The sequence below is a fragment of the Polypterus senegalus genome, chromosome 3 (assembly GCF_016835505.1).
Source record: "Polypterus senegalus isolate Bchr_013 chromosome 3, ASM1683550v1, whole genome shotgun sequence".
Classification (NCBI taxonomy): Eukaryota; Metazoa; Chordata; class Cladistia; order Polypteriformes; family Polypteridae; genus Polypterus; species Polypterus senegalus.
The window spans coordinates 255,698,986-255,771,074 of NC_053156.1; positions in this window are offsets into that span (position 1 = coordinate 255,698,986).

A 72,089-nucleotide genomic window follows, 5' to 3' on the forward strand; every position below is an offset into this window, starting at 1 on the left:
ACCAGTAAAGATTATTAATAAAACAACAAGAAAAATGCAAAACTCCCATGTAACAAGAAAGGATGCACAGAAAGATTAAAATTATAACACATACAATGAATTCATCGTACAGTATAAAATACTGTATATATTCCAATAAATATACAATAACATGTATTAGTCAGTATGAGTGGCTATTGAGTAATCTTATGACCCTTAGATAAACTCTCTGAATCACTCAATCTGCCATGTTACAGTATTTCATTTTAATTAGTAGTTGATAAGTGAAGCATTTTACCAGCTGAAAGTAATAATTATAATAATCGATTATGACTTATCTGGTACAAAAATACCTCAAGAAATGGTGTCAATATCTATGAGCCATATTTAAAGTAAGCAAACAGAGATCACACCTTATGGCGGATTTAATGTTCATACAGTATTTGGCAAGCAGCAGTTCAAGGTATGTTATAAAGGAGATGACTTGATGTCCAGATTGGGAATGAAGTAAATGATACATACATAGAACTATAATTATTTGAAAGTCGAATTATGGTCTTTAATTAGTTAGTTGCTTCAGTAACTAAAAGAATTCTTCTTTAGCACTTGACACAATAAATTAGTCTGACTCAGTAAAATAACAAATATATAGTATAGTACTGACATTTGTACTGAGTTTGACTAAAAAGTAATTTTTAAACTCCTACTGTTCCTTGTATCCCACCTCAACTCATTTCCCGTAAATCTTCATTCTTTTTAATACCAGATATTGCCTGGTAATTCAGCAAATACGCCAGCACAATCAACTCTTTACATTTAGAATAAGACAAAAGGTGAATTCCATTAAATTAAAACGTATTGATAATGGTTCAAACAATATTATACTTATTTCAAATAACAGAAGTACAAATTGTGAATACTTAGCTGAACAAAGCAAACGTCAAATGTGATTGAGAAGACCAGCTGGTAAAACAAATGGCATTTCACAGCAATAATTTGAAAATGATTAGCAAATGGTTTACCACATCTTATGGCTCTGAAATGTGGTTGGTCTTACAAAGGGGTCAAATGACAACTTTCTCAGTGGGAAGTTCATGTCTCTTAAGCTGCAAATGTGCAAGGAAACAGAGGGCCCTGTTTTAACACACACAGTTCAGAAGTGCATTTATGCTGACAACTGGCACTATAAATTTTTGCCAGTGTTTGTAAAATGCTGACAAAAGGATCAGTCTGTATGAAGATACAGGCATTCTTCAAATGCTTACTCGGACTAGTGCTGGCATATAAGCAAGACAACTGGAATGAATGCATCAGTTGTGCTTCATAAACTCCTGCAGCATTGTCAGTAATGAAACTAAAAGACCAACTGTTATTATGACGTATGCGAGCGGGAAGTGCTAAATACTGTTGTACTGATCAGCTTTTCCACTAACAAAGAACTTCTTATTATTTCTTGGCTTCCAGACTAAAGTGCAAACTGGTTTTATATTACATTCTGTAATTCTGTTTTATTTTGATGTTACACAGTTTAAATTTAGACTTTTCCACGAATATTGAAATATTACAGTGTCAAAGTTGGTTCCATGTTGTTCTTTGTGAAATTGTCTCTACTAATAACAGTTTATGTGCAATGAACCAAAACAGAAAAAAATCCCATTTCCTTATCTTTCCTCAGCAGACCAGAGCACATCAATTAGAATAATCATCCATCCAGCCAGCCACTGGTGTAGTGAATCTTAGTTTTCCATTACAGGGTCATAGGAAGTCAGAGCCTATGCTAACACCATTGGATGTAAGGCACGGACCAGACTTATAAGCAAAAGTTAAACCAGGACTAGTTTGCATAGGACCAGTGAAATAGTATGATTATTTTACAAACTGTGTTCATGTCAGCAATCAGTGAAGAAAGCACATACATTAATTAGTTATATCTAGCAGTACAAAATGGCTAACCTATTTTGGAAAACTTTTTTGTACTGCCTCTTCTGGATTTTTTTGTTCAGTAGTTGTACACACAGATCAAAGTAAGAAAGCTACCAGCCATACTCCTAAATACAGTAATGTCTTGTCTTGTCAAATGGAGTAATGGTTACAATTCACTGGCAGGGTCTGTCCAGTCAGCCCAGAAAATGGCTTCATGTCCACTTGTCAGACTGTTCTCAACTATAAAAAGAAGCTTTTTTTTTTTTATAAGATCCATACTTCCATATAAAAATGATTTAACTGTATTTCTCTGACTACAAAGCTCCAAAAAAATCTATTATTCTTCTAAAATTGAAATTACTGTCAACTGAAAAGAGAGGGCAGTGAACAATTACAATCACAAACATTTATATGAGGTATAAACCCAACTCAATAGTATGCATCATTGCTCAATAAACTTTATTTGAAAAGACACTTTATGTATTGAAATAGATCTTAAAACTCTATTTCTTTATTTGCCTGTACTTCTGTTTATTTATTAGTATGTTCAGAAGTCTCTACTGTACATTCAGACAAATGTACACTAGATATACTGAAATGAATTTAAATAAGATCCTAAATAATGCTACATGCATTTGATGGATATATTTACTAAAAATATACATAACATACTAGAAAACACTCAGACCTCTGGTCCTTGAGGATAAGTGGTTTAGGCTCTCCTTATGAAACATAACACTCCAGGTCATTCTTTTAGGGTGCTGCCACCTCTTTCATGTCCTAATTGTGGGTATGATGTGTTTGTGATGAAAACAGCAGTGGGCCTGTGCAATGTACTGTACTGTCAGCAGATGTTACGGTATTTGTTTTCTTGTCAACCATGCTGACGCGTCATAGAGCTACTTGCCGTGAGAAGGACATGAAGCCCATTTATGTGGTGGAGGTAGCCCGCACCTCCAAATCTTTGGTCGTGTATGATTTTCTTTAGTCCTCAGAGTGTACGACTTGTGTTTGCAACAAAATGATCAATCGGACTGTGTAGTGTGCTTCACTGTCAGCAGATGTCACCATGACTTCTTTCCTGTCAGCAATTCCATACGCACATGGTGCTGTTGTTTTTCTTTCAGTAATAGTGCTTGGCTGTGTCACTGTCTGTCACGAGAAATACCCAAAGGCCAATTTGTGACTTTTGGCATTCATGATTAAGACCAAGATCAAGGTTCAAGGCCCAGTGTTTCACAAGTTTTTCTGTGTTGGCATTTTACATACATATATATATATATATATATATATAGGCAGGTATGACAATTAAATCAATGTATCATTTCAGAATGTTTTGACAAAATCAACAAAATATTCTAATTTGCATTAACATAGCATGTTCCTTTCTTGCACTTGATACTTGATAAGCTTCAGATTGCTTGCACCCCACGCCATATAAATGGGCTTTAAAAATGGATGGATGGCCATTAAGTTTGAATAAATCCTACATTTACAAGTACAGTACTTAAGTACACTTGATACCTAAGTAGTATTCTCACATATTTTACTTTTAGTTGAGTAATATTTCAGAAAGGTTTCTCTATCTTTACTCAATTATGGCTGTTGGGCATGTTATATACCACTGCCCCTTTCACTTCATGATATTGCAATGTGTGGAAAAATACAGTACATTGTGTGTGAGGAGCCTTGAAGCAATATTCATCACAAATGAACTCACATAAAATGCCAAAGTGGATAATCAGATTAAAATAAATTATTTTTATGATTTTGATTTTTTAAACTATGCTTTTTCCACTGTAAAGCAAACATACTTTTTTTTTGAAAAGCCCAATAAAATCCTTTTGCTCATTTGGCTCAATTTGGTAAGTCAAGACACAAAGAAAGAGTTCAACTACTAACCAAACTTTTCCTCTGATAATACCATGACCACTTTAAGCTAGGTACCACTTCTGTTTTTCATGGCCATTTTTGTGGCTTGCAGTTAAAATTAAACAAGTCAAAATATTTTATAAAAGTAATCATTATTTTAAAATGATGGTGCACGGACCACAAAAGATGCGTTTGGATGTAATTATGCATTCCATCTCACCCCAAATAGCTTCTTTGATTTCCCTGTAAAAGAAACATGCAAAATTCACACAAAATGGATCCCAGCCTAAAAGTGTGCCAGAGTCTAAGCACCACAAGGAGCAGTGTAACCCTCTCTATCGCTTTAACAGTTTTCTCACTAAGTAAAAAAAAAAGAAATACTGCACAAATTTTACTCATCGATTAGTTATACCGAAAATAGTGAGAGACTGCACAACATTTAACATAAAAAATACCATGTGAATGCATCAGACAAAATGTCCATGCATAAAGCGCCTTGCATAATAAAGCCCAACAGGAACTCATGATTCATGTATAGGGCACAGAAAGAACTCAACATAAATATTTGTCATTCATAAGCAGAAACTTATATAAAGAGCTTGTTATCTGAGTGATTTTGTATCCTTTTAATTTTCCTCAGTCCACCATATTTTGCTAATTCACACAATGGTAGCTTTGACTGCTGTGGGCAGTTCATTCATTTAGGTAGATAGATAGCATTTCTTGACACACTTCTGCTAAATAGTTTGTTGTCTGAAAGTCCTCAGTGTTACTTTGTCAGAGACAGGATGTATAGCATTGTTCATAATGGCACTTAGTTTTGTTTTAGTTCTCTTCTTTGCTACAACCTCCAGGGGATTGAGAGTGTATTTCATAACTGAGTCTGCCCTTTTAATTAGCTTGTTGATCTGGTGGGTCTATCCTGAAGTGACGTTACCAGTCCAGCACACCACAGCGTAGAAAACTGTGCTGGACTTCACAGAGTTATAGAAGATGTGAAGGATGTCACTATTCACATTAAGAAACACAGTCTTCTATGGAAGAAGAACCTGCTCTGCCCTTTCTTATATAGTTCCGCTGTATTCCAAGACCAGTCCAACATTAATGTGGACCCCAAAATAGTTGTAAAAGTAGACCACCTCTACAACCACTCCCTGAATACTAAGCAGACATAGAGGGTCTTGGGTGTCCGGCAAATATCAATAACCAGATCTTTGGTTTTGCTGATGTTAAGATGCATACAATTCTCTTTGCACCAAGAAACAAAGTTTTCCACCTGACTCCTATACTTCCCTTACCAATGCAACCCATAAGTGCAGAATCATCTGAGAATTTCTGCAACTGACATAACCTGGTGTTATGTTTATAGTCTGAGGTGTACAGAATGAAGTAAAAGGAAACAGGACTATTTATTCCTTTTCCAAGTTTATTTATTGCATTGACTTGTTAATTTGAGCTGGCAGAATTCTGTGCAAAGCAGGAACTTGTCCCACTTAGAAAATGCCAGGTATGAGTTGCTTTGCATGTCTTTATCATGAGGGAGGAAATTTAAGTAACTAAAGAAAACCAATGCTGACATTTGGACAGTACCTAGGCTGGGATGTCAGGTTAAAGCTGTGAGCCAGTTAATTTCATTTTATCTTCTATTTTTTAAAACATATGATTTGTGCCCACCATATGCATGTTTTTATTAAATTACTACATAAGCAATTAAAGAATAGTTGGTGTTCCTCGATAACAATTGCATAAACAAAAACTGTTTTCACAGTGTGTTTTATTTTAAAAAGATAAAATCTAGTGAAAACTGGCATATAGCTTATGGTGTTTTAATTTGATAAATTTCTTACAATGGCAAGATTGGAAAGGCCAGTTGGCATGATACAGTGGTAGCAGAGAAAGGCAGAGAGTTGGGAGGATCTCAGGCAGAGGGGGGTGAGGTCAGAAAAAGGAACTAGGGAGTATGTTGTAATCACGTGCTGCACACAAGCAAAGTGTGGATATTATGTTTTAATGTGTTTTATGTTATTTTAGTATAAAAATACACAAAAGCATTATGAAGTAAATGTTAATTCTTCAAGGCACATTTTTTGGTGGATTATTAGAGCTGCAAGGATGTAATAATGCAGTAATTGCCTTCATTCTATAATAATAATAATGTAAAGTCTCAGCCAAGTTGCACCACATCTCTGAGAATATAAGACATTATTAGGACCTGTCATACCAGCAATAGTGTGCTGGACAAACTTACACCAACAAATGAGCACAAGTAGAAGCACACAGTGACCAATGCGAGCTAGAAAAACGAGCAGTGACAAATGCACCCAGCTAACGGGGCTGCTGCTTCCATCTCAGGCAGTTAGCAGTAGACAGAAGTGGAGGGATTTAACTTAGCATCCCTTACAAAAGTTTGAAGACCATGCATGTTAACATGCAATGTGCATTGAAACTGAAACAGTGTGATTTTATGTCAGTGTAATAATTCGAGCTTAAAGGTAATGTTTTGCGTATTGCATTTTTTGTGATCTTTCGCTTTAAGAAAATCACAGTGCAAAACAAATCGGGAAATGTGTTTTAGGTTGCTGTATTAATGTCATAAAGGTAATATCTTTGTGCATGGACTTGAACTGTTCATGAACTGTATGTAATATGTGAGTGTACTTATTTAAGAATATTGCCCAAAGTTCTTTGTGGCTCAGCCTGTTTGGTGAGCCTATGCTGGCTCTGGACCCCACTACTTTGTATTGGATTAATTGAGTTTGACAATGTATGCAGTTTTAAATCTGCCATTGTGAAACAAGTAGACAAAAATCAGAAAAAAATATCTAGTGTCAAATCCATTTGAGTAGCAGAACATTAACAGACTTTTCAACAAATTAAAGTGAATTCATCATCAATGCAATGTGTTTTTTAAAAAAAAACTATATTTTTCAGTCTGAAAGTCAGTCAGCCATTTTCCAACCCGCTATATCCTAACACAGGGTCACAGGGGTCTGCTGGAGCCAATCCCAGCCAGCACAGGGCACAAGGCAGGAACAAATCCCCAGGCAGGGTGCCAACCCATTGCAGGGCACACACTCACACACACACTAGGGACAATTAAGGATTGCCAATGCACCAAACCTGCATGTCTTTGGACTGTAGGAGGAAACCGGAGCACCAGGAGGAAACATACTCAGACACAGGGAGAACATGCAAACTCCATGCAGGGAGGAACTGAGAAATGAGCCGGGTCTCCTTACTCTGAGGCAGCAGTGCTACCACTGTGTGTATAAATGCAGTATGTTGGTATAACTAAAAAATCTGATTTTTAATTATAACCTGAGACTGATTTTTAGTCACACCACCCACTCCTACGTTGCTATAAAAATATGCCCAGCATAATCGCTACCTTCAACAGTTAACACTGCCATATAAAATTGTCCAAAATCTTTTCAGGGCAAGATCCAACCTTCGAACGCTGCAATCAAGCAACTGTTTTGGGTGTGTACCAAATTAACATCATTCTGGACCAAAATTTTTAAATGCCTTTCAGGCAGCCTTGGAGTCAAAATCCCTCCTAGCCCATTAACAGCTGTGTTTGGTGTTCTTCCAGATGGGCTTAAAGTGGAGAAGGACAAACAAACTGTAATTGCCTTTACTACACTATTGGCAAATAGACTTATCTTGCTCAACTGGAAGAATCCTAACTCACCTCTTTTATGTCAGTGGGCAACTAATGTTATATATTATCTAAAACTGGAAAAAATAAAATTCTCACTTAGAGGATCTGTACAAAACTTTTTCAAAACCTGGCAGGATCTAATCAATAACATTTTAGAATAAGCATTTAAATTGAGGAAGCGGATTATCTTCCCTTTTTTATTCTATTTATTTTTCCTGCTATTAAAGTTTTACTCTCTTGGCCTAGCTCTCTTTCTCATTGGTGGTGGTTGATTTGTTTCAAGCCTAGTTTTATAAAACTTGACTTGCTTGTCTGGAATGTGATTTGATTTTCATAAATTCAATGAAATGTTTATAAAAAAAAACCTGTCATATGGATGGGTGTCACTTTTAGATTTGATGCAAAGGATTGCATGTAATGTGTTTCAATCAATTGCAGTATACAGTCACCCCTTTATTTACATGGTATTACTGTTTGTGGTATTTGTATGGTGTTTTTCCTTGCTAATATTTTTCTAGTTTCCTTTCCTTCCTAATATCTTTCCATTCTGATATGTTTCTAGTAAATAAAGGGGGTGGTGTGTTACTAAGAGTGAGAATTTTTCCTGTTTATGTCTAACCCCTTGCACTTTTGTTAGCACTAATTTTATTATGCCACCTTAGAGCCTAGTAGGACAAGAGTCGGCTGCATGGGGCTTGACAGCACACAGATTTCATCAGGTGAAACGTATAGGGACAACGACTACCAGAAGGAACTGCTTAAAAAGGTAGGAAGGAGTAAAGGACTCCTGTCTTGGTCAAAGGAAAACAGTCTTAAAAAAGGGGGCAGATGTTAATGCCTGACTGCAACAGGACTAAAAGTGGCGGATATCAGTGGGGCCTTTAGCACAACTATTGGACCTGCTTTTGTAACGACTTTAAAATTCAAAATTCTTTAACACTTTAAAGAATTTAAAATTCTTGGCATCAAGAATTATATGGCAAATATGCTTAATCTCTAAATGTTTTTTTTTAGTGTCTGAACCTAAAAGTGTAAAACAAAAAATATTGTTACAAATAGACATGCTCAATGTATAAAAAAACACTTTTTTCTTTTAATACTGGTAAAGTTGTACATGCAAGTATTGCGATCACTACAAAATGGCAGTATTCAACTTCAGCTCTCTTCTTTAGTCCTGATACCTGGACTCATATACCAGGCAGCATCGGTTAGTGGTGGTAGGCAAACTCCAACCCCTCCTTTAAACTTTAATAAAACACTCCCGTTACCAAAAGCTATAACCCAACATTAAACACAAGGACTATTTTAAAATACAACATAAATTAAATCATAATTAACTGTTTAATTTTAGCTGCAGCGCCGCAGAGCCACCTTGAACATCAGTGCTGTCTGTCACTACAATATGCTAAAACAACCCTAGAACAAAATATACCGTGCCCGTTTGTGTTGGATATCAAAGCCAGGAACAGGCTTTATTTCTTGTTACTCAGTATCAGTTTTGAGCAGCTAATTTTCCAGTTCTGAAGATGGAAAGAATATAGCAGATTTTGAGGTTAATAATTTAAAAAAAATGTTTGTAGTGATGGGTGGCACAGTGGCACAGTAGCGCTGCTGCCTCGCAGAAAGGAGACCTTTGTTCACTACCCAGGTCCTCCCTGCGCGGAGTTTGCATGTTCTCCCCATGTCTGTGTGGGTTTCCTCCGGGTACTCCAGTTTCCTCCCGCAGTCCAAAGACATGCAGGTTAGGTGCTTTGGAGAACCTAAATTGTCCCTAGTGTGTGTGTGTGTGTATCCTGCAGTGGGCTGGCGCCCTGCCCTGGATTTGTTCCTGCCTTGCACCCTGTTCTGGCTGGGATTGGCTCCAGCAGACCCCCATGGCCCTGTGTTAGGATATAGCGGGTTGGAAAATGACTGACTGAATGTTTGTAGTGATTGCTGTGTAACCACTTTGAAAAGCAATACTGAAAAAAGCAATCTGAAATTTTGCATAAGTTTCCCTTTTAAATGCAGTTCTATATCGGAACTTTGAAGAAGAGATCATTTCCATAGTGTAGTCTGCTTGATTTGTCATTTTTGTATCAATCCAATTTCTGAGTCAGAAATTCTGAAGCAGAGGAAACTGCCAGTGTGGAGCCATGAAGCAGCAGTGTAAAACTCTGTGTTGTTAAAAATAATTAAAAAAAAATCTCTGTCTCTATATAACTGCATTGATAGATGACATGTTTTAAGAACTGTAACTTTCAGTATCATGTTAGTTTGCATTAGACTAAGTGAGTTAAAAACTGCCAATGCACTCATTAAAGTAGTAAATATTTAAAAAAGTTATATTCTGTTCTTTCAATGCTGTCATAAATTTCATAAAATAAGAAATATATCCATCCATCCATTATCCAACCACTATATCCTAACTACAGGGTCATGGGGGTCTGTTGGAGCCAATCCCAGCCAACACAGGACGCAAGGCAGAAAACAAACTCCGGGCAGGGTGCCAGCCCACCAAAGAATAAGAAATATACTGCATATTTAAAGTAGTTTATTTCTGACAAGGTAATGACAAACCTTATCTTATTGTGTGTGTAGCAAACCAGTGCATGCGCCCATATATGAGACTCATACGGACTTTGTACAAAAAGTTTACCACCTGTAAATGACATATATGGAGCACATATTAAGCTTTGAAGTTAAAAGAAAGTTAATCATTTACCAAACCCAGGCATACTTTTATTCACCTTTTTATGGTGTTTTTTCTTATCTTTAATGTTATCTAAGCAACATTTATTAGGCTATAAACTGACTTTTGCAAAGACACTTAATCTACTTTTGTACCATTAAGTGTATTAATTCACATTTGACTGCTATCAAATGTATTTATAAATCCTGTTCTTTGTTGTATTACATATCAGTTTCTTTTACAAATGTTAATATGATATAAGCATTATATTAGTATTGATTTTTTTCTTATGTGTACATTAATCAACTACTGGGTACTTTCAGTTTTGAAGTGGCCATACTGAAGTATTTCATTCCATGTTTGCTTTTAGTAAAAATTCTTTTCTTGTTTAATTTTCTACGAATTATTTATTTAATGTTTTCCAGTCATTTGAATGAATCTTCTAACACTGCTTCAGTAATTAACACTGTGGCCACATTGTACCAGAGTCTTGGCTCCAAACCCGAACCTTGATGCACTGTCTGTGTGGATTTTGCTTGTTCTACTCAGGCTGATAAGATTTGTTCTCCAGGTACTTTAGTTTTCTTTCCATTTCCTGGAGTCATGCTGGATATGTTAACCAGAGTGTGCCCCACAACAGACTGGTCCCATCCAGGGTTGGTCCTACATTGTGTTTTATTCTAATAGGATGGGCATTGATTCCCTGTGACACTGAACTAGATAAGCAGGTAAGAAAATTTATAGATTGTCTTATTATATTAGGAACTGACATGTGTAGTTAATAGCTACTCCTATGGGGTGTAAAGTCCTATTTAAACTAACATTAGCTCCACTCAAAGTAAATGTGAATTAATTTTTTTTTTTTTAAATATAAAGCCACAGCATGGTTGGTGTACTAGTTAGTTTTTCTGCCTGATGGATCCATTGTCGTTGGTACAAAGCCTGTGTTGATTATTTTACATGTGTAGTTTCCCTCCAGATACTCTCCCTTTTTATTCCACATCTCCAAAGACATGTACTGTATGTTAGATTAACTGGTGTTTCCAAGTCTGCCTGCTGTGAGTGTGGCTGTACTTGTGAGCTCGCCTTGATATGCACTGCCGCATTGTCCTACTGCATTCTGTCCAGTGCTGATACCTGCCTTGTGCCTGATGCCTTCAGGTTAGGCTTTATACCATCTTAATCTGTTATAGCTGGATATGAGAATATGTTATGTGTTATGATATAAAACCACACTGTATTAAAAAAATCAATTAGTCAAAACACACATCTATGCAGTGAAATTCTCCCAAACCAACTTCATAAGAGGTTCAGTGTTTATTAACTATGAGGGAGATAAAATACTTTTTGGAACATAAATAAAGCATTATATTTCTAATTGAAGTACGTAGTAAATAATTCACAATTGAATTACAAATATTACAAAAATAACAAGCCATCAGTGGTATTTTTCAATAACAAAAGTGTCTAATCAAAGCCTAATTAGACATGAATTCTGTTAAAGTAATAATTAGGCCATCAGTTATATTTTTGAATATAACATTTTCTAAATGTAGTCTAACATTAATGTCTGACAAAATCAAATATAAACTAAGAAGATTTGGCCTTCTAAGCTTAAAATTTAGATGTTTTAGTAAGTGTAAGATAAAAATAAAATGAAAAAAATGCCTTTGCCCTTTTCTCATTTCAGTTTTCCACTAATTTTTGAAGCTATTGAACACTTCTTAAGTTCCACTTAACTGATGTAGTATTCTCACTTTCCAAAGCATTCATTTCAATGTCCAGCCCTAACTTATTTATAATAGCAACACGTTTAGAAAGGCACTGACACTGTGCTTAGCACTTCTGTTTTACAGCTCCAGAGTCCCGGATTTTAATCCCATCAAGAGCATTGCTTGCGTGGATTCTGCACGTTCTCTTCGTGTTAATGTGGGTTATTCTCAGGGTGCTCTGGCTTTTCTCTCACACCACAATGATGTGTTGGTTAGGTTACTGCACATTCTAAACTAGCCCTGTGTTGGAATGGCACCCCATTCACACATGGTTCCTATCTTGGGCTTTGGGATAAGTATTAGCTCTCCATAATCCACGCATAAGCGAGTCAAAAAATAGATGAATGAACATAGCAACATGTTTATCATTATTACTGTTTGCTGCCATTGAGCTGCTTCAAGTAGTAAAATGCTCATAATGATAATGCTCAAATTTAATCATAAGTATTCCCTATAGAGTATTATAGGGTATCTCCATATGCAACATTAAATTCAAAACTCAATGTTATTTACAAACTTTTGGTTACAAATAGGTATACATTTAAATATTAAATTGAAAATGTCAAATTATTGATTATTACTATATGCACACACTCTTTTGAAGTGCTCAGATGAAATGCCCTGTTACTGATCTGTTGTGAAAAAGGCACAAACTCTAAAAACAGTCAACATCAGAAAATGTTCTGTAACTCACTTTCTAAGTTAACAGTTTTTTTTTAATCTGAAATTTGCTTGAATTTTGCTAAAAATTAAAGTACTTTGCCTACTGCATGACTTATGTTGTACAGTATAGCAGAATCATAGAATTACAAACAGAATTTTGTAACTTCTTTTCTAATGTGCAATTCTAGTAAAATATTAATCATAACAGTTATATAGTGAAGAGTAGCAAAGGCACAGTTCAAATAACAGAAGATGAGTATAGCCTTAAAAATGACAAATGGCACCAGAAGTTACAAAAGCAGGCACAATCGTCAAGGTTGGGGGTGAAAAAAGAAGAGGGGTTTGTTATGTTATTGTTGACAATGCTTCCCAAGACGTGGATTTGTAAATCTGGGCCTTACAGCTTTCAGCTGGATACTCCCAATCTGCGCTCGTGCAACACCTCGAGGCCATACATGAAGAAATCTACACTCACATGGAGCCTAAAATCGCTGGTCTACTAAAACACACATCTTTGAGTTGCAAGAGAAAAACTCCGGTAGAAATTTAGCGGTAAGGCAGAGAATTCAAACATAAAACGCTGGATCTGTGAAGCAGCATTGCAAGCTAATGCACCACCATGCTGCCTTCATGCAACAATATGACAAATACAGTTGTGTAAAATATTAGACTTGGCGTTGCATTTTTTGTAGAAATTTTCAGAACTATAAAAACAGATTTAGTCTTTAAAGGAGGTTAAATTGGATGTAAACTTATGGTCAATTATTGTTATTATAATTATTGAAAAAAAACAAATATGTAAACTTGGTTTTAAAAAATCAAATTATGGTATCAATGTAATATTTGCCTATAAAACAACTTTTAAAACAATTGCTAAAAGAAGTGTGACAGTGTATAATATACTGTGTATATATATGTGTGTGTGTGTGTGTGTATATGTATATATAGAAGTGAAGGTCTGTGATACAGTTTGCATATTTATAGATAGAAATCCATGAAGGGACAAAATGAATCACATATCTTAAAATAGTCTTTCATTCCTGAGCTTTCAACACCAATTAGGTATCATCATCAGAGGAAAATAATTAAACATACAAGAGTCAAAGGCAATATATAGAAAGTGAGGAAAGGTTTTGGGTGTAAGAGGGGTGGATTAATAAGGTAGAATTTAGAGGGTGTTGGTTTTGAAGTATTTTTTTATTATTTGGTTGGTATTCTTTTTAAACCTGCATATGCTGGGTTAAAGTCCAAATGTCTGTTAATGGCGTTTTCATTTGATAGCCATCATTCAGCCAGATCTCTGGCACTCTTAGTATTTGCCTTAAATTTTACTTGCACAGTGTCCCAGTCAAAAGTGTGCACAGTTAACTTGGTATGTGCGTATATCATAGACCGTGGGTCCTTCCTTCCGACAGCATTGTGATATTCCTGTATACGTGTTGTGAGTGTTTTAGAAGATTGACTCACCTGTACAGCTGGGCATGCACTGCATTGGTATACTGTATACTCCGTTTTGTGTCTCTGCTTCAGATAACTTGCTAGATTACTATACAGTGTATATATATATATATATATTGTCAAGAAAGACAAACACAGCATGAAGGTTTGGGGTTTTTAGCCCCGTATACTGTAACAAAAGGCTCAGGTCAATTTGTTTTTACAGACTCATAAAGACCTAGAAGGATGGGAGGACAGACAATGTATGTGGATGGACCAGAAATTGAACAGTGGGATGCTGGGAAAATTGTGGTGCTGGATGAGTGGTTGACGTCATCATATGGGGAACAGAGGGAAGAAAGGAACCCGGAAGTGTTGCAGGTTTTTGGCCCGTTCGTGCAGTATTATGGTGGCGGCTCCTCATTCTTGCTGAGAAAATAAGAAGAGAAAGGTTAGTACTCTGCTGTTGTCCCCTGGCATGACTTATCGCGGTGCATCTCGGGTCCTTAAACTGCTCCCCATGCGCTCGTGAGTGACTATATATATATCCTGTTAATTTAACACTGGATTGTGTTAGTAACTTTGATGGTTTTAATGTCTTCATAATTAAGAAATTAATTAAAATTAAAATAATTAAATTGTGTCATTTAATAACAAAGATACATTTTGGATAAAAAAAATTACCCAAATCCATTTGTTTCCTGGGAAATCTTGAAGGTATTCTCAAACATTAATTTTTTGAATGCTAGAGAAGTAACAATAAAAAAGAATAACGTTTGAGAATCTTTCCCCAAATTGTCAGCTTCATTAGTAAATCAGCCAAGTAATCAATTTTCCATTTTCATCAAAACAGTGGTTCTCATTCCCTTGGGCTACATTATATTTCCATAGTCTCCTTTTTCTTTTCTGCTACCTAATATACTGCTTGTATGTCTCTCATAGTAATATTACATGTGAAAGGACATAAGAAAAGAGTTTTCTATAAAAGTTGCTACATCCTTTCAAAATGTAACCCCAGGAAAAAGAGATTAGAATGAATTTGCCAATAAAATACCATTTTGCCATCACCCATCTTGTTATTTGTTAAAGTATCTTATATTTTTGATATTCATATTTGTATTAATCAGATCATTTTAAGTACATGGTAGTCCGAGAGTCGAATTCATGAATTTTGCACCAAACAGGTGTAAACAATTTGCCACTTTTTATCCACCAATATAGATGTAGTCATCCTTAATCATTCTCTCTAATCATTTCTAGTTAATTATTTTTAAACACATTAATTGCTTGAGATTGTTATTAAACCCTTCTTTTAGAACTTATTTCTGAGGCAAACATCTTAAACAAAACATTCATAAACTTTCTTAACCCTACATTATGTTTCCAATCAAATTCATTTACCTAAAACAACAGCAATTCAAGAAATCGGAAGTACTTTAAATAATTTGATCTAGGAAAGTTTTGGTTTGCTATGATATGTAATATCTAGTAAGTTACAAAATGTATGTGTGACATAATATTTGAGTGTGTTTGAGGACTCCATTAACTGTTTTGAAATTCTGAATATTTTTCATTTCTGTTTATTTACTTTGTCAAAAACTCATTTTTGTTTATTAAATGTTTGTAGCAGTAAGTCACATTCAAAAATCACTGTGATAATAGAATGTAATTACATGTATTAATAGAGTACTCTACATTAAATCTGTGTTTAGTAACATTTCACAATGTTATGTTAAGTCTGCTGGCTCAATAGTTGTCACAGATAGCAAATTCCAACTCACATATATAAATTTCCTCAGTTGATTTGCTGTTGTTAGTCGTTGGTTGTGGAGTTGATTGCCAAATGTAGCTCATATTTCTAAAAAATAAAATTTTGGAAAAAGAAAGTTAAATTCACATTAAAGTCCACCCATGTGTGTACTAGCAGTTGACTTAAAGGTGAGTTTTCAACTGTGCTAGCCACTTAAACAGTATTTTAAACCTTATGTTAGCAATCTTTTTTTAACATGTCAAATAGCTATTACTAATGGCAAACGTAGAAAATACACAAGTCGTACATTAGAAACAAAACAATCAGCAAAAGAAATATTGCAGAACGTTTCTCTGTTTTGAGACAGATGAATTTGAAACTTCTCCACTGCTTTTTAAATGGATTTTTCTTCATATCTGAAATATGCCTGCAGCCCGCTGTTTAAGATATCTCAATGAAAACTGAGCTTTCCTGACAACTATCAATCATCAGTAAGTGTACCACATTTCCACAAAATCCCTCCGCTGGAAGATGACTTGCTTCCTGTAGACAGACAGACAGACAGACAGACACGACTACAACAGTAGGCACTTTTTTTCATTTTATTGAAACACACCTGAAAAACGCCAGTATTTTACTTCAAACATTTTCAGTCAGTCATTTTCATTTTCCAACTCGCTATATCCTAACACAGGGTCACGGGGGTCTTCTGGAGCCAGTTCCAGCCAGCACAGAGCGCAAGGCAGGAACAAACCTCAGGCAGGGCGCCAGCCCACCGCAGGGCACACACACGCCCACACACCAAGCACACACTGGGGACAATTTAGGATTGCCAATGCACCTAACCTGCATGTCTTTGGACTGTGGGAGGAATCTGGTTTGGTTCCCAAAACTGCCAGAGTTAAAAAAATTGTGCCGTATTAATCAATACTAATAAAAGGCAAAGCCCTCACTGACTCACTGACTGACTGACTCACTCACTCACTCACTCATCACTAATTCTCCAACTTCCCGTGTAGGTAGAAGGCTGAAATTTGGCAGGCTCATTCTTTACAGATTATTTACAAAAGTTAAGCAGGTTTCATTTCAAAATTCTACGCGTAACGGTCATAACGGTCGACAACATCCGCCATGTTAAACTTTCTTATTTATGGCCCCATCTTCACAAAATTTGGTAGGCAGCTTCCCTGCGCCAACCGAAACCGATGTACATACTTATTTCATTGGTATGACACCACTGTCTGCCGCCATATTGAACTTTCCAACGGTCGTTGTTGCCCTCACTGACTCACTCATCACTAATTCTCCAACTTCCTGTGTAGGTAGAAGGCTGAAATCTGGCAGGCTCATTCCTTACAGCTTACTTACAAAAGTTAAGCAGGTTTCATTTCGAAATTCTACGCGTAACGGTCATAACGGTTGACAATGTTCGCCATGTTAAGCTTTCTTATTTATGGCCCCATCTTCATGAAATTTGGTAGGCGGCTTCCCTGCGCTAACCGAAACCAATGTACGTACTTATTTCGGTGGTATGACGCCACTGTTGGCCGCCAATTTGAACTTTCCAATGGTCTTTGTTACCTATGGGCCCATCTTGAAGAAATTTGGTACGCGGGTTCCCAATGCTAACTGAATCCTACTTACGTACATATATACGTCCATAGCTTGCAGCTTGCTTGTCACCGTGTGAGGCGGCGTTGGGTCCCCCATCCCATGCCTCCCACGTTGTTGGCTGCCTGCCTATATAAGGCCATCCGTCGCTCCAGTCTCTACATTCCCTTCCTTGCTTCGCCACGAGATTCACGTTTCCTTGCTGATAACTACAGCCTTTTTATTTAATCCACGGCTTCTCCGCTGTTTTATTGTTCATTTATTACGATTATAGTTATTGTATAGGTATTTTAGACTTACTTTACATTGTTCAGGTACCCATTTCCTTTATCATTCCAACCGTACCCCCATTAACATGTCTATTGAGGTGATCACCATCGATCAAAGAACTGTCACTTACCAAGTGGTTTCCATGCCCAGAGATGGCACCTGCCTTTTCCATTCTCTTTGTTACATATTGCACGGCCATATCAGGCTTACTCTTGATATCCGGAGGAACATTGTGTCTTATGTATTGAATGACTGGGACAGGTTCAAGGGGTGGACTGATGACGGTACAGGAGATAATTATACTACACAGTAGCACTATAAGAGTGAAATGCTTAAGCCCTTCACCTATGCATCTGCATGTGAGTTGATGGCTGCTGCTGAATTGTTCGGTTATCGCTTCAAGTGTACCAAAATGGCCAAATATTTTACACCTTTCGACAACCACCAATGCCTCTTAAACATCTTAGATTGACAGGTGACGATTTCAGTAGTGGACACTTTGATGTTTATGAATGTTTAAACTCTCAAAAGCTGGATGTGAAGTTATCGATGAAACCGGTTGTATACTTACAACGCTTGACAGATGCCGAATGTCTCTTCAACACAAGTTCTACAAATACTGTCGTAATTGAAACAAACCATGAAACTAAAACCGATTATGACAGCAGCAATCCAAGCTGTGAGATTTGAAACAAGATTACTGTTCACATGGCCAACTGTACGTTGCATGCTCAAGAGTAAGCTCAGCGCACAGCTTGGTCATATTACAATCAGAGGGCTGAACTCACAATGTGGTAAACAAAGAGATCCTTAACAAATAATTATTGGTATATTCTCTCTCAGTTTAAAAAGGTTTAATTTTCTTCTTAATAAAAATTTTAAGGCAGAACTTCGCCGCTGCGAAGTGCGGGTATTTTGCTAGTATATACTCATAACAGTGACAAAACATTTACATTAACAATCATGTTACGTTATTTTTAAAATGTTTCCTTTTCTTTTTCATAACTTCTTTAACACACTACTTCTCTACTGCGAAGCACGGGTATTTTGCTAGTATACATATATATATACACATACATCCACATATATATACATATATACATATATACACAGACATACATATATATATATACATACACACACATATATATAAACATATATATACATATACACATCTACATATATACATACACACATTTAAATATACATATATATATACACATACATCCACATATATATACTGTACATATGTACACACATATACATACATATATATGGTTGAAATAGTTTTTACTGTCAAATAATGCAAAAGAGTATGCGACACGTGTTTTGCCCTAATTCTGGGCTCATCAGGCTTACACATTCACTGCACTCCCTCTCGGGAATTGAACCTCGGGCATCAGCGGCGAAGCCTCTTACGTTGCGCCACGGCGAGTGGTTCATTTATTTGACAGTATGTAGATTGGGGTAATTATATTCAAGGCATTCGTAGTCTGAATTACAATCTGATTGTATGGGTGGTTACCTACCAAGTAACGCTTGTGGTTGGTCAGCAAGTCGACTAATGCCACGGTGTGTGGTTCGTTTATTTCACATTATGTAGATCCGGGTATATATATATATATATATATTGTCACAGGTGGCAGAGTGCGGTCGGCAATCAGCCGCCAATTTAAGGAGCCGCCTCCCTGTAATCAAGGCTGGAGTTGGATGAGGAGGAGGACAAGGTCGTGGCAGAGAAGGCGAGGAGAGGTCAGAGTGTTTGTGTGTGAAGACAGTGGTTATTGACTTTGGGGAACTCGGGGTTTGGTGGTGGTGCACTTGACTTTTTGTAATATACTGTAAATAAACGTGGGATGATAATTGAAACGGTGTCCGGCTGTGTGTGTCCGGGCCGTCATATTTCACAATATATATATATATTGCAAAATACCCGCGCTTCGCAGCGGAGAAGTAGTGTGTTAAAGAAGTTATGAAAAAGAAAAGGAAACATTTTAAAAATAACATAACCTGATTGTCAATGTGATTGTTTTGTCACTGTTATGAGTGTTGCTGTCATCAAGGATTTGATTATCATTTTTTTCTTTCAATCAGGTTTGTATTTGGAGGACATGTTGTTTTGAAGTTACATTCCGTGTTTGTCAACCGCTGTAAAGGTAATTCATTGAAGTGTTCACTACGCAATAAGATTGTTAAGCCTTATGAAAATGTTCCCGCACGGAGGATTTAAAGAGACGCACTGGGAGAAGTACAATATAATCTGAACCTCTCTACAGTTTTGTTTATTTTCAGGTTGTAATGTTCATTAAATTTACTTATCATCTAGTCCAGTGGCGGACCTTGCATTTTACACCTAGGCCTTCAGTAGTGCTCCGTCTGAATCAACCCGCCCCTCAAAAACTAATTTACAGTTATAATAACCATCTTAATATGCAGAAAAACAGTATTAAGAGCCGCTGCATCGCAGATAGATAACTCCTGTAGCCACAATAAATGCCTTATTGAATAGACAAACCAGGGGTGAGCAAGTTCCTTTCTACTGCAGCTACAGCCGCGACAGACATAAAAAAACATCAATAATAACTAATAAACTTGCAATATTATTTAGGAAAATTGTGACATTTTACTCACAAAAATTCAGATTATTTGTAAACAAAATCCATCCTCCTCTCTTTCCTCAAAAACAGTTCAATTACTCTGTCGTACAGATTATCCGTGCGCTTCAGTTCCATCAAAAAGTCCCTTTCTATCGCCATCGAAGCTAATGCTGAAAGTCGAACCTGCCCTGTCGTATTTCTGGCATAAGTTTTAATTCGCTTTAGGGCTGAAAATGTCCGCTCGACAGAAGCAGTGTACACGGGAATGGTCACCGCCAAATATAACAATGTGTACAGCTGCCCCATGCTCTCATTCAGAAATTTCTGATGAAGGAAGTCAAGGAGATCAGTGGGAGATTTTCCTGCAAAATCATCAATGGCATACATTACAGTCGGTTCTGTTTTTAGCCGAGACAGATCAAAAACTGCTGCATGTCTCTTGTATTAAACTGGAGAAGGCTGCATGCGGGAAATTTTTCTTGTATTCCCGAAACTTCTGGGGTTCGAGGAGCATGACAAACATAAGTTTTTCGTGGTCTTGAAATCTGGTCTGTGTCTGCCAAATATTATTGTGGATGGAGTTGGCCGTAGTGCGCGCGAGGATCTTGCGCTCGGAGCGCCTGCGGTGTGTTCAGTGGCCTTGTAGAGTTCCTCATATCGGTTTCTATCCAGTCAATGGGTCTGAATACGGTGACGTTGCTGTATGCATGCTAGAGGGCCCTACTGACACCAACTCAAAATCTGATTGGTTGAAGCAACAGTTTAATCGACATTTATTCTGTGTTAGAGGGCCTGCACAACAGATTGTCAAGGCCTCTCTGCCTGGCAACAAATCATGGCTGAAATGTTATTGGTTAAATGCTTTAATTATGAAATTAATAATAATTAATTAATTAATTATGTCTGGAAGCAGCACAACCATCGGATTAAACTTGTATCTCACGAATATCTTGTGTGATCTTGCGATGTCCACGGCTTTATTTAGCTCAGACCCGGCACTTAAAAGTTTCTCTCGCACTTTCGCTGAGGGAGAGTTTCCGCAGTAGCTGCACTTATGAATATGCTAAGCACAGTCCTTCACCCACATATATTGACCTTATATGGGCAGGATCTCAATTACGTGAGAGGTGTGATGATGCAAGATGCAACGCCGCCTCACACAGACCTACGCTAACCAATAGGAATGTCTTTTGTTTTATCATCTTAAGACCACCTTGTTTTACACCATGCAGTTTACACTGTTTTCAATTTATTCATCCATTTTCAAAGCCTACTTCTTCCAACTCTGTTAACAATTTCTGTAATATCATAATGTAATCAAAGTCCAGCATATACTTATATTACAGTATACAGTACATATATTTATCTGCATCTACTGTATATGTACCACTATCACTCATTTCTTCTTGTACATTACTTTACAGATAATTACTATTTTCATAGAGAAATGTGTAGTTAATTTTTAATTTAATTTCAAACCTATATTCTCTTTATGAGACTGATTTAAGAAAAGATCCACAATATGGAATGTTTTCTCATGAATTCTGAAATACCTTTTAAGTAAGTAAAGTACCATGCCTTTGGAAATAATGACAGTTACCTGGTTTGGCACTGTTGGACTTGAGGTGAGCATTCATTATCAGTAATGATTTGTAAAAAGCACTAAGTAGCTCCTAAGGCACAGTAACCTACAGTGTATTATACCACACTCTCTTAAACCTTAAAGGTATAATATAGTTTTCATTTTTTTTATACTGTACATTATTTTGAAAGGTCATTTATTAATAGAAGGAAATAAATAACTTTAGCACAAAATTCTTCATATCATTAGCCTTAAAAAACTGAAAATATGTGTCACCTAACTCCTGTTTCAGAGATGTTCAATACATTCAAAAGTAGAGTAATATGTTGAAATGTAGAGTTCCACAATTAGACACATTTATTTTGATGTGCACCACCGTTAGAAGAAAACACATAAAATGTGAAACTGATAGAGATGTACTGTGCAATAATAACACGTTATACCACTAGACTAGTAATTGTAATGATATTTAATGTTCTTAAATCTTTTTTTAGTTTACCCTTCAATAATACATTTGCTTGAATGTCTTACTGGCCTTAATATTACAAAATACAAATATAAGGTAAAACAAAATACAAGATCAAAATTTGAAATAAGAAGTCAGAAACCATAAAGAAATAATAGTCATTCCTTTGAAATTCTCTTCAGTGTTATTCAGAGACATTTTCTATGATAGATCCCACATTACCAGCTCATTATGGTGGTGACACATCACCAAGCTGATGCAAATTGCCAGCACCTTTACAATATTTTGTAAGCTTATATTTTGCATAAGAAATTTGAGCAAGATATTGGGTTTGGAAAAGGAAAGTGATGCTCTTACCTGATAGTCTTGCAGGCAAATAGCAATGTCATTACACTGTATACACAAGATAAAATATATCAAATGAACTGATTAGATTATTCCAAAAAAACAAAACCGTATATTTTTTAAAATCAAGTGCCATCGTGCATCTTTATATCGAAAACTGCAAGTTTGCAATAAAATTTGACATTTAGGGTTATGGGCTGAGCCAATCCATGATGAAACAGAATATTGTAGGATTATTTTTTACAGTGCATGCTGAGTTACTTTTTTTCAGAACATAATAGAAAGAGAACAACTGAGGATGTAACTTTGAGTTTGTGACTAACAAGTCAATTGCTGTTATATACGATAACATAAAGAGATACATAGTTAGTAGCTTTCTCTTGTTTAACTGGACAGATTTTTTTCTCAAATCTATTCAAAACAGAAAACAAAAGGTAATATTTAATTGGAAAAAGAAAGTTAAAAATCAAATAAGCAACTGTATCTTACAGTTATTTTGGCAGAGCATTTAATTAGAATTTATGTACCTACTGCTCCCCAAAATAGCTACTGTCACTATGCAAAAAAATGTCATAAGCAGTTGACAGACACTGTATAGCCAAATCACAGTCAACGTTTCACCCAATCCTACAAAATCCAGCCCAGTATTGGTTAGTTAATGTGGTCGAAATTTAACATCTTATTAAAGAAAGAAACATCATCTAACAGGACAATTCAGTAATCAGGCAGGAGAAAAGCTGTTCGTTGTATCTTTTAATGACTACTCAGCAAAATGCCTTGGAGGGAGCATTCTTCGAAAGCAGTGCATTACAGCCTGGTCAGAATGGTCAGAGAAACAAAGAATAGAGGTTCATTTTATTATCTGTTGAATTTACATACAGTGTCAATCAATGCATACATTTTACTCTGGTTGGTTCATTGGTTTACACCCTATGGTGAGTGGCTGGGGCTGCTGCCCAGCCGGGACGCCCAAGTGGACCTCCAAGTTGCACCTCCTCCAGACTACGAGGGGGCGACCGCCCTGGTTGCTTTGGGGACCACGGGTAGAGAGCTTGGAAGCTCAACCCTGTAGGGGCCTGTGGTCGCCACCAGGGGGTGCACCGCTGCCTTTGGAGCCCTGGGTCTCAGCACTTCTGCCACAACAGGAAGTGCTGGGGGGAAGAGGACCGGGGACACCTGGAGTGCTTCCGGGTGCGCAGCCAGCACTTCTGCCACACTGACACTGACTCCCTTCATTCAGGGCTGGAGTCAGGTGAGGAGAGGACGAGAGCTTAAAGAAGAGAGTGGAGGCGGCCTGAAGAGTGAGGCAGAGTGAAAGAGGCCTGGACTTTGGAGGAGTCTGTGGATTGGTGTGTGCACTTTATTACTGTAAATAGAACTGTAAATAAACGTGTGGTGGTGCTTACAACATGTCCTCCTGTCTGTGTCCTGGGCTAGTTCCACACACCCAAATAATTTATATAAAATAAAAGTCTATTATATTAGATTCTGGTTCTTCTTATGCCTTTTGAGATGAGCCACCACCCTTGAAATTTCTAGCATATAACAACTGTCCATTCTCGTTTATGGGACATCTGCCGATTTCTTAGTCATCTCTTAGTCATCCTTCAGTACATTTTGTATATTACATCAACCTTTCTTCTGGCACTTTCTTTATTTACTTGACCATCTCAGTATTTTTCCTAAACCAATTCTTATATTTCACTGTATATTTTGTTGTTCACTTGACCTTTATCTCGCTTCCAACATTTAATAACCCTTTAGGCTATTTCTTTAAGATGAATGCTATGTTGCCCTACAAAATTTTTTTTCCACATTAATTTCAAGTAAGCAAAATTCCACCAAGAATCTTTCCACCAACCCTGTTCCTCTAAAATCTTTGAACGTCACTCCTCTAATGGGCGGATTGGTGTTTAATGTGCATGAGTGCATGAGGCTCTACAGTTAAATTTTCCCAAGTGGCTGAAGTCCACCATAGGTTCCATCCTACTGAGTGAAGCTAAAGAAGTTAAATAAATACGATGAATGGTGGAAAAAAAATACGGTGACAGCTCATTTGGCTGTTATTTGTTGTTTTCTTCAGGTGAAATAGCATACCAAAGTTAGTGAAGGACTGTGTCAACACTCACGTGCAAAAGAAAAAAAAAGATGAACAGGTTATTTCCATGTTGACGAGGAAAGAGGCAAGAGACACAAAGGTTCAGCTGTATAGCCTTAATCAAGTGTGACACCATTTAACTCTAGCATTGATTTTTTTCCTTAAGAGGAAAATATGACACCACTAAACTCAAACAACACAATTACAACTGTCATGGTGAAAAACAACACATTTCCTTTACACAAGAACCATCCTTTTAAAAAACACGCTGCCAGTTCCATAGTTTATTGTTTTATTATTATATGTGTGCCATTCAAATAAGAAAGGATTACTTACCAACACAGCCTTTAACCTTAATGTTGTCTCAAAGAACAAAAGCGATTCTTTAAGATCAGGACTATCTTCCTAACCCTTCTGATACATTTTTTATATATTTAAAATATTTTTATATTTTCACCACATGTTTACGAAACACCATTTGACATTAGTAATGCTACTGCAAACAGTTTCTTTACTAGAATTATAATGTCTCTGTATTCCTGTTTTGGATACCCATTTGTGTTTTTCTGTTATGCCAGCCATTACTGGTTGACATCTAATTCAATGTCCAATTTTAGCAATAATTGGGGAGTAATAGTTGTGACTGCAAGGTCACTGTTTGAATGACTTGTAACGATCTGTGAAATTGACAGATTTTTACGTTTTAAACAAAGGGGTTTATATGCATCTACTACATGTACTATCATAGGCTGGAAAGAAAATGATCCAGTTTTATAGACTAATGTGGAAATTATCATTATGCACACAATTTCAAGAAAAAGAGCCCAAAATGAAGACTTACAAGTCATTTTTTCCACCCATGATGGAGTTAAAAATAGCCCAACTGGGCAGTCTGACAACTATGTACCAGCAGATGAAAGACAAAACGTTTTATTGAAATTGCCTTGCGCCCTGTGTTGGCTGGGATTGGCTCCAGCAGACCCCCGTGACCCTGTAGTTAGGATATAGCGGGTTGGATAATGGATGGATGGATGATGGCACGCTCTGCACATGTTACAAATCAGCAAATCAGATCCAGATACATATTGATTAATTTTATTTTTGAAACAGAGTGCTCTGTTTGTGTTGATCATACTCCAAAACGTATCTGTAGCAGGTCAACACTGCACTGACATACCATACTGTACGTGAACAAGAACGTTAGTGTGGCTTAATGTAATCCTTTCCTAACCACACTGCCAAAAATGCATCTACATAAACTAGACAAAAAAAAACTTTAAATGGGAGATGTTTTGCTTTTATTTAGCGAAAATATCTGCCAGTGGGGTAAGAAAAATTTATATGATTTCTTAAAGTAAGCTACAAATTTTTGCTAAGTTAGTAATTCTTACAATAAGGAAAGCAAGATATCATGTCGTGATATAAATACTTTTCACTTACTTATATCTCATTTTTTGTAGTGCATGCACAAAGTTGTCCTTTTTCTGGATTCAGACTTTTAGCACTGTTACTCTTAGAGCTCTTTCGTGAAGCGGAAAACCAAAAGCTAATCTTGTTGTTTTAATGCAGGCGTTGGTGCAGTAATTAATTTTGTAGTATTCCATGGTTGTCCCATTTTCAGAATTAAAAACCAGCTATAACTGTTAAGAAGAAAAGGCATGTCATTTAAGTAGACTTTTTTGTACTTAGCTTGCAGAAAGCTTTAATGTTTTGATTCTATAACTAAACTGTTGTATAGTTTGCATTTTAAAAAAGAGACAGAATATACTGCATACGTTATCAATTTACAGTGTCATTTCTATTTTTATTTGCAGAAATCTGTTTAAATTTCTTAACACCTGCTTGTACTCCACTTATTCACTAGACTTCATATTCAAAGCCCATCTTATCATGTTTACCTGACTGCAAAGAAACACAGTTGTGTCCTAACCTAGAGTTCATTCAGTTTAACCATATCTTTAGAATATGTTTGTTATCAGGCACTCTACTTATTTCATGCCTTTGATCTCAAGGCTACTTATAAAGGTCCTCCTGTTTCAACACAATATTTACACAACAGGTGTAGTTCTCTGGTGGTAGGAGTCAGTATGTATTTTAATAAAGAGCATTGGAAAGAATACAGCGTAGCTGTACAGCGAAAAGGGAGGATGAACACTAAAAAGATTCTTGTTGTAAAAGTATAATACTTTAAACTCACTGCAAAGGTGTCATACAACATGGGCTAATTTAACCCACCTAAAGTTATTTGGTGCTAGAATTAATCAGATTTCTTCTAGTCAGACTAACGTGAACTCAAATATCAATTATTAATGGATTACTAATGCGCTATTGTTGGATAGCTGCTTATTCTTTATTCTTTGTTTTTGGAGTTATTTTTCGTACTCACTTTCAAGACTGAAGCTCAACAGTATGAGAAGTATCTGTGTGTGAGAAGAGTACTTCAGTAAGGTTTTACAATTATGTGGACTGTACAAGTACTGTAGCCTAATAGTGCAAGTGTATAAGTGTGAGTGAAACTGTATTAGAAGACTTTGTGTTCTTTTCATTGTGTTAACCATCCATCCATCCATCTCTCCATTTTCTGAAGTGACTTTCATCATCGCAAGCCTCCAGAACTTATCCCAATAACATCACATACAAGGCAGAAACCAGTCCTGCAAATTACAAATTTATATTTCTACCGAACATACATCTTAAGTGTGTGGGAGGACACCCACATTCTGGATAAACCCATAAAAAAAAGGAAACTGAAGCAAAAACCCTGTGGTTTCAAGTCTGTAGCCACTCTGCCATGTGACCTGAGATTAATTGGTACCCTGCTCAGAGTTGGAGTGTGTCTTGTCCCCAGTAATTTTGAATTTTATTCTGGCTTCCCTGTAATTAAACAAGCAGGGCTAAAATGACTGTATAAATATCTAAACTGAGCAAATTAATTTTTAGAGTCAAGGATATTATTTAGTGCATCACAGTTCTTAGAAAGAGCTAGAAGCTTTTAACTCCGACAAGGACACAGCTTTCTGTTAGATTTGTAAACAATGATGAAACGTCCTAAACTACATTAGGTTTTCACATCAGATTTTAAGTAAATAAAGGGTGAAAGAAAGCATTAGATAATCTGTGTACACTCAAAAAGTACAAAAAAAAAAAAAACTAGCACTTTCCTTCAGTAAAAAAAAAAAAAAATCCCTTCATTGCCTTTATTGTTCAATTTTACATCTGCCCCAAAGCAGGAGGAAAAGAGTTTCTTCATCTGAGCCATGCACTGTTTTCAGTTACAGGGTTCTGAATTCAGGAATCCTGTGGCTGCCTCTTCTACTGTCTTTGGGCAGCGTTCAAAGAAAATATACATATCTGTCTTTCTGCTTTCCTAGAACTCTGTGCACACACTGGTGAGTTGAGTACAGAAAGTCTTTTTTCTTATCCCATCAACCCCTTCAGCACTGTACAGAGTAGGAGATTCCAGGTCCCCAGCTGCACGTTTTTATGTCAGAAGTCTTGTCTCCTTTCCAACAGTTTCAACACGCTTTTAAATAAAGTCAAAGCAAAAACAACAACCATTGGAAAATGCAAAACTGTATTTAAGATGCAGTAAAAATGATGAATACCATAGTCTACACAATGTGTTTTTAGCATTATATTGCTCTGATCTTTTCCTTTTCTGTCTTTGTTTAAATGTTAGACCCACTGAATATTTTGTAAATTGACTCACCAGTATAAGCATAGATTATTTGCAAGGAAGAAATTAATAAAATAATCAAAGAGTACACATTTATTTTATATTATATTTATGTATTTAATGTTTTAGAAATCCATTTGTGGTGAAGCTCTTTGAAAATACTTCCATAAAATAATTTCTCAATCAAACATTAAAATACTGAATTTAGTTCAGTTTATTGTTTATGTAGAAAATTTCCCATTTACAATCTTAGAGAATCATTAGACATTGTGATCTGTAGCGAGTGTAGGGAGCAGGACGAGGAGACCCCGGAGAGGTGGAGATATACTCTAGAGAGGAGAGGAATGAAGGTCAATAGGAACAAGACAAAATACATGTGTGTAAATGAGATGGAGGTCACTGGAATGGTGAGGATGCAGGGAGTAGAGTTGGCAAAGGTGGATGAGTTTAAACACTTGGGATCAACAATACAGAGTAATGGAGATTGTGGAAGAGAGGTGAAAAAGAGAGTGCAGGCAGGGTGGTGAAGAGTGTCAGGAGTGATTTGTGACAGACGGGTATCAACAAGAGTGAAAGGGACGGTCTACAGGATGGTAGTGAGACCAGCTATGTTATATGGGTTGGAGACGGTGGCACTGACCAAAAAACCAGAGACAGAGTTGGAGGTGGCAGAGTTAAATATGTTCAAATTTGCACTGGGTGTGATGAGGATGGATAGGATTAGAAATGATTACATTAGAGGGTCAGCTCAAGTTGGACAGATTGGTGACAAAGTCAGAGATGTGAGATTGCATTGGTTTGGACATGTGCAGAGATGCTGGGTATATTGGGAAAAGGATGTTAAAGATAGAGCTGTCAGGGAAGAGAAAAAGAGGAAGGCCTAAGAGAAGATTTATGGATGTGGTGAGAGAGGACATGTAGGTGATGGGTGTGACAGAGGAAGATGCAGAGGACAGAAAGATATGGAAAAAGATGATCTGCTGTGGTAACGCCTAACGGGAGCAGCTGAAAGGAGAAGAAGAAGACAATATTGGAGAATAATACATACAGGTAACAGTTCCACTGTACTCTATAAATGTGAAACTACTGCTTCTGCATTTACACATGCAGTAAAGCACAAATTAAAACGCAATAAAATCCAAAATAATATGCACTATAACATAAATAGAGAACACAGTTTATCCTAAAATGGACTCCATTTCCAAAAGATACACTCCAGCAGAATGTCCCTATCTATTTAATTATAGAAGGGATTGCACTGAAAACATAATCATTGTAACAGAATTAAAAGACTCAGGAAGTCTCAAAAAGAGTTGGGGAATGACCCCATATAATGTCTGTGGACAAGATGCAAAAAATAGCAAGATATGGATAAATAAAGCTAATAATTTGATATAGAGCAGTGAAAAAAGGTGTTTTTTATAACATAATGGTGGCAGGAAAAGAGATTACAGGAAAAGACATCAAAGCGGGTTGACGGAAATAACGTCGTCATTGATAGACTGGAAGTGATGTCATCGTTATGAGACCCGGAAGTTAAGTTGCAAGGAAACAGCCGGAAGTGACATCATCTCGGGATAGAATTGACGTCATTGGTGGATTACGGAACCATTGTTATGGAATGGTAGCCATTTTGGGTGGCGGGAAGTACTGAATATAAGTTATTATTTTTCTTCTTAAGTTCTGTTGATGGAGAGAGATAGGCATTAGTACATACAATCAACCTCTTGTCTCTTGTAATCTCACTCATTTTAGGGCTTGCTGGCTGCCTCCTAAGTGCACATGTGTGACATCACTAAAAAAAAACAACAAAATCCTACTTGAAACTGTGGTTCCTTTATGTTTCTACAAAATGTAATGCATGTGCCTATCTTTCATAGCATAGCTTCCATGGTATAATGAAATGGTTCTGAACCTTTTTGGCCTTGGGACCTGGTTTAACGTATTTATAATTGACTGCCCACATATCCCCTTAGTTAAGATTGAAACGAGCATGATTTGAAACAGAATACAATAAAGAAGAGCAGGGAGGGGTCCTACTCTGTGAAATGAGTGCAATTTGAAACAAAAAATAACATCTTAAAGTGCCCCCCATTGGTGAGCAATTTCAAATGGTATGTTAAATAAAGATGGGGGTTTCCCTTAGTGAAATAGGTGTGATTAATAACAAGTTATGATTATTGAGTTTATTATTGTATCAGGATCATGTGGATACAGCAGGGGTTTAAAAGCCGAAACAGCTACTTTCTTTTAATGAACTTTCAACTGAAGACAGCGAATCGCAACCCAGTGGTTAAGACACACCAATACAATGACTGGCCCTGTACTTTGACACCCAAAGACAATTTCTTCTTGGGGATTAACAAAGTATATCAAATCAAGCTTTTAAAAAATTATCTATCATGTGTCTAACAACCACATAGCATAATAGTGACCAGACCGACAACATGATAATGTGCATCAGAACAAGAAATGTAAAATGTTGTTGCCATTATGAACTAATAATGAAAACTAAGGAAAAGCAAACACATCAAATGGTGAACAAAGGATATCTCTGAAATAATGGTAAAATTAATGGATTATACAACAATTAATTGGAAATAAATTTAGACAATCCTGGCACTAGAATGTTATATTAGTGAGAGGGTAAATTTTACCATGATGCTTTGATCGTTAATTTTTGTTTTTTTAAGACAGTTGTTCCATCTACCAAAAAGTAAAATTGTTTGAGTGAGCCACATTCTACAAAAAAATGTGAATTCAAATTAATGATCAATTGAGATGTTATGATTGTGCCTTAATTACAGTTAAGAAATTTCAGAAAGATTACTTTTTTCTTATATACAGAATGATTTTAATGATGTGTTATGTTATCTGTTTTGCAGAATATTTATTCCTTTGGTGTGATCTGAGTTGTTGGAAACATGTATGCTAAAGATAAAGTTAAATTTTAATACATGATTAAAACAGTGAGCAGAGTCATTATGTTTTCTTAAAAGTTCAGGGTTCCAAACAGCTAAGTCATATCCTAAATGATCCTTTTCATTCTCTCCATTCACTTGTCAAGTGGTAGCATCCTGCAATGCAGAATCGAAACAATGGCATATAAATTATTGAATTTTAACTCCGTAAGAAATATAAATAATTAACTGGATCAAAATGAATGTAATCAATCTTCAAAACTTTCCTGTGGCTTGTTATGTGTAATATACATGTCTTTTTAATATTCTCTGATATTTTTGTAATTTACTTGAAATTTATATGAGGAATTAAATTTTGTTTCGTGGCAAAGAAAATATTAGCCAGATCTTGACCATTTTCATTACAAGACCTGCAATCTCAAATGCAATAGAGTACTATAAGAGAATCATACAATTGTGAAGTATCGAGAAACTCTGTGTAAATGAAACAAAACACAGGTCATAAATAAATGGGAAATAAATATTTTTGCAGATGCGAGTCTCAAAAGTCACTGTTCCAAGATGGCAGAACTTCCAGCGATAAGGACTTCTGGCAGGAAGAGGTGGGACCAGGTGGATGGAGACTGGAAGTGACATCAAGGCGTCGTAAAGCCATCAGTCTTCTGGTCTGCAGAGGGAGGAAGAGATAAGGTGTTAGCAAACATCGCCACCCAGTGTTCTGACAGGAAATTGCCATCACCCAAGCCTTTTAGTTGCCCCCAATGTGCATATACGTGACAGTACAAATATAAATGACTATTTATTCACTTTTAAATACAACTATCCTTTACTTCTTTCATTTTATATATAGGCAACAAAAACAAAATAGAATGAGTACCATTGGATTCTCATATTTATCTTTGAGAATGTGATAAATGCAGATCACCCCTTCTTCAAGACTTGATATTGAAAGACAATGTTAAATAGTAAACATTAATATTACACTACACCAGCAAATACTATACAACTTTTATTCCCACAAAAAAGTTTGAATAATTTACTTCACTGATATCAGGAATTCAGCATTACCACTGCAGACAATTTCAACTGAAGACAAAAAATGTGTAAAACTGGTGCTCTTGAAATAGAAATTGTTCACACAATTTAAACCACCTGAGCTAATCTTTTCAATTAGGTGTGCTAAGAACCACATCAGGTGTTAGGAACCAATGTTGTTAAATTTAAATTATTTAATCTAATTTAAAAAATTCTTTGATAACATTTAATCACTTACTTGTATTTAACTTTTGTGAAATGTTCTTATCGTTTAATGTGGAATCCTGGAATACTTAACTGTTTTACAATGATCAATTTTCTCTATGTAACCTTCATCTCATTATGATTCACAATTCTCATCAGAATTATTAAACATGCAACATTCCTTAGTAAAATGTAAATTAGAATACTGCATTAAATAACTTATTAACTGGTGTGATGTTGAGAGTGATAAAGACACTACTTGCTGTAGGGATACACAGGTACAAGTACTTTATTAAGGACACTACTGCCATTTTAACTACACTTAACCTTAACCTTCATACATATTATGCACTCACTATAAAATTAAAAATAAGTACAGCATTATAGACTTGCCATGCTTGTACAGAAATACAAGAAAGTCAGTTAGCTTGCATCTCTGGCTCTGGTTACCTCTCTCCACATTGTGGTAAACACAATGCTCCATTAAACACTGTTAAGATACCTTTGTTATTCTTTTAAATTTCTATTGATGTTTTAAATTACTGAAATTGAATTAACAATGATAGGTAGTGGAAGATGAAATCCTAAGATACGTTAATTAGTATGTTGTGATCCGATACTCTCAGAGAGTAGCACTTAACAGCATTTGTTTTTTAATGCATGCACACTGCTGACAGTCTTTTGTTCTTAGCTGACTATTAGCCACTTTGTGTTTTGATAGGTTAACTATTGATTATATATTCTATTTAATAAATGTAATATTTCCGTCATAGAGTTGCCCTTCACCTTTACCTGAAGAGGGAAGGACACTCCAGGTCTGTTTCATGGATGAAAAACCCATATTTGAAAGAGTAGCACAGTAGGTGAAGCTTTCAATATGGGCAAGTTATTGTTTCACGTACGTAGCTATCTTCTTTATCAGACGTTTCAATGCACTGTTCCAGATGTCTTACAGCAATTCCTGGAGACCCTCTGCTTTTACTTAAGGGTTACTTTTCTCTGTTAAAGCGCCAGATAATATGATAGAAACAGTATTTGAATCTCTATACTTCAATCCTGTAGCCTTTATGAGTCATGCATTTTTTGTTTTTCATTTAAAGTCTATTTTTAATGTTGTTGATACACTTTTGAGTGCATTCATTAATATTATACATTTTGTAAATAGTGCATGCCTACATAGGCAATCATAATATCTATTATTTTATGTCTGCCCCATCTAATTATAAGACAAATGAAATTTGTCCTAATTTGTTGTTCATTTTATAATAAAATACAAATTGATTTATGAAAGGAAGCCACTTATTTTAAGCAAACAGTCCTGATGACAAACCAGAACTTGGAGTTGTTTAAAGAGTAAAGTCATAAGATTGCAAGTTCAGATTTATTTTCTTTTTATTGTAAAACCTTACATTATGAGTAAACTTGTTAAAAAAAATATTTACTTTCCTTCATTGCAAGTGAAAATTATAGTGAAATGATGGCAAATGAAAATTCCACAATGCATAGCAGTACACATGTTATTTAAAATGTTTAAAGCATATCATAGTTACACTGCTTTCACATCCTTCTCAAAACTCACAACACAGCAAAATTATGCTATAAGTGTGGAGTGAAAGGTGCATTGCTAACACATAGTGACAGTGCTAACATAATGTGTTTTGAAAGTGATGTGGAAACATACCAGGAGTTCAGTGCATGTTATACTGTACACTGAAAAGCAAGGCATATTTATGAGTCAAACTACAAAGATACCGCCTGGGTTTCAAAGAAATTTGACATTCTAACCTGCATGCAAAATACCACGCAAAAGCGTTAAAAAAAATCAATGTGGAGAATAAACAAACGCAAAATCATTCTGTATCTGAACAGGTGCTTGATTTGTATCCAAAATTGCAAAATTGCTTGAAGAATGTCCACTTGTTCCCCAAAATGCTGTATAACAGCATTTTTAACAAAGGTTCTAAGGTGTGTTCTTTACTTCAACACTGACATTAACATCTACCTCAATTCAACCTAAAGAGAATAGAAAGGAAGTAAATGGAAAAAATACCATCTATTCATTTATTAGGTGTAATGTTTTGTTTACAAAGATGCAGGGTGCAGGACCCTGTCTAAGCAGCATTTGGCACAAGGCACAAATCAAAGATGTGATGCCAGTCTATCTTAAAGCACCTTCATGCACACACTCTCATATAATCATTCTGGGCCAGGTCAGGATCAACAAATACCATAACTTTGATATTAAGACATTATTTGTTAACTCTACTGTTTTTGCTCATGGTGTTTGATGAAGCAAAGAGTAGCCGACTAATTAGGTAATCATCTAAGTTATACTTATCTGCCTTCTATGTGTTTTATGTAAAATTATCATAATACATGGTTTTTAACTCCCTATATGTTTACCTTTCAGCTCCATCTATTACCTATCCATCCATCCATCCATTATCCAACTACAGGGTCAAGGGGATTTGCTGGAGCCAATTCCAACCAACGCAGAGTGCAAGGCAGGAAACAAATCCCGGGCAGGGTGCCAGCCCACCTCAGGGAACACACACACAGGACAATTTACAATCGCCAATGCACCTAACCTGCATGTCTTTGGACTGTGGGAGGAAACCGGAGTACCCGGAGGAAACCCACGCAGACACGGGGAGAACATGCAAACTCCACACAGGGAGGACCCGGGAAGTGAACCTAGGTCTCCTAACTGCGAGACAGCAGCGCTACCAACTTTGCCACTGTGCCACCCATCTATTACCTATTTAATTATTTTGTGATTATGCTTTCTGAGTATAGGGTAATGCAGAGTTAAAACATGACCTAATCTGAAGGTAGATCCAGCAGTGGTTGGAATAGCAGTATATTGTACACTCATTTTTACAGGACCAGTTTACAATTGTCAGTCACTGTAACTTGCAAGTTTTTCAGAGCACCCGGAGAATTCCTACATTGGCAGAAGGAGAATGTTCAGAATACTTTATACAGTATATAGATAGTGACAGAACCAAAGTTAGAACAGGTTCCCGGAGTGCAGATCATGTCAGGCCATCACAGTACACAATAACTCATTGTTTTGGACGCCTTTCATGGAAATAGTGTCCAGGAGTAAAGAGGAAGAAGAAGTGGCCAGGAGATGTAAGAATCAATCCACTTTTCTCTGCATTGTGTAAATGATCATCATGTAGGTACGTAGAGTTAAAACACAAGCTTTAATTTTTTTCTTCAAGAAACTCTTTTTAAGGAAAAAAAATGGACAGGGCGTCACATAAATGTCCCCACAGCATTCACCGCGCTTCTTGTGTTTTTTATTGATACAAACACATTGCTTATACAGTAATCCCTCCTCCTTTTGCGAGGGTTGCGCTCCAGAACCCCCGACGAAAGGTGAAAATCCGCGAAGTAAAAACCATACGTTTATATTATTATTTTTATATTGTCACGCTTGGGTCACAGATTTGCACAGAAACACAGGAGGTTGTTAAGACAGGGACTTTAAAACACTGCAAACAAACATTTGTCTCTTTTTCAAAAGTTTAAACTGTGCTCAATGACAAGACAGAGATGACAGTTCCGTCTCACAATTAAAAGAATGCAAACATAACTTCCTCTTCAAAGAAGTGCGCATCAGGAGCAGAGAATGTCACAGAGAGAGTGAGAGAGACAAAGAGAGAAAAGTAAATAATCAAAAATCAATAGAGCTGTTCGGACTTTTAAGTATGCAAAGCACCGTGACAAAGCAGCTGCAAGGAAGGGAGCAATGTGAAGGTAGTCTTCCAGCATTTTTAGAGGAGCGTCCGTATCCTCTAGGCCAGTGTGTGAACAGCCCCTCTGCTCACACCCCCTCCGTCAGGAGCAGAGAATGTCAGAGAGAGTGAGAGAGACAGAGAAAAGCAAACAATCAAAAATAAATACGTGATGTTCGGGCTTTTAAGCATGCGAAGCTCCGTGCAGGAAGCATATCGTATATCATTGAGGAGTTTTATTTAATATGTAATATGTGCTTTGATTGGGTAGCTTGTCAGTCATCCGCCAATAGCGTCCCTTGTATAAAACCAACTGGGCAAACCAACTGAGGAAGCATGTACCATAAATTAAAAGACCCATTGCCTGCAGAAATCCGCGAACCAGTGAAAAATCCGTGATATTTATTAGATATGCTTACATATAAAATCCACGATGGAGTGAAGCCGCGAAAGTTGAAGTGCGATATAGCGAGGGATCACTGTAAAGCTATTTACAAAAAAATTGCTCAAATTTTCCAGAGAAATATTTACAATACACATAGCTTTATACACAAAAAATCCTAATTTTATAATTACACTAGCAAAATACCCGCGCTTCGCAGTGGAGAAGTAGTGTGTTAAAGAAGTTATAAAAAAGAAAAGGAAACATTTTAAAAATAACGTAACATGATTGTCAATGTAATTGTTTTGTCACTGTTATGAGTGTTGCTGTCATATATATACATACACACACACACATATAAACATATATAAATATACAGTGGTGTGAAAAACTATTTGCCCCCTTCCTGATTTCTTATTCTTTTGCATGTTTGTCACACAAAATGTTTCTGATCAGCAAACACATTTAACCATTAGTCAAATATAACACAAGTAAACACAAAATGCAGTTTTAAATGATGGTTTTATTATTTAGGGAGAAAAAATCCAAACCTACATGGCCCTGTGTGAAAAAGTAATTGCCCCCTGAACCTAATAACTGGTTGGGCCACCCTTAGTAGCAATAACTGCAATCAAGCGTTTGCGATAACTTGCAATGAGTCTTCTACAGCGCTCTGGAGGAATTTTGGCCAACTCATCTTTGCAGAATTGTTGTAATTCAGCTTTATTTGAGGGTTTTCTAGCATGAACTGCCTTTTTAAGGTCATTCCATAGCATCTCAATTGGATTCAGGTCAGGACTTTGACTAGGCCACTCCAAAGTCTTCATTTTGTTTTTTTGAGTTGACGAACAGATGGCCGGACATTCTCCTTCAGGACTTTTTGGTAGACAGTAGAATTCATGGTTCCATCTATCACAGCAAGCCTTCCAGGTCCTGAAGCAGCAAAACAACCCCAGACCATCACACTACCACCACCATATTTTACTGTTGGTATGATGTTCTTTTTCTGAAATGCTGTGTAACGGGACATTTGCCTTCCAAAAAGTTCAACTTTTGTCTCATCAGTCCACAAGGTATTTTCCCAAAAGTCTTGGCAATCATTGAGATGTTTCTTAGCAAAATTGAGACGAGCCCTAATGTTCTTTTTGCTTAACAGTGGTTTGCATCTTGGAAATCTGCCATGCAGGCCGTTTTTGCCCAGTCTCTTTCTTATGGTGGAGTCGTGAACACTGACCTTAATTGAGGCAAGTGAGGCCTGCAGTTCTTTAGACGTTGTCCTGGGGTCTTTGTGACCTCTTGGATGAGTCGTCTCTGCGCTCTTGGGGTAATTTTGGTCGGCCGGCCACTCCTGGGAAGGTTCACCACTGTTCCATGTTTTTGCCATTTGTGGATAATGGCTCTCACTGTGGTTCGCTGGAGTCCCAAAGCTTTAGAAATGGCTTTATAACTTTTACCAGACTGATAGATCTCATTTGTTCCTGAATTTCTTTGGATCTTGGCATGATGTCTAGCTTTTGAGGTGCTTTTGGTCTACTTCTCTGTGTCAGGCTGCTCCTATTAAAGTGATTTCTTGATTGAAACAGGTGTGGCAGTAATCAGGCCTGGGGGTGGCTACGGAAATTGAACTCAGTTGTGATACACCACAGTTAGGTTATTTTTTAACAAGGGGCAATTACTTTTTCACACAGGGCCATGTAGGTTTGGATTTTTTTCTCCTAAATAATAAAACCATCATTTAAAAACTGCATTTTGTGTTTACTTGTGTTATATTTGACTAATGGTTAAATGTGTTTGATGATCAGAAACATTTTGTGTGACAAACATGCAAAAGAATAAGAAATCAGGAAGGGGGCAAATAGTTTTTCACACCACTGTATGTACGTAAGTAGGATTCAGTTAGCATTGGGAACCTGCGTACGTTGTCGACTGTTATGACCGTTACGCGTAGAATTTCGAAATGAAACCTGCTTAACTTTTGTAAGTAAGCTGTAAGGAATAAGCCTGCCAAATTTCAGCCTTCTACCTACACGGGAAGTTGGAGAATTAGTGACGTTGGAAAGTTCAATATGGCAGCCGACAGTGGCGTCATACCACCGAAATAAGTACGTACATCGGTTTCGGTTAGCGCAGGGAAGCCGCCTACCAAATTTCGTGAAGATGGAGCCATAAATAAGAAAGTTCAACATGGCGGACGTTGTCGACCGTTATGACCGTTACGTGTAGAATTTCGAAATGAAACCTGCTTAGCTTTTGTAAGTAAGCTGTAAGGAATAAGCCTGCCAAATTTCAGCCTTCTACCTACACGGGAAGTTGGAGAATTAGTGATGAGTGAGTCAGTCAGTCAGTCAGTCAGTCAGTGAGGGCTTTGCCTTTTATTAGTATAGATATTCTCAACAAAAAAAGAAAAGAAAAACAGATATAGCATACCTTTTCAAAACAAAGGGAAAAAAATGGACAGGGCATCACCTAAACGTCTTCTCCCCTATGCCTATTAAATAATAAATTAAATCAATTACAAATTATTAATTCAAAATAAATTAAATAAAAATAGGGAAAAAATTAGGGAGAACTGAAACCACAACCTACCTCACAGCATCCACCACGCTTCTGGTGCTATAGCCAAAAAATGTGGTGCATGCAGATTGTGAGGTGTGACACTAATTAACGCCCGTACTACAACAAATTATAATTCTTAGTATGCTATTAACTATTTACAGGGATCAACTCTTTTTGGGGAAGTTCATAACAAAAAAAAAAAACAAAATTATAAATAACATTTTACACTTCGCTACAGTGGCAAAAAAAAGATATATAAATATTCCAAAAATGCAAATGACCAACACTACTTTCCTGCTAGCTTCTGAAAAAGCAGAGAACACACCCACAGCACTAAATGACAGAATGGAAAATAAATTATTAGTACATCCACCTTAATAAAAGGATAAGTGTCCGTGTGTCCATCTAGTTTCTATGTCTAGAGATGGCACATCACATGAAAACATTAATGCTGCTTTGTGAATCCTATACCAAATGGCATATAACAGAGACATTAATAAAGTATCTATCTATCTATCTATCTATCTATCTATCTATCTATCTATCTATCTATCTATCTATCTATCTATCTATCATATGTATTGCATGGTGCACTGTATACACTACACAATACACTAACACCAATTATACATCAGGTTGTATGCAAGGAAAAAAATGGCCTTTTTAAAGTCTTTTAAAAGTTCCTATTGATTTAAACATTCATTAAAACCGATCATGACACTTCAAATGAGAAACAGTCCTTTACATCTTCAGACCAACAGGCCTTTTCCCAAATTCACCAAAATAAGTCAAAAAGGACCTATAATGCTGTTTAGGGCCTGGTTTGCTGTTTCTATGTTTTTCTTTTTACTTTAATGATTCACCTGTTGGCACCCTGCAAGTGGGGTAGTTTCCCTTGTCCTAGGTGGCCTCCTATAACTTTTGTCTGGCACTGTGAAAAAGACTCTTTTTTTTTAATCCATCACCACTCTTCAACACATTTCTTATTGGTCCTCCTGACCATGCCCTCCCTTCTATGGGTTTCGTTTTAGCTAGACAGACCAAAAATAAAGCCAGAAATACAAATCCAGAGCTAAAGGGTCCCAACACAAACCTGTTTTATTTTCCCATAACTAACACTCATCATTTTCATTGGATTTTAGTGTGAATCCATTAGCTTTACATCACCCTCTGAAATAGCCAGGCCATGATAACAAGTGTATTGTGTGATTTCTGTATCATGTGACTGAATAAATGGCAGGCAACCAGAAATCACACGGCACTGGTCACACAAGCATCATAAGAATGGTGGCGACCAGAATAATGATAAAAAAAAACCAAAATTACGTCTAAATGAAAAAGGATATTAGGAATGCTGAAAGACAAAGATGACACAGAGAGATTTTTTCAATATTTTAGTAGTAAAAGAATAGTCAAGAAGTAGATTAAGAGTATTATGAACAGTAAATGGGGGCTAGAATATGCAGACAGTGAAATAACAAGTGCTTTGAACTTGCACTTTATTGAAGTTTATACATGTGAAGAAATCGATTGCCTCCCAAAAGTAACAGGGACTACTAAGGAGGTACTTAGTGACTTTAACATTGTTGAGGAAGAACTGCTTAGATTAAATAGGCATAAGTCTAACAACTCTCCTGGACCAGATAATGTTTATCCTTGAGTGCTTAAGGAGGTTATTAAGTACATATATAAACCCTTGACATGTATTTTCCAAAAGTCTCTGAACTCTGGTATTTAATTGCTAGAATACTGCAAACATACATAGTATAAGGCCCAGTTCACAACGCCTTCTTGGTTAAATAAATGCGCTCTGAGTGACCTAGGCGTTTGAGTTGCCTAGGCATTTTGTAGTGCCACTTAATTGGTTTTAATATGACGTTACATTTGCATTCATTTGCCTCTGTTAAACGACAACCTGCAACCCAGATTGTATTTTTGTGTGTTTACCTGTGGGGGTTATCAGGCAGTCCAGAGTGTTTTTAACTGGTGGGGTTTGAGGTTCAGCCTCCATTGGATTTGCGAAATATGGATCCATTGGCTTTATTAGATCTGAACCTTGACCTCCTTGTTGTTTAAAATGCTCCTGATACAGTGACATAGGCAGAGAAAACATCCCCACAGCTACTGGGTTCCCCCTTTGTCTGCCCAACTTGTGAAGAAAGGACGCTTTTGTGTAATCTATGAAGAAATGCAACAATTTCTGCATAAGTTTTTCAAAATAATAATACATTTTATAGTGCCTTTCCCAGCACTTCAAGTTTGGAGTTTTGATTGCCTGCTGCAGCTGATACAACACCATATTACGTGCTGGTCAACCAATATACATGTCGGTCAACCAATATGCGAGTCAGTGTTAACCCTGAAGAGAAGCTACTTATCATCTTGAGGTAAGCAATATGCAAACAGTAATTGCGTAAACACTCACCCACCACAGGTTACATCATTAGCACAAACCAACAAATTGTTTTGAATTCTTCATTATTATCATTATTATTTTGTTGCTAATGATAGCGTGTGTGTGTGTGTGTGTGTGTGTGTGTGTGTGTGTGTGTGTGTGTGTGTGTGTGTGTGTGTGTGTGTGCTATGGGAATGTCTCCAGCCTCTTGTCATGCCAAAGCAAACAGAACAGCTATGGACTGACACTGTTGAAGGATTCTGCCAGAGATCCCAATTCCCTAATTGTCTTGGAGCCCTGGATATCTGGTCTTCCAGAATATTAAATGTAAACACAGTAAAGATGCTTTCTTCGGACTCATCTGATTTTGGCAGAAACTGACGCTAAGAACCTGCATGCACCCTTTTTTTACTGCCATCTTAACTTGCAAGTAATGAAAGCCCATGTGGACAGTCTGATTCATTGCAATGAGCAGAAAAACGCTCAGTTCAGATGTCCATGTGGGCAGGGGCCAAAAATGTCTAAAGCTTAGGCACGTGAAATGAGTTCCTCAGGGTCACACAGCCATGAATGAAATGTACATCATTTGGTTTGAAGGATAATTCTTCTGGATGACACATAATGTCTAGCATGCCAAAAATGTGCTTTTTTTTGTTAATTTCATTTATCAGATAAAACACTTTTTATGAAAGTTGCACATTAAAATGTGTGCAATTAATGTTTGTTTTACATTCACATTTTTCAAGGCCACTAGCTTTTATTCCAGTTGTCAGCGCATTTGTTGTTTGTATATTTTAATGAGCTGCTTTTCTTCAGTCACACATTTCATTACACTAACCCTTTTTTTAAGATCTTTAAATTATCAAAGATAATAGCCTCATTTCTGTTTTTCATAAAGCTTCTTGAAATCAGTTCAACCATTTATTTCAAGGTGCCATTGTCAATAGACTTTATAATTCCAAGTTACTAATCGAATGTTTAAAATTTAGAGGTAATTAGCTACATCTAGTAATTAATAGCAACAAATGTTATGTAGCATCTAAATGATTGTAAACCTTGTCAATAACTCTAAACTTAATTTTTTACTTTATGACAAATATGTTCTGAGATTTTCAGGTAGGGGAAGACAGAACTTTTGAGGTAAGATGTTTATTTCAAGCAAAGAAGGCAGAAATTTTGATATATTTACTTATACCCTCAGATCATTATACTGGAGAGTGGCGATGTGTTACATGTTGGTTAGCATGTGCAAGAAATAATTTCACAATACTCTGAACACGTGACAATAATGATGCTATACATCTATAATCTAATGCCAGAACAGTACAACTTCATGTCATCTCATTGGAAATCTCTAGACTTCACCTATCCAATAAATATAGGGCATTTTTTCAAAAATATGCTGATTTGACATGGTAACTTTTCAATAATACTTTTCTGTGTAATTTGGCCAGACAGTAACTAAGTTATTTAGAAGGAGTTACTGATTTAAAGGAATACTCCACCCAAAAATACTATTTTTTATGGTACTTACCTCATGTAGTTTGTAGTAATGGCTTAGAAAAATGTTCAATCTCATGTTTTCATACAGAAGAGGGAAAAATAATTTGTAATTATTTTTATGATGGAATGCATTTATAATATAGTAAAACCCAATGCTATACAATGGCAAGTGATGAAGAAAACATCCATGGAAATAAAGAAAAAATAATCATTAACATGTCAGATATCCAGTTGTATACTCAAAACATGCAAAACATTCATGCACTATGGTCTCTTCTGGATAAGTGCAGGTCCCTTCTGTCAACTTTCTCTGCATCTCTGCTATCTGCAAGTAAATCACTTATTCAAAACTTTATCATATCTTCTGAAAGAAATGCCAGCCACCTCTAATCTACATTCAGGTCTCTCTTGGGCCCTCCTGCTGCTACATAACCATCAGCCTACTCTCCTAATGATTTAGCTTCTTCTATCCTTCCAAAAGCAACAATATCCGAAAACAGTTCAAGACTCCAAAATCATCCTTTGACCCTCCTTTGTGTCATTCTCCTTTTTCCTCCATCTTTACTGTAAATAATTCTGACATTGCTGACTTGTTCTGTAACCACAGATCCACCACTTGCACCCAGGCTTCCATTCCGTTACATCTTCTTCAGTCCATCTCTCCTTCATTGATCTCCCATCTCTCTTTTCTTTTTCTGGTATCTTCCCTACTCATTTCAAGAAGCCTCATGTAATTCCCTTTCTCATGAAACCCTCTGTCAACTCGTCCACCATTGAGAATTACTGTCCTGTCTCCCTTCTGCCACTCCTGTATAGGACTCTAGAATGCGTAGTCCACAAACAAATGTCTTAATTTCTCTCTGACAACAATCTTCTTGTTCCGGTTCAATCTGAATTCCACAAGGGTCATCCTAATAACACTATACTACTTTATGTCACTAATACTCTTAAATCTGAATGCGTTGTTTCTTTCTCCTCAGTCCTGATCCTTCCTTGAATTTTCATAAGCTTTCAATACTGTTAACCCTCCCCTGCTTCTCTCTTCTTTTAGAAACATGGAATTACTGGTTCTGCTTTAGACTGGTTCAAGTCTTTCCTCTTGGACTGATCCTTTTATGTCTCCTCCACAGAAGCTTTCTACAGGTGTGCCTCAACGATCCGTATTGGGCCTACATTATATTTCTCTCTAAATTCATTCTTTATGCACTGTCATTTCTCCTCACGGCTTTTCCTACCACCTCTATGCAGATGACTCACAGATCTTCCTCTCAAATTCTTTTTACAACCCACAGGAATCAGCCAAGATCTCCAGCTGTCTCGCTACCATCTCATCTTGGATGATTGATCATCACCTTAAACCTAATCTTTCAATGACAGATATCTTGTTCTTGGCCTCTCATTCTCCTTCCTCAGATTTGTTTCTAAGCATTCATCAAGCATATATCTTTAATGACCCAGCCCTGTAATTTCTTTCTTTGAAATATCCTGATGATTCCACCTTTACTCACTAATAATGCCATGCAACTCCTTGTTCATGCACTGGTTCTCTCTTAGCTGGTCTAATGCAACTCCCTCCTGACAGGTCTTACCTCAGCTGCTATCAGACCTTCCCAGATCCTCTAGAATGCAGCTACATGACTGGTGTTGTTGGTTTCTCATTTCATTCCTACTACTGCTCTGCTTCAATCTCTCCACAGGCTTCCTGTCGCTATAAGGAGCAAGTTCAAAACTCTCATCTTGACCTACAGTTCTCTGATTGGGTCTGCTCCTTAATATCTCTAATCCTTGGTCTCTCCATACATTACTTCAAGAAGTCTCTGTTCTGTCTCTGTCTGTCTACTGACTGTCCCTCCTCTTACCAGACATGACAAGGCTAGACAATGTTTTTCTGTTCTTGCTCCAATGAAATGATCTCCTGTTATATATTCATACTGCACCCGTTTTACTTGTGTTTAGGCGTCTTTTGAAAACCCACTTTTTCATTAAATATTTTGGATCAGCTTAGCTTCTGTCCTACAGGGTAGCTGCTGCTATAATGACAAACAAATTTGAATACTCATTTTTGTCTTAGTTTAGTTTTCTGAGGTACATTTATGTTGTAGTTCTACTCCTTTGTGCTCACTTTTTTATGTTGTTCTCTGTTGCTTTGATGCTTGCACCTTCATTCTTGTATGTATTATAACTTTCTTTGTAAGTCACCTTGGAGAAAGGTGTCTGCTAAATAAAATAGATAGATAGATAGATAGATAGATAGATAGATAGATAGATAGATAGATAGATAGATAGATAGATAGATAGAATTGTGTTCCAGAATAATCTGCACACATCATAAACAGGAAACACATCCTCATAACACTACACTTTTGAATTGAAGATAGGATTCTTGATCAATGAGTTAGGGAGCAAGGCAGATCTTCAATTCAAAAGTGCAGTATTCAGTTTTCTAAATATCACTACCACTCTTATTAGTAGAAGCTAAAAGACTTCTGAGCTTTTTAGCCATTATAACGTTTTTATTTTGTTAAGGCTGGAGAGAAAAACTTAAGGGCTGACTTTCTTTTGTCAGTTTGATAATATTGAGGTTAGTCTGTCAAAACCAGAAAAGACAATCTCCTTTGAACAATTTCTAGCAGTTACTTCTGTAACAGTAATTACCGATGTAAGAGGTTTTAGAATTAAGGAAGACTTTCTTATCCAATGGCTGAAGGGCTGGAGTATGTACCTAAGGTGGCATGTCAGCAAGTCCTTTTTTTGGACTCATGATTCATTTATAAATGCAACATGAGCTTGAAAACTATTATGAATATTCATTTGATCATTTTACTATCTGTGTGAACTGCACAGAAGTATCAATTCAGACAGTGGTCGGTTATGGAGATATTTCTTTGCTAAAATTAATATATAATTAAAGCTAATTTCTGGACATCACCCTCAAGCTAGTGGACACAAATGTATGATACATAAAGGTTTACAGAAGTTTTTAATGTATACTGTTAATAACAGAGTCTAAATGGCATCATGATATGCTCCCATTAGCTGAGTTCTTAGGAAATTACTTAACTTCAGCATCAAATGTAATGCGACATTCAAGTGTATTTGTGGGTTTAAACAAATTTTTTATCAAAAAGAATTACTATGTACTCTGTTCCCAGCTTGTCTGAATACTCCAGGAAACTTACAAGCAGTTGGCAAAGTATCCAGGAGAACCTGTTTTAGGCAGAAATTCCTGCCAAAACTTCTGGACAAAAAGGGCAGAAGTAGGGCAGAAGGTGTGGTTTGTGACGTTAGACAGTAACCTGAAGGTTCAGTTTAGGAAACTAGCCTCAAGGTACAGTATGCTGGCTTAGATAATATCAGGAAAGTGGTTCCAATGTCATATAGGTTACCATATCCCAGCTACTTTAAAGTATATCCAACATTCTACATCTCATCATTGTTTGCCTTGTATGTCCAAAATATGCCGGATTCTAAGAGCCTGTTGCCTTAGTGTATTGTACAGAAAAATGAAAATGTACAGACCAGAGGACCACTCCTGGATATCAATTTCAGATGCTTACACTTTTGGTTTTTTGAGACAGTTTCACAGATAGCATATGGAAAAGCCTGATGGATCAATTATGTCATCATCACTTTGTTATATGTAACAAGCTTTAAAGATGGCAGTTCCCGTGGCTGCATGTCCAAGCTTTGGATTCTCACTTCTAAAAAGACCATCCACTAATGTTAATGGAAGCTAAAATGCACGTGTTTGAAGGTTTTAGTACCAGTATTTCTTGCTTTGTTCCCTTCAAATGTGATTTTTGTTTATTTTGCCGCTGGCATCACTGGGCTCTTATTGCAGCCCCCCCAGACCACTTACTTTCCCCTTATTCAAGAACATTATCAGCTGCCCCTGATCAATGTAACAACAATTCCACCTAAATACTCCAGAACATTCAGAGCCTGTTTCTGCCTAATGCAATAAGTAGCTGTTTAGGCAAACAAACAAAGTCCTTATATTTTAAATAAGATCGATAGAGTTTTAAATACTGCTACTAAAAGAGCTTCAAATACTGCAACCAGAAATAATTTTTAACTTTATTTAATTCTGGTCAAAACTCTACATTGTAACAAAGAAAAATGTGGAAGAAAATTGAGATTAAGGGGTTACATAGGTATTGCGCATAAAGTGTTAAAAAATATAGCATCTATTTTAGAAGTAGCATAAAGGGTAAATAACTATAGTCTAAGCTTGCACAGGCATTTCAGAAAACCAGATAAAGGTCAAGTGAACAACAAGGAAACAAGAAAGTTCCTTGTGATGCTTTGAAGAAGTGGCCAACTGTCATGTACCTAGAAAGACTTGGCAGTTGTCACATGTACAAAAGAACAATTTGTTAGAATTACAACACAGTCATAACAAGCTCAAAATGTAATTTGATGAATATGTTCACCAGTAACTAATTGGCTATATGCTCTAGACATTGTAATAAACACACAAAAATATTTCAGGCATTTTACTTACTTGAATCTTATTATGTCCAGTCCAATAAAACAATGAGACCAGAAGTTTGCATGTAGAATGAGTTCATAGCCAGATTTCCAGGTGTACATACACATCTGCTATCCAATAGCATTACACGGATAAACAATAGGACCCAGTGACTATGTAAATGCCTTTCAAAAATACAGTATATGTTCAGGTTTATTTTTAGGAGAGCTGAAGGTGATGTGCTAATTTTCGTACAGTTGGCCTTACAGGGTGAATCATGTACTCGAGGACATCAGTGGAAATAACGGGAAGCACATTTGAAACTGTACCCAGGAGGAATTTGTTAATGCAAAGAACAAACAACCGAGACATGTAGTTGAAGCGAAAACCTTGTCCACCTTTCCAGAATATCTGAATGAGATATTAGAACAGGGCGGCATGGTGGTGCGGTGGTAGTGCTGCTGCCTTGCAGTACGGAGACCTAGGTTCATTTCCTGGGTCTTCCCTGTGTGGAGTTTGCATGTTCTCCCCATGTCTGTGTGGGTTTCCTCCAGGTGCTCTGATTCCCTCCCACAGTCCAAAGACATGAAGATTAAGTGTATTGGCGATCCTAAATTGTGCTTGGTGTGTGTGTGTGCCCTGTGGTGGGCTGGCACCCTGCCTGGGATTTGTCCAGCAGACCCCCATGACCCTGTGTTAAATATAGCAGGTTGGATAATGGTTGGATGGATGAATAGATATGAGAACCGCTTAGCTATTAGCTAAACAAACAGAATTGTTGGACTAAGTGGTCTTCTCCTGTCAATTTTTTTAAATTTTCATATGTTCTGTGTTCTTAAGATGTTCACTCACTTGTCTTTGTTGATCCTAACCAACACTAACTATGAGATATTCATGTGGTAGAGGGGTAGAATAGATTGGAAAGTAGCACAACCTTTAGTTAGTGCAGTAAGATTATATCTTTAATCCTTTATGAAAACCATTACAGTTAATTTAAGATCTTTTTTTGTTTATTTGTTTTGCTATTTTACTTGTTCTTACATTAAATAACAGCTGAGATCACCGCTGCAGTGGCTCCAATGCACACCCCCTATTGCAACAGATAAGATGGCGTATGATCCATGAACAGCTCAGTTTGCTATAATAAATGCTGGGCAAATATGGGAGTGCTTTAATTTATAAAGGATAGGATATTTTGCATACCATAACTGTCATACTCACACTTTACACCTATCAGGATAAAGAGAATAGTATGGCCCTTCTAACACCCTATGTTGTGTAAAGATAGGTTACCAAAATGTCTAGATTAAAAGTCTTTGGCAATACATCTTATCATTAAATATAAACCACTTATATATAAATACTACAGTTCTTGAAATGTATATGATTTCATCATCTCTATGGTAAATATACTGGCACATGAAGAGTTGGTTGTACACAAAAACACACAGATAGAGAAAGCTTTAATTGTAGTTAAGAACACTGTTGTACACATAAAACAGAGAGAGATGAGAGAATTTGTGTCACAGACTTGAAGCTGAAGTAATTCTTGTCAACCTGGAAAAGAGTCATTTTGCTTATGATACATATCGGCTTTTATGACTCAGACATGCATACAAAACTGGTTTATCCAAAAAGCCATTTTCTCACAAACTACACACCCTCTTTACTTGGCTGCAGTAGTACAAATGCTAAGCCAAGACCCATAAGACCAAAATAATGCTGTGTCATGTTGAATGGACCAGCTGTACAAAGTAAAACTGAAGGAAAGATCCGAATGGGTGTCAGTAGAGAGAGTCATAACAGAAAGCTGAAAATATGGAAAATAAGAGCTGATCTGACAGAGTGCCAAACAAGAACAATCAACAAAGGAAGGGCAGGACTGGCTTTCACATAGGTGCCTCACATTAACATATCTGTTCAAGCCATGTCTGGATTAAGACCCCCACAGGCTCCATGGTGTTGAAGCTCAAAAGACTCCTCCTCAGCCCATGAGGCACACACATATAGTCACAAATTATGAACATTACTACATAAATAATAAATCAGGTACAGGGACTGAAGTAAAATAAAGTTCAAAACTTTACCTTCCTTTTTTTTTTCATTTGTGTATTGCACTGAATGTAACAAATTAATTGATGAGTGCAACATCACATCTGTAATGAATCAATTTTCTTCAGATATTGTAGTTGACGAGCATCAACTAAACAGGTTTAAAAGGACTGAAGAGAGGATCGTGCATTTAGATTTGGTGTTGTTTGATGCAACTTATCTACTGCAGTGGCCTTGTTGTCTGCCACATTGTTGTTCACTTCTATGTCAGTGACTCCACAGAATCAGACACTGTGTTGCTGCTAATGGTACTGGAAGTTGTGATATCATTAAATTAGATAAAACTTTATTAGTCCCACGGGGAAATTCAAATGCATACAGCAGCAGAAACATAAAAAAAACAAGGATATAGATTCATAGGAAAAGTAATACAGCTGATTGATTGATCGATAAATAAATTAATGAATAAAAATAAACGTAGCAAGTACATTAGGTGGAAGCATTTAATTGTTTGATAACACTGAGCAGAAAAGACCCCCAGAGGCTTTACTTAACACACTGTGGTGGAATGAGCTTGTGGCTAAAAGTACTCCAAAAGAGCACCTCGTAGAGGGAATTCTTCATGATGGGATCCATTTTTGCTATCATCCTCTTTTCCACAACAGTTTCCAGTGTGTCCAGGTTTCACCCTGTGATGAAGAAGCCTTTTCTGATAAGTTTGTTTCAGGCATTGTGCTTCTTCTGAGTTCAAGTTGCTTCCCCAGGAGACTGCAGCATAGAAAGTCATACTGGCTACTCTGTACACGTCAAAGACTGGAGTCAGTCAGTCAGTCATTTTCCAACCTGCTATATCCTAACACAGGGTCCCAGACAGCACAGGGCGCAAGGCAGGAACAAACCCCGGGCAGGGTGCCAGCCCACCACTGGGCGCAAACACACACACACACCAAGCACACACTAGGGACAATTTAGGATCGGCAATGCACCTAACCTGCATGTCTTTGGACTGTGGGAGGAAAGCGGAGCAGCTGGAGGAAACCCACACAAACACGGGAAGAACATGCAAACTCCACGCAGGGAGGACCCGGGAAGTGAACCCAGGTCTCCTTACTGCGAGGCACCATGCTGCCTACTTTACCAAGTACAGCCTGTTTTGGCCTTTCTTGTACAGAACCGCTGTGTTGTCAGACCAGTCCAGTTTGTTGTTTTTGTGAACCCCCAGGATCTTGTAGCTCTGTACCACTTCCATGTCCAACTCATGACTATCTGTAAGGCCACCCTCATTAGTCTCAACTGCAATATTTATGGTTTGTTCAAAGTACTTGTTCAAATCAGTATTATTATCTTTATTATTTTTAAATCTTAAATATAAATTTTCAGTAGAATGGCATCTTACACTTCTGAAATGTTTTACATTTTTCTTTTTGCTGCATCACTTGTCTCTTGTTTTGAATGACTGCCCATGTGGACCTTTTCTTTTTGTGGCACAGTAACACACCAAATGTGCAAGTGTCCAATTTGATCATGGCCACCCATATTAAACAACCAGAACTCTTTTTATTTTTTTTTTAAAGTTTTTCATTTTGGTCTACTTAGATAGGTTTATAGTAGGGTGTGTGCTGGACGGGAGACTGATGGGAGTGCACGTACTATCAATGAAAACTTGGACTTTCCTATTATTAGGCATTTTTCTCTGGCATGCGCAAAGAACCCTTAGTCCCCAAGTCACCCTGATGGTACATTTGGCCATGGCTTAAGCACAGTGCTTCCTTTAATTTCTCTAATCTATTTTTGTCTCATAATTGCTCCATAACTAATTGTGTTTAGCAGATTGTCCAAATGGATGAAGTCACATGCAAAAATTGGGAGTGGTCTCCCTGAGACTTTCTCGTATACTCAGATATGGGGATGGATATTTGAGGAGCAAATCGCAAGACAATGATAATATTATTATATGTACATTAAAGAACAATCAACAACAAATTAAATCAAATTAATAATGCATTGAACAATTATTATAGAAGTAATGTTGAATAAATCAGACTGTGCAGCTGCATGAAGAAAAGGTAAAGTACTGCTTCCGGTTAGTGGAAATAGCCCAAAAGTTGATAGAAATCTATGTTTTGTATCTAATACTTGTGTGCAAAATTTGACCAAAGTCAAAGCATGCTCAAGTTATCGTGTTTACATACATACACACAGACATAATTCCAAAAAGGTCTGAAACGTCGACATTCATTAAAATCTCGACATTGAATTTTTGGACGATTATATACTTATATACTTTGCATTCAAGAAAGTAAAAAGCAGATGAAAAGGGTCACAAAATAGAAAGTCCAGTCTTACACATGTCAGGAGTCAGGATTTCATAGCACTTTAATGTAGTGGTTAGTGTACTGTACTTTAAAGCAGCAGATTGCCTGTTCAGATCGGTTTCTGCTTTGTTGTATGACCCTGAGTAAGTCACTTAACATGACTGTTTTCCAAATACATCAATCAGAATCAAATTTATTTATAAAGCACATTTAAAAGCAACCGAAAACAACAGAAGTTGTACCAAAGTGCTGTACAAAAAAACTATTGAATAACTTTACTCCCCCTCCCGACAATCTCACCCACCATAAAAGGCAGAGGAAAGAAAGTCGGTTTTTATCTGAGTCTTAAAAACCTCAATAGAAGGAGAAGGTCTGATATGGAGTGGCAGATCATTCCAAAGTCTTGGAACAATAACTGAAAAAGCTGTCACCCTTAAACTTTAGCTATGATCTAAGAACTGAAAGGAGTCATTGAGCAGATGACTTTAAAACACTCGTTCCCCAAGAGTGGATAAAGAACATTGCAGATGTATTTAGGGCTGACGCCATGCAAGGCCTTAAACAAACAATAAAACTTTGAAGTCAATCTGAAATCTCACCAGGAACCAATGGAGGGAGGCTGTAAATGTAAAACTAAATACCATTAAACACTTGTAATCTCCCCTGATTTTGTAAATTGCTTTGGATAATGGTATCAGCCAAATACATCTGTAATAAAAACATGGTAGTATAACTTTAACACCAGTCCAGGTCCTAGCTGGGCCACCATCTGTCAGGAATTTGTATGCTTGTAGGTTGATCATTATAACATTACCTTGGATTCCATTAGAAACAGACTGGTGTGTCTTCTTTGTGGGGACTGGATGTTCTACTTTTACTATAGGATCATTTAATGTGGTCTATGCTCCTTCCCCAACAGGTTTTGACTGTAAAGAAGAATGAACAAACTCACACTAGTTGGGAAATAAATGTGTCCTGGGAGGAACTCCGGAACATTGAAAAGAACAAAATAAACACAGCAAACCCCCCAACACACACACGCACATACATATATGTACACATCCCTGTAAACATGTCCATAGGCAGTTCGGGGACACCAGTCAACATACCAACATATCTTTTGCTTTGGCAGGGGTGAAGGTTTAACCTGCGCAGTAAACCCTACCAGAACTTAAGAAGACTTCAGAACATTAGAACAATCTAGATGAGAACAGGCAACAACAGCAAAGCTCATCAGTCTTTTCCACATACTTCTGTTAAAATAACAACAAGCAAATCATAATGCAAATACCTCCCAGTCCCAAAATGAAAATGCCTTGGGCCATACTTGTGGCACCACTCTGTCACATCCATCTGTCTAGCTGCTTATCCAGTCATGCTTATTGAAAGTCAAATTGTATACCATTAGAAGGAGGTCTAATCTTGGAGGTAGTCATGAATGTCAATCCTTTAGATTGTAACAAAAGTAACAATGCACACGCTCATTCCCAGATAATTAGAGGATGGTAATTAGTCTGGCCCAAAGTATTAACATTTTTTAGAAGATGCACAAGGCCCTGGAAGAAATCTATAGAAGGATGAAGGAAAATATTCAAAATCAAGACAGAACATACAGAAATGAGCTGGTATGAAGTGCTGTGAGGCTATGATGTCCAAATATTAATATTCATATTAAAGAATAGCATGTACATTTTTGTTTTACATTTAAGACTTTTCTCATTTTTCATAAAGAGTGAACTGTACATTTAAACGTAGGCAGCTACTACAAGTAGCTAGATTACAGATTCTACTTGGGAACATTTTCATGTCATGTTTCACATTATGGGAGGTGTCTAGTGTGTCCCATCCACTTTTGAGATGTCTCTTAATTGTGAGTAAAATGTGATGGACTCTCAGACTCAAACATCTACTGTATGTTACATTAACAACTTCTTTCCTATTTGTAATATATAATATGAGCTTTTGATATTCCAAATTTACTTCTGTGAATTTATTTATGGTGGTGTACTAACATGTGAACTCCAAAAGGCAAACATAGAATTTAAGATATGCTAAAGGCGAGGAGAGCTAAAATTATAGATTTATCAGTGGAGTCCTTTTAGGACTACATTGCAAATTCATAAAAAACTGGACAGGCAGCAGTGATTGCTAGAAATATAACAAGTAATACAAGGTAAGGCATGCAGTGGAGGAGATTGGGATCAACCAGCTATAAATAAATCGGAGATTAGGAGGTAGTCAAATGTAAAGAGAATGTGCAAACCCAGTGTAAGAATATATTTAGTGAAGTTTTTTTTTATAGTATCACTAAATCCCTGAGAAGGGTCACAACAAAAGAGGCTGAAGAGTTCTTGATTAGAAAAGCAAACATTAAACCTTTTGGACCATGTCAGCGTTAACAATTTCTTTCTTGTTTTCCTGATTTTTTTCATTAAGAGGATACAATGACTCTTATTTATAGTAATTGTTTCTAATAATGCACATAATAAAAATGATAAATATAGGGAAAAAGTCCTACTAATACCTTGCAAAAATTATAGAAATACAAATTGCTGCTGTTTGCTTTATTTATCCCTAAAACACTGTCCATGGAAATAATGAAAACTTCCTCCTCTTTATCTTTTCCCACTTCTATGTGTTGTCACTGTGCTTGATCAGCCTTCTCCAAACGGCTCCATCCTGCACCTCCTCACCAGTCAAGCCCTTTTCCTTTAGATCATCTGTTACTTTATCCATCCTCCCTTGCTTCAGTCTCCCAAACTTTCTCTTCTCCTTGACCCCCATTCCCAACACTCTTTTGCCCACATATTCATTGCCCCTCCTCATCACCTGTCCATACCACTTCAACCTACTTTCCTGTACTTTCTTAGATATCTGTGATTGTCTCATTTCTTATTCTGTCATTTTTTGTAAATCCATCAAACATCCATCTCAACCTTCTCAATTCTGCCTCATCTAACTTCTTCGCCTGTGCTCCCTTTACTGCCGATGCCTCAGCTTCATCCTTCATTGTTGGTCTTATCTCTGCCTTAAAAACTTTACCTTTAACCTTTGATCACACTACACTCCTGATACCTTCTTCCAATTGTTCTATCCACACTGCACTCTGTAGGTTATCTCTACATCTTGTTTTCCATCACACTGATCCCAGATATTTACATTTATCCACCATTTTCAATAATTCTCTATGCAGAATAACTTCTGAATCTTGATCATCAATAAACCCGCATACTGTATATCACTAAAAGAAGACTGAAGATTGTGATTACCCAACCAGTTAGAAGATTTCGACAGTTAGTTCTTGTCATAATGCATAAATTAACTATATAAAAAGCATTTAGAATTGTGGGATGTTTAGCTGCTCAAGTCAAAATTCATCAATTAATTAATCAATCGGTGCACAATAAACATAAGAAAAACAACTTTGCCTGTAATTTTTTAGTACAATAGCAAAACTTTGCTGTCTATCGGCCTCACTGATATTTCATTAGTTTTGTACTTGTATTTTATTTGTGCATAGCTGAAGCAATTAGAAACAAAAACATTTGTCTTAAAACCCACATGATCTAGTTCAGGGGTTGCAGAAGTTGAAGCCTGTCAGAGGAACATCAGGTAAAAAAGCAGAAAACTGCAATGGATGGGAAACCAGTCCACCACAAAATAAACTACAGTTAAATAGAAACATTCAAATAGCTGTCACTGGAGTTAGATAATTTGAATATGATTAATGTTGTAACTCCAATTATAAACGGTTGTGTTTTGTTAACAAATTAGGATTAAAGGTTACACAACACTTTTTAAACAGTAGGAAAACATACTGGTTAAAGGGAAAATCTGAGACTAGAAAAAGTGTGTTATTAGGAAGATGAACATAGCAGGAGATGTTAAACTGCAGTCAGTCCTCACTTAGGTGCATCAATGCTTGTTATGATGACAACTGTCAAGTAATAGTAAAATTAGATTACAATATGAAATATTTTTAAAGACATGGCTGGACTCCTACTTTCCAAAAGCTAATCAGTGTCAGGGTTTGTTGGTGTTTTGCTGTATTTCACTGTTTTTAATGATTTTTTTTTTTTTTTGCTGCTGTTTGATTATGTTTTTCTTTTGCTTTATTTATATTTCACATGTGTTGACATTACACAACAATGATGACATCAGTTTTTTAAGGCTGTTTACTTTGTTCCCCAGAAAATCTTCCTTGCAAAACACAAATGTTTTTATTTCAAACATAGTTTGCAGTAACCATTGTGTTCCCCAAATATTCTAGCAGTTGTGAAATTGTTGTTGTTATAAGTTAAGCATAAATATGAATCTATCATCTGGCTATCACCTGGAGACAAAACCGTAGGCACAAAGGACAAACTAGAAATGCTTAAACCTCAAATGCCATAGGTATCTAAACTTTGGAGTGTGTTTCTGGCTTTTTATGTCATTTACAATATCAAGGTCACTCATGAATAACTATTGCTGTTCAAGTTATGTATGATTTGAGGAGTATTTGGTCTAAGCTATCACTTCTCATGATCAGATTACAGCTCACAAATGTCTGAATTATTAACAATTTGTAATTCACCAGAAAGTGTGGCTTCCTATTAAAGATATAGAAGTTTCATCTTTATATATATAAAATGCAATGTCTGTATGTCTGTACGTCTGTCCATTTTCACAAGACGACTACTTAAAGGATTTAGAACGGGTTTTTTTCTGTAATTTGCTTGAACATTCTGGTTGATTTTTTGACTTCTATCATCGCACTAAGAATCACAGTTTGCTTGCAGGAGCAATATAGAGACCGAGGCTGTGGGCCGAGGGGAGGGGGAAGCATGACTTTAGGAGTAGGGAGCCGGACGCCTCTACACCAGGAGTTCTCAACGTTGGTCCTGGGGACTCCCTGTTGCTGCAGGTTTTTGTTCCAACCAGCTTCTGTTTTTAATTGAACTCCTGGGCTAATTAAGTGAACTGATAATTCCCAAGTTCTGTGTTTAAGGAACAATATATTAATTAGAAAACTAAGTTTGCTAAAAAAAAAACAAATATTAAAATGTACCAAGCAGTTATATAGGAATAATGTATTTTTTTCTTTTTAACAGTATTTTCATCTTGATTTTCATTCTACTTTTCTAGGTGTTCTAATTGTTTAATTGATCCATTACTGTATTTACTAATTAGTGGGTCTGACTCTAAAGTAGCTGCAGCCTTTGATTATTCAGTGTTTTTGCTTGGGTGTCTGCTCGGCTCATTTTAAGTTGTCATTAATAAGATACAATGAAGGGGGAAAAACTGCACAGAGAAAGGGCAAAGTATAATGAAATCTACAAAAGAGAGTTAAGCATTTAAATCTATAGCAAAAGTAGACATATTTATAAATGTCTTATAAATGTAAAAATCATGCTACTATGCTTTTTTGAATGTCAAAAAAAAAGAAAAAAAAATACCAGCTAATTAAATGAGATCAGTGCTATCAGGTGTTGTCACTGATTAGGAATCTGGTTGGAACAAAAACCTGCAGCCACAGGGGGTCCCCAGGACCGACGTTGAGAACCCCTGGTCTACACTGTCCTGTTTCACTACTACATCTCGTGTTGTTTACAGCTAGTCAAAGATATAATAAACTGAATTTAATGGGAATGTTTAACATCTACACAGGTTTGTTATGCATGCCTTTTTGCATGCTTCCAGACTTAAATGTTATAATTTCTGTTATAATTTCACCTTGGATTCCAACTTAGCTTTTCATATTAATCAATAAATTTGCGAAATGTGATAAATTCGCAAAGGATGCTTCATTACTATATATAGTGTAGATTTCATAGTCCTCAGGATCATTTCAGATTTGATCCGAATCATGCGTCTCCTTCATTAAATTAGCCTCATATTGTTGTGTGCACATATGTGTCCTGCAATAGATAGATGCTGATGTGAGAATGGGCTTCAGTGTCTCATGAGCATGAATTGAATTAAACTGGCTCGAGACAATATTGTGGCCTCACTGCTATCTCTGGTGGAAGAGAAGGAACAGCACCATGTCATGAACATTACTAATGCCCCTTTCACATTAGAACTTTAGTAAGAGTTTGACAGGTCCATTCCGACCACCAAAGCTTTCGAGTCCTAAGCACCAAATTTCTCCAAAATAACATTAAATTGGGTTTGAAATGTACCTAAAGTCCCACTCTGTACCACACTACTTGGCAATTTATTCTCTGTGTGAAAAAAGGATTTCTAACATTTGTGCGAAATTTATTTGTATCATGATTCTAACTGTGTGCCTGTGTTCAAGGTTCAAAATAACAGCCTGGATCCACAGTAGAGATTTTGTTTAAAATTTTAGACTCTTCAGTCATGTCACCTCTTAATCTCAGTTTACTTTAATTGAAAGTGTTTAACTCATTTAAACTTTCCTCATAACTCATGCTCTGCAGCCTGGAATCAGCCTAGTTGCTCTTCTCTAGAGTTTTTCTAGTGCTGTTATGCCTTTTTTGTAGCACATGGTGACCAAAACTGTACTCAGTACTCCAGATGAGGCCTCGCCAGTGTGTTTTAAAGCTTAAGCATATCTCCTTAGACTTGTACTCTATACATCATGTTATATAACCTAACATTGCGTTAGCCTTCTGTATGCAGACAGTGATGAGTCCACTGTGACTCCTAGGTCCTTTAGGTTTTAGAACTCCCACTGTGTATTCTGTGTGTAAAACTTTATGTGTACTTACATTAAATATCATCTGCCCAAGCCTGTATTCTGTCCATGTTCTATTGTAATGATTTAGCTGATACTAGATTAACTGCTGTTCCACCTAATTTTGCATTATATGCAAAAATAAGCAGCTTGTTATTTATATAGGGGGTAAGGTTTTGGACTTCAGATCTTACAGCTGTGGGTTTTAAATCCTGCTACAGATACTCTGTGACCCTAAGCAAGTCAACTCAACTGTATCCCAGATCTTGAAAGTCACCTTGGATAAAGACCTCAGCCAAGTAAGAAAATAATAATAAAAATAATAATAATCCTACCCAGATTATTTGTATATATTAAAAAACAGCAGTGGCTATACAGGAATTAGGGGTGTCAAGAACACATGGGTTTTATGTGCCTTTTTGGGACTTACTTAAATGGTGTACAGCAGAAGGATTTAAATGTAACACAGCCAATGACCCATTTTTGTATTCTGCTTTCAAATTTGAAAAGCAAGACCTGGATGATGAACTATAATGGCATTGCATACCCCACTTGTGAGCCATAGAAGCCAAAGACACAGGGAGTCAATGTCATTATATGGACGACTCCAGGGAAGACATGTTGGCGTTGTCCTGTTCAGTGCTCTTTGTTATTACTGCTTACCCTCAATAACAGCTATTGAACTAGGTTACCCAGTACTACCCCAGCTCCTCCTGACATTTACATTTCCATTTTTCTCTTTTAAGGGGAAACAGTTAATAATCTATATATACAGATTATTTTTTTGGTGATAATAAAGATGTATCAACCTTTAAAAACTTAAGATTTGTTGGAAGTAAGCTCTGTCTTGTTAGGCGCTTTATTTACAATAGAACAAGAGCAATGATTGACTGGTGACCAGAGAGTCCGATAAGAAAGGATGTGTAGACAAGAAATTTACAGAAACAAAAACACATAGAAAAGAGAATAGAAACAGGGAGAACAAGCAGGCTAAAGAATTAGTGTGGCTTCCTGGGGTGACAATGGATTTTCACATGGATGTTATATTGAAACAGTTCTAGATCTCCATCATATGAGGTCATATTATGTTATTAAATTTGACTGAAAGGTTTCACAACATCTTGTTCTGTGTCTCAGAGTATTCCATTTTCAAAAATATAATAGTGTAAAAATAACTGTAATCAAATAAAGAAGGTACTTAATCAAAACTAGTCATCTGACAGGTCTGGCAGTTTACATAAAAAATACCTAATATATGTGCAGTAGCTAGTAGAAACTTTTCAATTAAACTGAAAGAAGCCCTCATTAGGTTTCAGCTGTTCATTTAAGCTATGGCAGTCACATTTAAACCTAATATATGGAAAGTCTTTTACTTTACTCACAATTTAAATTAAGAGATACTCTACATGTGTATTCTGTACAATCTGAATACAATGCAGGAAACTAACTTTAACATAATGAGAGTTAATCAGTGGGTAAAGATGATAATGAATTTTGTTTTTTATTTTAAAAATGATTAAAACATTAAGTTAAAGCATTTACTATATATTAGTCATTATAAAGTATATTGCATTTTAAAAGCTTTAACAGTGACACAAAAAACAACTTTTGCAATAAATATTTGAACTATAAAGTATATTGGATACATGGCATTCAATAAAATTTAAACAGTGTAGAGTGTTGATCCATCCATGTCCTAAACCACTTATCCAGCTCAGGGCCATTGAGAGTGTCATAAAAAGCAGACACAAGAGTCATAAAAAGGTTTGGGGCAGGCACCCATATAATATTCCATTGCTATTCAAATGGTTAAATTGCTAGCATTGATGTGTTCAGAACAGAGTCCAAAACATGACTAGGTTTGTCAAATATGGCAGCTTTAAAGGCCAGAAAAGGAAGTGAAGTCATCAAGGATGGAAGCTGAAGGGTCCTCTTCCATAGGTTTGGACCCGGATGTGACGTCATCAAAAGGGCCGGAACCAGAAGTCTATTTGGTCATGGGTTCTTCACTGGAAATAATGTCATCCAAGGGTCTGGAACCGGAAGTGACGTCATCAAGGCCAGGCAGAATTTCCCGTGAACGGTCTGGAGGAAAGTCAGAAAAAAGGTCAGTGCACTCTTCCACCTCCTGGTCTGCCGTGAAATTGCTCTCCTTTAGACCCTTTAGCTGCCTCTCATGCGGAAGTGTGTGACAAGAGTTAATACCAACCCTCAAGAGTGGCTTCTGTCCGTCAGAGTGCTGCTGAAATGGCTGTCCTTCCAACAGGTTCTCCCATCTCAACATATGACTTCTGAAGCAATGCTAGAGTGACCATTGGGTTTTTGGTCACCTCCCTAACCGAGGCCCTTCTTTACCAGTTGCTCAATTTGTAAAGAAGGCCAGCTCTATGAAGAGACCTTGTGGCTCCAATCTTCTCCCACTATACAATTAAGGTTAGTGTACTCCTGGGAATGCTCAAAGCTTTGGAAATTGTAATATACCCATGCTCTGATCTACTGTATGCCTCACCAGAATTTCATTGTGGCGATCTACACAGAGTTCCTTAGGTTTCATGGGTTAGCTTTTGTCCTTCCACCTAACCACAATTTGGAGAGCCACAGCAAAGGGTCTGAAAACTTCTGGAAATGAGACAGTTCACCTTTTGATATTTAATAAATTTGCAAACATTTCTGAAAAGATGTTTTCACTTTGTCATTATAGGTTCTTGAGCATAGACTGATGAGCAAAAATGTCAAATGTGTCTATTTCAGATAAAATCTACAAGACAATAAAGTGTGCAGAAAAGTGAAGAATTCTGAATAAATACTTTGTGAATAATAATAATACATTTTACAGATATATACATAAAATGTGGCAAGAGTGATTTTGCTCAAAACCTAATTTTGTATCTAGATACAGTATCTGATGGTTAAACACTTTTAGGGGGATGTAAAAAATTAGTGGTGGCATTTCCACCCAAGACTCTAAAAATGTGAGGCAGCAGCACTAATCACTGCACCACCATGCTCCCTAAAATGTATATTTGTAAAATAATTAGGCTGAATAAAACGTTGAAGAAGAATGATTCACTTAGGTTACCAGAGTATGGGATGTGATTAAAAAGTGCACTTAGGAAGCTGATTAAATGATTAGAAATGTGCCATTAACCATAAAACAACACAAAGCTGTTGGCTTTGTGATCAGATACAACTTTTAGTTGTCACAGTTCTAAGTGTGCAAGTGACAAGGGAATGTGTCAGAGCTGTAGAGTTCATTGGTAAATATTATCTGAAATTTTTTAAAACACATAGTTGCCCAACCTTTTGTTAAACTATCAGGCGCCTGAAATGCAACCTACACATTAGCAAACATGAAAACAATTAAAAGGGGAAACGGATATATTTAAAAAAGAAGATTAGACGTAAGAGATAGGATTATGGGTTGAATCATATAATTGTATGCTTCCTTTAAAAGTATATTACTGATTAACATGCTGTATAAAGGCATGACAAACTTAAAATCCAAATCTGAAAGCATGGCTACAAGAGTCATTGGGGCTTTTCATTGACTTCTATATTTAACTTATCTGTACTCTTAAATGCAAACTTTCCCAGAGTATGATACGAGTTCCTGAGCTGGGTGTGGATTTGGCACATGGTATGGAACTGCCTGTACAAAGACCGTCTGTCTGTAGCTACTGAACACCACTGAAGTGGTTGAATCTGATTTCTCTGGCTTGGATCTCTGCCACTTCTATCTCTAAAGTCAGTCTTTATTTAATCAGCAAATATTCCTTCAAAAAGACTTTTGGGACCTCCGTGCTTCTTGAGTGTTGATAGTACTCTGCTCTAACAATAACATATGCAATTTGGAATTATTTTCTTTAATTTTGCACGTGAATAAAATCTTTAAATCTGTTGCCACTAAAATGTGGTGTGATAAATAAAACGTGGAATTCAATTGAGAGTTCTGCTTAGCAAAATATGGCCATGTGAGCACATGTTCATTTTGTCACATAAAGCAGCAGGGTTAAACACAAGGTTGAAATCAAATGGGCAAAAGCACATGGTCAGGATTTAAAATGATCTCAACAGACGGGAATGATTAAATGAACGTTTGGCTGTATGTGTGAGGCATCATTATGGTAGGAAGTATAGTAAAACAAGCCTGCTTTCCATTCAAGATTATTTTAAAATGAGTTATGTTACAATAATGACGCAGATTCGTGTTTAATAATGTTTGCTATAGGCAAAAAACAATGAAGGAATGTGCAAGTTATGTCATGATATTTTATGTACTTGTAATATATTGTTCTGCATACTACTGAAAAACAGTTTCAGCTGAAAAATAAACATTCATGAATAGACCTTTAAAATCATGTCATTTCCTTAAAACAGTTCTGCTGACTAAAAGAAAAAAAAGCTCATATAAATGTCTCATTGATACACTCATTGTCGTTCTTATTAAACACAGATTAAGCACAGATTTCCTGAGATGCTGAAATTTACAAATCTGTGCACTTGGGGCCAAGATCAAAATGCTTCCTAATGGACAGTTGTATAATGATGTTTGCACATTAAACATTAAATACATATAAATTAGTATAAAAGTAATTGGCAAAATGTCATTTATGCTCCTTATTCTATAAGTCCCTATATAGTAAGGTTCAACTTTACTTTTCAAATCTACTCTTTGCTTTGGGGAGCTGGAGTCTGTCCTGACTGTCATGGGTGGAGTTTAAGGGGTGGCCAATCCCACAAATTTAATATTTTACTAAAATTAGGAATGCTTGAAGTGGACTGACATTACCTTTTAATGGGGTCATTATCCCAAGGTTTTCGAGTAAAAGTTATTTTATTGCGGCTCTTGACATTTTAGTTGGACCCGTCTTTTATTGTATTGCAGCAGTCAAAGTTTCTCCCTGCACTTTGATTGAATGTTGTTATACTGCGACCCTTAAAGTTTCACGGCTGACCTACCTAGAGTACTGCCACCTTCTCTTTGCATACCAGTGTATCACATCGTTTTATGTTCCAAGGGGCATCCATCCTCTCCCTCTTGAATTGAAATTTAGTGTGTCATCATGAGTACCACCAGCAATCTGGAGCCATGTGAAAGCACTGGAAATCAGTCTTTTTTTCTCAGTTTTTTTTAAGGCCATGGCTAATCTAAATATGTTAATAATGAACAAATATGTGCCAGAGTAATGGATTCGTAGCCAGGGCCACCTTAAGATGAAATTGGGCCTGATGCTGCAGCGCAATAAAAGCCAATTTTTTTTCGGCATTGGTGCATGTGCATTCAACACTCGCCGTACATGCGCACTCAGACCGACCAAGTTGCCTTAATTGCTTGCGACGCAACCAGCCAGCCTTTATTAAACATGAATAATAATAATGACATAGTATCGGAACAACTTGAGATTAACATCAAACTATGTAACTTCAACATTCAATAGCAATTTTCTGAAAATTGCACTTAATGCAGAAAACGTAACAATGAAATGCACAAAATTTCAAAATTCTCTTATGAAACAGAGTAAGAAAAAATGAATTTGCAGAGACATTGGGTCAAAATATTTTGAGGGTAAAAATTTGTCCACAATTTAAATTTCATAATAGACCAGAATCCTGTTGAGGATTTTAAAAATTCTAAACATCCATGCCGGGTCCGCAGGCCGGCTTTTAGTTTTACCTTTACAGATAACCATTTAAATAGCCAATCGATTATTACTGTACAACTAACTTTCAAGGTGAAAAATTTACTACCTGGCACTTACCGAACAATAATAAAGTGGCAAGAATCCCCAAAATATTGCAAAAAATGCAGCTAAATTACTAAGTAAACTGTTTGATGTAAAATTGATAGCATTAACTTGAAATCTTCGGTTAACAATAAACACAATAACGTTATAGTTATGTCACAGCGCAAAGAACAATAGTAACTGTATAATAAGTAATGCTGTGTCTAGGCTTCCAAAAGTCGAACTCCAAATTTCATTCTAAGAATTATTTTGAGGTTAATATAGCAAAGGAAAACTGTTCAGCTTCCAGAAAATTCTCATCTCTTTTCATCTGGGCCTATTTCAGGAATTTGGTTAATGCTGCAGCATCAATAGAACCCACCTTAATCTGGCGGTAGCACTGCTGACTCAAGTTAAGAACTCTGTGGTTGGTGTCCCAGGTGCTCCTTGCTTGGACTTTGCATTGGGATCCATGCAGGTGGATCTGGTTTCCTTCCAAAGACATGCAGGTTAGATGGCTTGGTGATGGTGAATTGGCCCCATTTTGTGTGTGTTCAACCTGTGATGTGTTAGGGGTAGGGTTAGGATTAGGGTGTCCTGATTGCTTGCTAGGATAGGCTCCAGCTACCCTGTGATGGGTTAGGGGTAGGGTTAGAGTTAGGGTGTCCCTATTGCTTGCTAGGATATGCTCCAGCTGCCCTGTGATGGGTTAGGGGTAGGGTTAGAGTTAGGTTGTCCCTATTGCTTGCCAGGATAGGCTCAAGCTACCTTGTGATCCTGTTCAGTATAAGCAAGTTTAGGGGCTGGATGAATCAGTTAATACTATAACTCATCCTGCTCTAAGCAACTCTCTCTCTTGCATGTCACCTATTCTTAAAACAGTCGGACAAACATTCTGTTCAATTAAAATTACAGATTAGTTTGCTGTTTCAGATTTAGCTTGAGAAATTTTATTAAATTAAATGCAGTATTTTCCATTTTAACTCATCTGACAGCTTCTCCTAGCGCCAAAGAGAGCCTCAGGAGTCAGTCCAATTCATTGAAATGGTATCACATGTGTGCCCACAGCCTATGCCTATACAAACAGCCATATGGCAGCAAGAAGAAATGTCGATCACATATCACATAGCCTCTGTATACAACATATTTAATATATAAAAATGTGATGGCTGTCTGTTTAAAAAAGCAAATACTTATTTAAAACACTTCAAGTTTCAAATCAGTTAACTAAGCCCCCAAATGTATCAGAATGTTACACCATTCATATATTTTGTAATTTGTTTTAAAGTGTTCATTTTGCCACAATTACAGTAAGTAGACAGACAAACATTTGTGTAGGTTTGAGAATTTTATGTTGTTATGTTCAGGCATGCTGCTTCCTAAATCCAATGACAAACATTTGATTCCTTGACAAAGGACAGTCTGCATGGTGGTGACATCTTCTGCTCATGCCTGGAAGGGTTTTCTCCAAGGATTTTGAATTCAACTTACATTAAAAAAACTTTCCTGATAGGATAGCGGGTCACTGGAAAGTAATCCTGAATAAGAATGGATGATTGAGTGTGCCATTATTCCACGCTAAATGCTGATTTGATAGGTGCTTTCTATTCCCTTCATCCCATTGCATAAAGTGGGTGGAAAGATACATAGATGGATGTAACATAAAGAGGAGATGTGTTTCTATATTGAATTCAGGCTGTCTGAGCAAAAATTTTAATTAGTATATGATGCTACCCTATGTGGCTTGATGAGCTGGCAATTATTCTGTACATGTTGGTGGAGTGCACCATTATGCAGTGTGACTGACATGTGTATTTATATTGGTGCTGGTAATTTATAGTAACTGTCACTAGGTGTAGGTCAAACTTTCTTTCATTCTGAAAGTGCTTGTTGTTTCAGCACCCCATTTATGAGACAGAGTGCCTGTTTTTGCTTATAATGTACATTCCGGAGTTCTGACTTTCTGGTAAAGTGCAGCATTAAGAGATTAGGTGAATTGTCTCACGGGAAAGTAATGTGAAATCAGGTAAAAGTTTTACAATTCAGAACATGACAAATTAGATCATCTGTTGCAATTGAATGTGTGAAATAAAGAAATCCTTTCTGAGAGAAAGTAAGAAAAACAGGGAGAATTAGTGAGCTGGTGTGTGTGTGTGAAATATTGAGTAATAATAAAAAAATGAATGTTGCGTGATTGTTCAGTTAACCACAACACATTAGTTCATTGTAGGTAAAGATCCTTCAGTTTTACCTTTTGGAGTGTATATTTGCAGGTTTGTTCTTTATGGCACTTTGCTCTCTTAGCAGTGCAGCAGATTAAAAAAACATCTTGATCTGTTGTATTTCAGACCTTTTCAAAGAAGTACAATTTTAAAGTTGCTAAAAGGTCTCAGCAACTGTGTCATTTTATTTCTGTTTGTACTTGCATGCAAAAGCATGTTGTTGGAACACTTTAAAACAGCTTATTAAAAGCCATTGTGTTGTGTGCTCATCCAATGTTTAAAATGTTAGCAAATCACAAGAGCTATGAAGGTCTTCTAATGTCTGCAGAAAGCTTAGCCAATGATTTGTCTGTACAGAGTTCAAAGGCAAACCGAGGATTTTGTCTGCCTCATTTCGTTTAACACTCTTAACAGAGCTACTATTTTAAGTTACCACTATAAGTGGAATGTCTTGTCACATGTGAAAAAGAAATAAAATCCACTTGAACAGAGGTGGCTTTCTTTAAAGAGACATTAATAAAAACAAGTTGATAAGTTTCACATATCTTGAATTATTTTTCTTGACTCTGAAGATCTTGGCAAGAGGCCTGAGTGAGTGACTTCTGTCATCTTTGTTATGCATATCTCCTTTTAGATAGGAATTGAATGACCACATACTGTAAACTAGCCTTAAATGAACTATTTCTGCTGTGCAGGCTAACATTTGTTCCATCCAGTGGTTTTCCAGAAGCTTAATTAAAAATATTTTCTTTCCAAGATCTAACTTTAGGGCATCAGTTAAGCAAAGAGTTGGTTTACTTTTTTTGTAATTTAAATGATCTGAATTTGCCTTACATTTCCCTGTGAATTCCCTATGAATACCACACAGAATGCAGGATAATCCACCATGAGAGGGTTCTAAAGATACTATTGCCGTAAAGTCTTTCTCTTTCCTCAGGCTAGCAGAACTGGAAATTCCTGAGTGTCCCATTTTGGAATGTGTGAATGACATTGGGACAAACCTATTACAGACTGGAGGTCACCTGTTATGCAGAGCCACCTATCCTATAAAGACCTTGGACTGAAAACAACAGTTCAGTTCAGTGCCTAGAGGAATCCAGGCAACAACTCTGTTCTGTGGGCTGCAGGCACATCTAAAGCGTATATCATTACTGACAACCCAGAATAGTCTGCTGGAGTTTGGCAAAGCAAGAAAGCAGGAGATGAATTAAAATTAGAAGCACTGGGTCAAGATCACTACCCAGATGAGGAAAATCCACTTTAGGAGACTATGTTTGCATTTTGTCACCATATTTGCATAGACTGAACTTTTTTTGTCCCCGGGGGAAATTTGGCTTTTTATAGAAGTTCATTAATAGATAGATAGATAGATAGATAGATAGATAGATAGATAGATAGATAGATAGATAGATAGATAGATAGATAGATAGATAGATAGAGTTTGAACACAAACTAGAATGACTAAAAAAGAAGAAAACTAAAAAGAAAGAAGACTCGTGAATAGGCAGTTACAGTCCCAGTGATGCATTATGCAAACATTTGTATAAAGGAGCCCCATAAGTGTTTCCTGACACACTGAAAGATTAGTTGGATGAAAGTCCTCAATGTTAGCGTGTCAGAGCGAGGATGTGCAGCATTGTTCATAATGGCTCTTGGGTATGCTCCCATAACTGAGCCTTCACTTTTAATTAGCTTGTTGATTTGGTGGGCCTCTCTTGAAATGATGTTTGGAGCCCAGCACACCACAACAAAGAAAATCACAGTGGCTATCATAAAGTTATAGAAGATGTGAAGGATGTCACTAACCACATTAAAGGAAAGTGGTCTCCTAAGAAAAACAGCATGCTCTGCACTTTCTGATACTGTTCCTCTGTGTTTTAAGACCAGTTCAACCTGTCATAGATGTGGACCCCCAAGTACTTGTAGGACTGCACCCTCTCTACATCTGTTCCATTTATAGAAGCTTTTTGGTTTGATCAAAGTCAATAACCAGTCCCTTTTGCTGATGTTTAGTTGCATGCTCTTCTTTCTGCACCAAGAAATAAAGGTCTCCACCTGACTCATAAACCCCTTCTTATCCCCCTTATCAGTACACTCCATAAGTGCAGAAGCAGCAGATCATTTCTGCAAACAATATGATCTGGTGTTATATTTATAGTCTAAGGTGTACAGAGTGAAGAGAAAATTAGACAGGACTGTTCCTTGTGGTGCTCCAGTGTTGCTCACATCCACATCAAGAAGCACCTGAGAATTCCACAGAAAATCTAAAGACTGGCTGAGGAGAGAACTATATACAGTCTGAACAACTTGGCTCATCTTTTATTATAATATGTGAATGTACAGTTTGTACTCAGAAGTGTACATACCCTGGCAGAATTTGTGAAATATTGGCCATTGTTTGGAAAATATAAGTAATCATGCAGAAAGCTTTCCTTTTAATTAGGGAGTGTGCTCAGGGAAGGCAATTTATTATCACATAATGCGTGTGTCCTTTTTGATTCATAATGATAACTGAAATCACCCAAATAAGCCTGGTCAAAAGTTTACATAACCTTGCATGCTGGGGCTGATAATACACACATAAGCTGACACACACAGGTTCAAATTAAGGGTAATTATGGGAGAGTGTCCACACCTGTATCCTCTTGGATTGTAATCAGTGTTTGTGTATACATAGTCAATTTAAATTCATGCAGAGCAGTACTGACCTTGCTGGATACCAAGCCATGGGGAAAGCAAATGAACCGTCAAAGGACTTGTGAGAAAAGATTGTTGATTTGTATAAATCAGGAAAAGGATATACAAATATATGTAGAGATGTGAAAATGCCTGTTGGTAGTGTTCAGACTCTAAAAAAGTGGAAAGTTAGGGGTTCTGCTGTTACCAGGCCACAATCAGGTAGACCAACCGAGATTTCAGTGACAACTGCCAGACTCATTTGTTGAGTTGCCAAGAAAAACCTGGAAGCCAATTTACCTGAGATGCAGGCTTCTCTGCGAACAAATGATGTTGCTGTTTCAAGATGCACAATAAGGAAGTACCGTAACAAAAATGGGCTACGTGGTCAAGTTGCAAGAAAAAAAGCCTTTACTGTGCCAATGCCACAAAACAGCCCACTTACAATATGTCAACCAGCATCTACAGTAGACAAGCCTCATAACTTCTGGAACAAAGTCCTTTGGAGTAATGAGACCAAAATTGAACTTTATGGTCACAACTATAAACATTATATCTGGAGAGAATGCAAAGGCCCAAGATGAAAAGCATACCATTCCTACTGTGAAGTATAGAGGGGGGATCTTTGATGTTCTGGTTGTGAGCTACAGCAGCACAGGTAACGTAGTGAAAATTGATGACAAGATGAATGAAGCATATTACCAGAAAATATTGGAGGCAAACTTGCATTCTTCAGTCCAGAAGCTGCGCAAAGGACACGCTTGGCTCTTCCAACATGACAATGATCCAAAACACAAAGCCAAGCTGACCCTTCAGTTGCTACGCAGAAAAAAGTGAAAGTGCTGGATTGGCCACCAAAGTCTCCTGACCTCAATTTCATTGAGCCACATTGGGGAGATCTCAAATATACAAAGAAACCCAAGAATTTACAGGACCTGGAAGCTTTTTGCCAAGAAGAATAGGCCGCTATGCCAACTGAGAAAATCATTATGTTCCTTATTACTGTGTTTTGTTTAATAGTTGTGCTATTATAGTTTAATTTGCCTTATAGTTTAATTTGGATTTTATTAAAAGTAAATGAAATGTCTTTCACCAGGACAGTCGTCTTTTTTTTAAAGTATGGTACACAGCTTAAAAATTCTGTCAGAGTATGTAAACCTATGAGCACCTGTGTGTGTGTGTATATATATATTATACATTAAAACCTTGATTATCCGTCAGGGGTTGGGACCGAGGCCGTGACGGATAAGAGAAAAGGGGATAACAGAACAGCAACTTTAAAAATGATATACAGTAGATTAGTTTAGCAAATAGCCATATGTATTTACCAAACAAAACTGCACTATATTAACAAAATATTATATAGTTTTCACAAAATTAATCAATTCAAATAATATTGTAACAAACACCATAATAAGCAAATACAACTCAGAGGTACTGGAGTTTTCTATTTTTTACTTGGGGTCTTTGTTCTGTAAAAAGCACTGCCCTGTCTTGTACGTTATTATCTGGGTTATGTAGCACACCTCCAAAACAATAAAAGGCAGCTTTCCCTACCAATCAGTTTATCGCCTGCCACTTACATTCTTTTTTTCTCTATATCACAAACACTCCTGCTTATTGTTTTCTGACTCAAAACTTCATTCTGTCGCACCTTCCTTTTCCTCCTAACTTCTACTGTCACTCATCTCCTATGAGGCGTGTCCGCCCCTTACAGAACAGAAACCCTTCACCCAGTCCCATCACTTACAGCATTCATTTCACCCTTTCTGCTCCCATACAGCATATCACAAGCTGCCTGCATGTCACAATATATTAACAAAACATAATAGAATTTAAAAAGAAAATTACAATACAGAAGAACATTAACATTAAAACAGAATCACATAACTGTCATTGGTTTACATTTTAGAAACAATTACAATTTTGTTAGCATATTGTTCACTGTTCTTCCTACTCTGTATATTGAATCAATACTTGCAATACTTTCGCCATTTTGTAAAAGTTTAATAATTTCAATTTTTGTGACAATTCCAAAACCACATGCATACACTTATTGACCTTAACAATGTACAGTATAGTAGATTGGTTATGTTTGGGAAAGTTGTTTCAATGTGCAAAGCTCACAGTGTACTTCATGGCAGTAGTAGTAGTGCAATTTTTTTTTCTTTGCCCCTGATGGTTAACAGAGACTGACAGTTAATCGAGTGATGGATAATCAATTTATATATAGTGTTACACATGTGCGCTTGGGAGACAACTTGTGGGAACATTAAATAATAATTGCACGGCAAGTCAAGAGTTGGCACTGTTACCTAATTCTTCTCCTCCTCTCTCCCTAACAGATCTGATGACTGGAAGCACCAGTGACATCACCTCTTGGTCAACAGTCCCCTGAACCTTCCTCTTCCACCCCAGCTTCCTCTTAAGGGGATCAACTGCCATCTTGAGTTAATTTAGATCTTGACTTCTGTCTGAAAAGAAATCTTTTACTGAGACTACATTTTTTTCTTTTGTTTTTTAATAAATACGGGTTTGTCTTCACTGTGCCTGTAAACTTTATCATCTTTCTGTGCTTTCCTTACAACATGTACTGTACATTTATACTTAATATAAGCAATGGTAATGACAAATGTGTTATGAAACTTTTCCTGTAAAGAAGACAAGAGCTTCATGGTAAGGTAGTTACATTTACTTAATATGAGGTGAGTGTGGTGACTTGTTAGCACATGCAAGTAAGAATTTCACTGAACTCTCTGCATGTGACAGCACTGACTTAATAAACCTATAGAGTGCTTATTTAAAGTATTCACTCCCATGGAAGTTTTCACATTTT